Source organism: Cavia porcellus, unplaced genomic scaffold (assembly GCF_034190915.1).
Source record: "Cavia porcellus strain 051 isolate PalLab524CR breed Dunkin Hartley unplaced genomic scaffold, mCavPor4.1 scaffold_12, whole genome shotgun sequence".
Taxonomy (NCBI): domain Eukaryota; kingdom Metazoa; phylum Chordata; class Mammalia; order Rodentia; family Caviidae; genus Cavia; species Cavia porcellus.
Window position 1 is genome coordinate 29701673 of NW_026947495.1, and position 72089 is coordinate 29773761.

Below are 72089 nucleotides of genomic sequence, written 5' to 3' on the forward strand. Positions count from 1 at the left end.
GTTAAATTCTGTCATAAAAACTTATGTATCTTTTGTATTGGACATTTACTTTATTCTTTTAAAAATTGTTATTGTGGTAACAACATGTAATGTAAGATTATCATCTACAAATTTTTGCAATTTATGAAACGTAATATTGTTAATAGAAGGCCTAATGTTGTAAGAAGGAACTATAGATTTAATCATTTTGCATAACTGCGGTTTTAAACACACTGAATAGCAGTCCTCCATTCTCCTGCTCAGCTTACAGAAACCTCTATTCTTTTCCCATGTATATTTCACTATTTTTTATGCCTCCTTAAATGGTTTAAAGAAGTATTTGTCAACGCATTTGAGCCTGACATTACCAAAGTGTATCCATGTTGCTACAAATGACAAGATTTCACTTTTTAAAAGACTGCATAATATTCCAATATATATGTATAAACTTTTCTTGAAAAATTTGAATTCGTACATCTATATGCTATATGCTATTTAAATTAATCTTGAGGAATATATATATATATATATATATATATGTATATTCATCTTGATCATTTTCACTCCTCTTTGTATTCTTTTCTTTCTCTCTTCTTCTTTCCCCAGATCTCTTTTTCATCTCTATAGGGTCTTCCTATTTTTATCATAAAGTCTTTTATTTTTCTGTTTATATTATTTATATTTTATATCTATTGTGCCAGAGAAGCCATATCATATTTAACCATTTGTACCTGACTTATTTCACTTAGTAGTCTCAAGATCCAACCATTTTCTGTTTTTACTTTTATTTTAAAGATAAAAGAATTCAAAACAGGATAATAGAAGAGAAGCAATGAATAATACATTATATATTGTTATCTTTAAATTAGCTTTCATATTACAAGATATAGTCATTTAATTGTCCAAGAAATACTAGCAGAAACTTTTCTTTTCAATGAACTAAGAGAAATTAGCAGTATAAGTATCTTAACTATCATATATATTTTTCTTTTGCTTTTCCCTTCCTTCTTCTCTCCTTTCCCCCATCCCAATTTCACTTTCCTTTTGAATAATTTCACCTCATTTTACAATATTTTACATTTTTGATCTTATTCTTTTCAACTTTTCACACTGGAGAACAATGTGATATTTACACATGAGTCTGGTTTACTTCACTTAGGAGTATGGTTTCAAGTTGAATCCATTTACCTATAAAAGTCTCCAGTTTATCCTTCCTTATGGTTAAGCAGTATTCCACTGTATAAAAAGATTGCATCTTTTTTTATATATTTCTCAGTTCCAACCATTTTCTTAGGCAGAACTAATATCATCAAAGTGCTCATATTACTAAAAGTGATATAGATTTAACACATTCCCCACCAAAATATCATCATCATCTCAAAAATCTCAAAAAATATTATAAAATTTCTGTGAGACTGGAAGAGACCCAAAATAGCCAATATGATTCTGGGCAATAAGGCTGAATAAGGAAATGTTAAAATTCCAGAGTTCAAGTTACACTGCAAATTACAAACAGCACGGTACTGACACAAATGCAGAGAGGCCTCCTGATGGATTATAACAGAGGAATCAAAAGCAGCACATGCACTTCGATCATCTGCTTTCTGGATTGCAAACTAACCATATACACTGAGAAAACATAGTCTTTTTAACAAATGTTGCTGGGAAAGTTGTTATCCATGCACAGAAAAATGAATCCTGATCTATATCTCTGACCTGGTACTAAAATCAAATGAATATGAATCAAAGACCAATGTATAAAAAGAGACACACTGAGTTTGCTGAAAGAAAATTTAGTAAAGCTCTTGAAGAAATAAGCGTAGTCAAATACTTCTTGAATAGAACCTTAAACGCACAAGAAATGTTATCAAGAATCAACAAATTATATAAAATTAAAAACCTTTTGCTCAGCTAAGTAAACAACAAAGAGCTGGGAAATAATCCACATTAGAAAAAAAAAATTAGCAGCTACTTCTCAGACAAAAAGTGTAGAATACAGAAAGTACTAAAACATTAGACTGCCAAAAGTAAAGTCCCAATTAAAAATAGGCAATTGAAATGAATAGATACTTCTCGGAAAATAAAATACAAATAGATAATAAATAAATAAATGCACCAAAAATGTTGCTTTTTTTTTTTCCTTTACAGATAAGAAAATAAAAACAGCACTGAGATTATACCTTATGTCAGTAAGAATAGCCACTATCAAGGACTCAAAACAAAACAAAAACCAAACAAAACAAAACAAATATCTGACAAGTCTGTGGAGAAATAAGAACACTTCTGCCTTTTTGGTAAGAATGTAAACTAGCACAACCACATGGAAATCAGTATGGAGTTTCTTGGAAAAATTAAAAATAGAAATTTCATGGATCTTCTGGTTCCATATAAATTTTGGAGTTTTTTGGTTTTGTGAGAAAAGTTCATGGTATTTTAATTTAAAATGGATACACTTTACATATGCTTTTTGGTATTATGGCCATTTTTACAATAATTGGTTCTGTCTATCCTACAACAGGGATAACTTCCCATTTTCTAATTTCCTTTAAATTTCTTTTTTCAAAGTAATGTTGTTTTTACTAGAGAAGTTATTGTTAGGTTAATTCTTAGGTATTTAATTTTTTCGATGCTATTTTGAATGGCATTATTTTCCTGGATTCTTTTCCATCAGTTCATTCTTGTTATATAAGAACATGGTTGATTTTTCTTTTTTCATTTTGAATCCCTCCACTGTGCTAAATTTGTTTATTAGGAAAAACTCAAACTGGAATTGTTTCAGATGACACATTCTTCAGAGAGAAGAGTCAAACACTGCCTAAGAAGAATTTTCTTTATTCATTTGTTCCTTCATGCTAACCTGTCCAGCATAAACACTGCTAAAATGAATAGTTATTCACAATCTTGATTTCACTAATTTTGAAGAAATACGCAGAGGAGGAATTCCTAGATCATATGTATTTTGATATTTTATGTGAAGGAACCATCATAATGGTTTCCACAACAATTGTGCCACCTAACACACCCACTAAACGCATGTAAAGAAAACAATTACTCTTCATCTTCAATAATAATTATCTTTTTATTTTCATAGTAGACACTTTAAGAAGTACTGTGGTTTTGATTTGCATTTCCTTGATGACTGGTGATGTGTGGCATCTTTTCCTTGCACTGGTGTCATTTCTATGTGTTCTTTGCAGGAACATTCATAAAAGTACTTTGCCCATTTTTTTTTTTTTTTTTTTTTTTGTCTTTTTTGAGCAGGTCTTTGCTATCCAGTTGACTCTAGATTTGTGCTCACTTTGTAGCGTAGGCTGGTGTCAAACTTGCAACAATCCTGCTACCTCAGCCACGGAGTGTTGGAATTACAGATGTGAGCCACCACATCCTGCACTTTGTCCATTTGAAATCTAGTTATTTGGTTTTGCTTTGCCGCTGAGATGAAGGAGCATCCTCTATCTTTTGGATGTTATTCCTTTATCAAATACATAATTTGCAAATATCTCTTCCTTTAAGCAGGATACCCTTTTAGTCATTTAATTGTTTCCTTGTGTAGGAGGCTTTTAAGTTTGATGTGATCAAACAAAACTGATTGTTTATATTGTCTGTATTTTTGAGATCATGAGAAAGAAATCATTGACAAATGCAATGTTATTAAGCTTTTCCTCTGTTTTTTTCCTAGGAGTTATACATTTCAAATTTTTAGATTAAAGGTTTTAATCAATTTAGGTTTGATTTTTGTACATAGTATAGTTGAAGCAGTTCAATTTCATTCCTTTGTATTTGAATATCCAGGTTTTCCAGAGCCATTTACTAAAGTGACTATCCTTACTTATTTTGTATTTTTGGCAACTTTGCCAAAACTCATCTACTATATGTGTGAGGTTTTATTAATTGGCTTCCTATTCTATTCCTTTGATTTATCTGCCTGTCTTTGCTACTGCAAGTTTCATGCTATTTAATTATAGCCTCATATGTATATTTTGGGGGGCAGGGCATGGGAATCAAACTCTGGATCTTGGGCTCGCCAGCTAGGTGCTGTGCTGCTGAGCTATTTCATTAGCCTTTATACTGTTTATTTTTGAATTTTATATTTGAATATATTTCTCTTTCTTTATATTTGATGATCAATATATGTGATGCCTGCAGCTCTATTCTTTCTCAAGATGCTTTTAGTTCTTTGAACCCTTAGCAGTTCCTTATGTATTTTAGGATTATTTTAACCATTTCTATGAAAAAATGATTTGGGGGTATTGGGATTTTGAGAATGATTGCAATAAATTTCTACATAGCTTTGAGCAGTATATGTTTTAGCAATATCAATTCTGATCTGTGTAAACCAAATATCCTCATATTTTGTATCTTTTTAAATTTCATTCATTGAAGTTCTATAACTTTTAGTGTAGAAGTCTTTCATCTGTTTGGTTCAATTTATTCCATTTTTAGATTTGTTGTTTTAGTGAATGAGATAGCTTTCTTAATGTTTTTCAGATAATCTGTAATTGAAGTAAAAAGATAGACTTAGTTCTTATATTGATATTTTATCCTATGGTTTCTGACTTTTTTTTTTTTAATTTTCAAGGTTTTATGCATATAAGATCAGGTCACCCTCAAACAAATAACTTACGTCTTCATTTTACGTTGGATGTCTTGTTTCTTTTTCTTTTAATTACTCTGATTTGTATCTTGACTTTTATTCTAAATAAAAATGGAAAGAATAGGCACATTTTCCTTGTTCCTGATCAAGCTATCAGTTTACACAATTGATCATGATGTTTGGGATGTTACCTGTGGCCTTTTCATGTCTTTCAACTTTATTATGATATTTTCCATAGTTTTTGTTCATTACAGTTTTTGACTGGTAAATTTTAGTCTTTTCTTCTTTGATCCTAAAGTTACAAATAAATTGTTCTCCTTTCCTTGGCATTTTTCTAAACAACTCAAATATTACATAGTCTTAGTACTTAAATATTATTTTTAAAGAGTTATGGTATATATTACATGACATTATCTTGTTTATTTTTCTCATGGAACGAATATAACACAGACAACTTTCACTGAATAATAAATCCAAGCTAATCCTACTTTGTGATTTTGTGTAAATATAGTTGGAAGAGCAAATCACATCCTTATGATGCCATCTTTTGTTAATTTAACATCTTAGCTTATTGTCACAACCAAAATTTAATTAAGAGAATTATTGTCTAAAACTTGTACAATCTGTGTGTTATAAATATTTTGGTGTCCACATGAAACTTTTTATTTTATTTTATTGAGATATTTTCTTTTGTCTTGCTCTCCTCCTGTGAGGCTTAAAGTCCATAGCAGAAAATTCTAGTGTACCCATATGGATTTTCCTATTTACCTACCTTGCTTTTATTGAGAATAACAATATGCTTGCCTAAGAGACATTTTCCATCTCCTTGTAGCAATGGGTTTGTGCTCCTAGCTCAGTTAAATTAAAGTGACCATGGGAAAAGCAAAAACAACAAAAAAACTGATTATACCTTTTTGTGCTTCTTGGAATTCACACATGGGTGTAGAATTCAAAAGATATCCCTGGAGAGATTTTTAGTGACAAGTAGACACCTTTCACAGCTGTTTCTTCTAGCATTCTCCAGTTATAAACTTAAACCTCTGGTTTCACAATACTAGGAAATGGACAGGACACCTATTACCGCAGCTTTTCCAGCTGCTACTCAGTAAACTAATTTCTTTCCTTGTCTATTTCAACCAAAATTGTCCAGGACATATCAGGCCCTTGGTGACAAAATGCAGGAAGGAAAAAAAACCTTTGAATTAACATGTGGTTTGAACAAACATGCCGGGTTTGCTTACAGCTTCTTCCTCTAGCTGCAAGAAGAACAAGCAGGTTATAACTTCTAGCTTCCAACATTGTTCGAAGACAGACAGAAATTAGACTATGTGTCTGACAGCCCAGTTATTCTGACTGCATCTCAAGGGAATGTTTCCTGTTCTGTCTGGCTTGAGGCTTTGATGAGATCTGGCACACTTGGTTTCCTGGGACAACCAAGAACAGAGATAGAAGCTTGATGAGTGCAATGATTGAAGAAGCACCCAGAATTCTGGGAGGGCTGTTTAATGAGGGTGATACATAGAAGAAGAGGCCATTTTTATCTAAAACAAAGAAGCCAATGCTGTGAAGCAAAGAAGATGAAGACATGCAGAGTTACAAAGCCTAGTCATAACACTGAATGTATCTATAGTGATGTACACTGTAGTAGCTATTTTAGACCATAAGGTAGCTCTGATTGATACACGTAAAGTGGCACATAATAAATGTGGAATAAAAATATCACCCCAAACTTTCTATTCTCACATGTTTTATGTGAAAGATAAATATTTGCATATTATGACTGGTCCTTACTGATAAAAAAAGTTTGATGAGGGGAAAGTTGATTAAAAGATTTGGCTTTTAATTTTCTTTTAATTTTCATATCAAGAATCTTTAATTACTATTGCTATATTCTCTCTCTCTCTGTATCAACTAGTTATTTACATTTAAGTACAAAAATATGTGTTTTTGAAATTACCAACTTCTTTCTACATAAGAACATATATTTTTATTACTATGTAATTTTTATCAAACCCAATATTAACAATGCCTCATTTATGTAATTCCCCAAAGTTTTTTCAGGCAAATTAGGAGATGATAGCTAATCACTAGTGGCAACATCTTAGGGTTAATCTTTCTAAATGGTATATGACATCAGATATTATCTAGCAGCGGTGTTTTAGGATGATTGGACAGAGCTCAGTTGCAGTTCTGTTTTTGCATTTTATTAGCTGCATGGTATTGAACTAATTAATCATTTTTTTAAATAAGGCTAATAACACTCATCTTTCAGTGTAATAGGAATTATTTAATAAGACCACACATGGATTTAAAACAATACCCTGTCTAGAATATATTCTAGATAGTGATTATTGCAAGTATTGCAAAAATCTGTAAATCTTGCTGCCCGTTTTATACTCCACTCTGCCTGTCTGATCACGTTCCCTCTTACAGTGTCTCTCTCTGAAACATCCAGCTGCTTCGAGCAGACATTAATCCCAAATACAATGTGAAATTGAATAACTTCTTCAATTGTAATGATAGTGTTTGTATGTTATATTATTATTTCTGTTTTTGTTTACATGTCTTTCATCTTCCATCTCTGGGCTGAGATCTTTGAGCAACCCAACTGAGCCTCATACTTCATTCAAGCTCTCACAGCAGCTGGTCACAGCATACTGTCTAAGGAATAGACTCCTAAATATGTGCACATAAGTTTATGGGCTACTGAAGTCTGCTAGTTTGCTTCCTGTAGCACAATTTCTTAGGTTAAATGCTGAAATTCATTTCTTCATTATTGCTTGAAAGTTTCTCTTTACTCAGTGATTAAAGTTAAACATGTTTACTCATAAGATTTTGTAGGATACAGTTTCATTATTTCATTCATCATAATTTGTCTACCAACAAATTTCTTTCTCAGTTTTATCTTTTTTCTCTTAGATCTCTTATCCAGGCTCAATCGTAGAGCTCTCTACTAAAGTGTCACTGAAAGTGTCTCCATGAGCCAATATTGACACACAAAATCTGCTACTTACTGGAACTTAATCTGATACTTACTGGTACTGTACTGGTACATTAAGATAAATACAGGAATCAAGATTGAATTTTTATGACATTTAAATTTTCACATTTAACTTTTTATGACAATTCAGTACTGGCTTAAACTTTAGAATTGTCTCATTAGACTGGATGTCAATTAATTTGAATATTACATAATGAGTTACATTAGTATAATGTAACGAGTGGTTGAACTTACAGTAAAACAGAGTCCAGTACTTAGTAGTTTGGGATGCAATACAATAATAGATCTCAATACACACATGTGGGATCTCACATGCTATTAGAGTTAGCACTAGCTAGGATTCAACATGCGTATGTACTATTGCTTTAGAAAACCCTGGATTTTTGGCCAAAGTCTCACAAAAAGCTTAAGAATTCTTTGCTATCTCTTTTTCCAAATGAATTACATTGAACAGGGCCCTACATATTTTATTTTCATGTTTCAAAGTTTAGATTTTCAAAGGTTTTTGGTTCATTAGTATTGACTCTCATTAACATCATGGCATAGAGTAATGTGAATTCTTCTGCAGGTGACTCTCCATCAAGTTGATGGAATACACAATTATGACTATAACTTTAATCATTCAGAGTTTGTCTGGTCCCTGTTGCTACCCTCAACTCCAAGACTTTTCTTCTCTTTATAACTACTAAAATAATCGTGAAGGCTAATTTACAATAGGCAGTAACAAGGCACTAGCCACGTATACTTTTTCCCCTTGCACATTTATCACTGATATTTAGCAGGGCTTTATCATAAAAGTAAGTAAATATTTTCTTTGGTCTCTTGTCATAGCTAAATGTATCCTTATTACTAAACCATAGTCGTTGTTTAAGAAAGTTAGGAAATTAGAAGATGTTGAGAGCTATCATATCCCTAAATAATTATGACCATTGATTAAGATGTTAAAACTTATTAGGGCTGGGAATTTAGCTCAGCAGCCAGCATATGCACCTTTTTGGCAAGTGAGAGGTCATGAGCTCCATCCTTGGTACAAAAACAAAAATGACAAAACTATTTCTCTTTGATTATTTACCTTTAGATATATGTTCTGGATAAGGACCTAAACAGGAATCGTATACTGAATATTTACTTGCAAGTCACTCGTGATAAAGGGTATAAAAGTATAGGGAAAGTATAAATTCCTTTGACATAAATATATCCTAGGGACCCCCTGGGGTAAAAAATAAAATAGAGGAATATTCATAGCTGCCTAAGCCTTTCATGAACATCAAGATTTTCAATTGAATTAATTTTTGCTTTTAACTTCTACATGTAACACATTACTGTTAATTGATGCAACAATTTATCTTAAGTGTATAGATTTTATACTACTATGATTAATCTGCCTTAGTGCTTACTCATCATTACTAAATTATATTCTGAACATTTCTATATGCAGTAGTTTTTTTAACCCTAATTTTTAGCCCTAATAATTCCAAGTACTAGATGATATCATTATCTTCAGTATGCAATGTATTTGCTATTATGTAATAAAGTATAACATATTTAGTATTGTGGAGTCATTGACCAGATGTATATATGAGACGAATATGCAAAGGTAAGAGACTTTTAGAGCCACATACTCAAAGACCCCCGACTGCATGGTTAAAGATTAAGTGATAACCTACAGGGCCAAAGTCCAAATATGATAAACATGCTTCGCCTTCAGGAATGAATGCTCTGGCCTTTGTCCTCTCCATACTCTAATTTATCATTGAATTCTTCCTGAAATGGGTCATTTAACAGACCACTCTGACTTTCCCGATCTTCCCCTGTCCCTTACATGAGTTCCTGTCCAAATGCCCTTTTTTTTCTTTTATCTTTGTTTCCTGGTCCAATCAGTAGGATACTTCAGTTCACAACTGTCTTTACGCTACTTTCTCATGCTGAGGGAATTGCAGTTAGGGCAGCCCCTCTGGGTCTTCTTGGCATTTGAACTGGACATTGACTCTGAGTAATCTTTTATACTTTGTGCTATACTATGCCCATGAACTACAACATAATATTTTATGTTATAAAACTTCTATGTATTTAACCATAAGTAAAAATAATGAAAGCATTCACACAGATATTTAAGGACTTGTTCTACATAATTGCAGTACATAAGGAGGTATGTAACCCATTAGTTAAAGCAAATTGTAATCTTCAAGTTCACTGTCAAGCAAGAAAGGTATTCAGAAATCCTTACTGACCACAGGACAATCACTCAAGGCCTACACAATATTCAGATTAATTTATTAGGTAATTAATTTAATAGTTGTTTAGTATCTATTTTCTTTTACCAGCATCATAGAGACAAATGTGACTAAGTCCTTGTTTAATAGTTATGTGTGTTCTCACAAAAGCTGTAACTGATGCTTCCTGGCATGAGAGTCATGCATATTTAACTTCTAATAAAATGTTGTAAAGTCAAATAATGTTACTGTCACTTCCTGAATAATGGAAGTTTTCTTCCCATTCTTTAAACAGAATTTTTGATTATGTGTTGTACTTTAGCCTTTCCAACACCGTTTCTCTGTGTTGTGTAACTGGTCAGTCATAAAATTCAGGCACTTGGTGTAAAAATTAAGTGTAATGCATATATTCCAGGGGACATTTGAAAGGCAGAGAAAATTATAGAGCCCGAGTTTAGTTAGGGATCAGGCTAGTTTTACATGTCAATCTGTCTTCATTATTTTCAATCTCTTTTTCATTTAGGCTAATTTCCCTTGAAGAACATAGATATTTTTTCTTGTATTAGTTGGCAGGTAAATCCAAACAAGTAGATTAATCTGAAACTTTAGGCCAGGAGTGTCATTCTGTAAGGTGTAAGAAGCTCCGTTTAGCAATGTATACACTACATTAGCTGAGAATGCTTCATTTTAATGTAATCTCAGGTTCTGTATATAAAAGGTGTGGAAAAACAATAAAACTTTCAGGAAATAAAGTGAGATATGTAATGGACACTAAGATAAATAAAAGAAGCATCCACCATAAACCATTATAATATGATTAAAAAAATATGATGCCTCTGGACTCAGACAAATGTGCCATGTGCTTTACCAGAGTGGCAGCTGGCACAGATTTCATATGTTCAAATTCTGTCTGCATTACCTGGCAGTAGAACAATCTTGGGCTAACTGTATGACTTCTATAATTTTGTTTTCTTCATCTTTAGAATGATATTAGTTGTATTTGCTTTAAATTGTTTTTCTGACTTTCACAATGAGAATAGTAAATGTCCTTAGAATAGCATAAAATATGCATAAATCTAATACATAAATAGTATATAATAATATGTTCTGTTGCTTTATAAATACTTTTTGTATCATCTTTTATATAATTCATTAACAGCTGGGTTTTTTGACAAGCAAACCAAAACATATTTAACTACATAAAATTAGTAGATGTGGGGCAAGAAATTTGACATCTACACTGTGAGTCTATGCTCTTCGCAGGGTGCATTCTTTCTATAGTTTTCAGAAATAAGGAGATGGCAAAGGCACTACTCAAAGTTCAAATATGCTATCTATGTGTTTCTAAGTGACTCTAAATACTCTTGATAGCAATTGTCATACACGGATGATCAAGTAGGCTATGGACATTAAATATAATAATATTTGGAAAAGTATAGCATATGGCTTACATATAAAGAAATTGTATCAAATTAATCCTGAATTAATTATTGTCAGTCTTTTGGTTATTGATGACATTGAACTACATATTTAAGAAGATAGATGTCAATTGCATACAGTAGTATATGCCTGTAATTCACAGTATACAAGAGGTTGAGGCTGAAGAGTTCTAAATTCAGGGTAACAAAAAAGACCTTATTTCAAAACAAAGAAACCAAAAGGACAGAAACAATCTGGCACGATCCGTTTCTCTTTTTACAGAGTGCTGAGCCCATCCAACTACCTTTAACCAGTACCAAGTATTTGTCCAGATTATGCTTCAAAAAATGTAGCCTGCATTGCTTACTGGACGATGCTGTGTCTCTTTTGTAGAATGTTCATGAGTACTGTAGTTCTGGCCATAGGAAATTGTTTTAAGTGTCCCTGGGAAAAAGTGAAAAGCGATAAAGAGCCCTATATGTTTTTATTTGATATGTAAATGGAATGTATTACACTACTTTTTGTATGCTAAGAAACTTCTAGTGTTGTCCTACTTAAATTCTATCTCCAACAAAAGTATTACATCAAAGATATTACAGCCATTATTGTTTCATCCTTTTAATAATTAAGTTTATTGGCGCAGTTTAAATATACATAATGATCACATATTTATTTGCCATTTGTATTTCTTCATCTGAGAAGTATGTATTCATCTCAGATGCCTATTTTTGGATTGGGTCATTGAATTTCAGGGATCTAGTTTTTTAAAATTCTTTATATGTTCTAGATAGAAGTCTTCTGTCTGACAGTTGACTAAGTTTTTTTGTTTGTTTTTTTTTTCCAATTCATGTATTTTCTTTTCACTCTATTGGAGATTTCTTTTGACATGCAAAATCTTTTCAATAAAAAAACAAGATTCCAGTTACTGATTCTGGGAAGTGTTTCTCATGCAGTTTGATTTTTGTTCATGAATTCTCTGCCTGCCCCTATGCCTTCAAGATTTGTATCTACTTTGTCTCCCAGAAGATTTGGTGTTTATGTTTTAATATTTAGATCTTTGATCCACTTTGACTTTAGTTTAGTACAAGGTGATAGGCATGGGTCTACTTTTAGTTTTTGGCATATGGAGAGCCTTTTTTTTTTTTTTTTTTTTTTTTGCCAGCAACACTAATTAAAGATACTACCTTTCTTCCAATGAACATGTTTGGCTCTTTTGTAAAATATCAGATGGCTAAGTGTCTTTGTGGTTGTGTATGCATCATCTCATCTATTCCATTGATCTTCAGGTCTCTTTTTATTCCAGTACCATGCTGAATTTATTACACTAGCTTTGTAGTATAACTTCAAGTCAGGGATTGTGATGCCTCCTGCCTTGCCTTTGTTGCCCAGAATTACCTTTGTTATTCTGTGTCTCTTCTGGTTGCAGATGAAATTTAAGAATGATTTTTCTAGATGTGTGAGATATGTTAATGGTATTTTGATTGCATGAAATCTATACAACGATTTTGAGAGAATGACCATTTTTACAATATTTACTCTTTCTATCCATGAACAAGGAAAGTCTTTCCATTTTCTGAGATTCTCTTCAATTTCTTTTTCCAGAGCACCGTAATTTTCACTAAATAGATAGTTTATTTCTTTTTTTAAAATTTTATTTAAAAGGAAAAAGAGAAAAAACAAAACAAAACAAAGCAGTGTAAGGGTACAAGTAATACAGAACTAAAAAAAAAAAAAATAAAAAAGTAAGAAATCACCAGTTAATAGATTACACATTATCATCTTAGAGATAGTTGCTCGAGTCACAGTATCAAAGCATACAAAGTGAACATTCAAACAGAGAGACTGCGAACAGTTGTGTTCAATGATCCAACCAAAAACATTAATATGGTCAGCTATTTAACATCCCTAAACACACTTGCAGTTGTATCCTTTAGAGCGCTTTTTATCCCTCTCTTTTTTACAACAAAACTTACACATTTTGGGTTTTATTACTCCTTAGTTCTTATTACTTTTTTTTTTTTTTTTTGGAAGAGAAAAAGTCAAATATGGCAAAACAAAGCTGTCAGTCAAAACCAAGGATAGACATAGTACATGATGTAAAAACAGAGTACAAGGTTATCAACAATGGTTACCATAATGTCTCTTGTTTCCTTAAAAGGAATTGTCTATCTCATTAGGTATTATAAAGTTGAACAAAACAGTAGAAAACAAGACCAATAAAACTTAAACATCATAAACATTACAGGAGTTTCAAAGGAGATAATAGTCAAACCAGAATGGGCATCTTAGTGAATCTTATTGCCTTCAAAGTAGTTGCCTATACCCTCAAACTTGATACTATCATACACAATGGAAATGGTATTTTTTTTTTGTCTTTTTCATTTTTATCAGTACCAGGGATCGAACTCACGACTGTCTGCTTCCAAGGCAGGTGCTTATGCCGCTGAGCTAAATCCCCAGCCCCTAATAGTTTATTTCTTTTGTTAGATTGATTCCTAGGTATTTCATTTTTTTCAATGGTATTGTAAAGGGTGTGGTCTCATTTCTTTCTCAGTGAGTTTGTTGTTTGAGTATAAAAATGCTCTTGATTTTTGAGTGTTGACTTTGTATCCAGCTACATTACTAATTTGATTATTACATCTAGAAATCTCTCAGTGGAGTTTTGGGGGTTTTCTATGGAGAGTATCATGTCATCTGCAAATAAAGATAATTTAACTTCTTCCTTTCTTATACTTATTCCTTTTATTTGTCTCTTTGTCTTTTTGGTCTGGCTAATGTTTCCAGCACTATAGTAAAAAGGAGTGGCGATAATGTATATCCTTTTCTTGTTCCTGATTTTAGAGTGAAAGCTTTCAGTTTTTAACCATCTAATATGAATCTGTCTGTTGGTTTGTCAAAGATGGCTTTTGTCAGATTTAGGTAAAGACCTATTCTGATTTTCTGTAGGGCTCTTATCATGAATGCTTGTTGGACTCTATTAAAAGCTTTTCTGCATCTATTGAAATGATCATGTGATTCTTATATTTGGCTTTATTGAATGGTGTATTATGTTTATTCATTTGCATATGTGGAACCATCCCTGCATTCTTCGGATGAATCCCACCTGGTTGTGGTGTACAATATTCTTGATGACTTGCTACATTCTGTTTACCAGTAATTTATTGAGAAATTTTACATGTATGTTTATTAGGGAGATTGGTCTGTAGTTCTCTTTTTTGGTTGAGTCCTTCTGTGGCTTTGGCATTAGGGTTATACTTGTTTCCAGGAATGAATTAGAGACTTGCTTCTCTTTCAATTTCAGTGAAGAGTTTGAGGAGTGTTGGAATTAAGTCTTCCTTGAATTTCTTGTAGAATTTAGCAGGACCTGGGCTTTTCTTTCTTTGTAAGGTTCTAAATACCTTTCTTTATTGAAATTTGGTTATTAAGCAGTTTTACATCTTCTTGACCAAGCTTTGGTAATTCATATGTGTTTAGGAATCTGTCCATTTCTTCTGTGTTATCAAACCTATGAGAGTACAGGTTTTCAAAGTAGGAGTGACAATCTTCTGTATTTCCAAAGAATCTGTTGTGATTTCACCCTTTTCATACATTATTGCATGAATTTGATTTTTCCTTTCCTTTTTAAAATAAAATTAACTGGGGGCTTATCAATTTCATTTATTCTTTCAAAGAAGCAACTCTTTGATTCATTAATTCTTATTGTTTTCTTAGTCTCCATTGCATTGATTTATGTTCTAATCTTTGTGATTTCCTCCCTTCTTTTGGCTTTGGGCTTCTCTTGCTCTTCTGCTTTTAGATGTTTGAGATGGAGCATCAAATAGGTTGGTTGTGTTCATTTGTTTTGCTGATGTGGGAATTCACCACAATGAATTTCCCTCTAAGGACTGTTTTTATTGCATCCCAATGTTCTGGTAAATTGTATTTGTATTTTCATTTCCTTGTAGATATTTTTAAATTTTTTCTTTCATTTTCTCTGTGACCCATTGGTTGTTCAGGAGTGCATTATTTAATTTTCACTGTTTATGGAGTTTTTGAAGTTTCTTTTGTCATTAATTTCTAGTTTCATGGCACTATGGTTAGATAATATATGTGGGATTATTTTTATTGTTTTGCATTTTCTTAAGCATGTTCTTTGGTCTAGTATATGTTCTATTTTAGGAAATGTCCCATGTGAAGCTGAAGGTTTGAAAGTCTATCTTCACATTCTTTCAGTTGGTTTTGATAGATTTTGAAATTTTTTATTTCCTGGGTATCTCTTTGAATCTGTTTTATGGATTCTATTTCTTTCATATAGTGTTCATTCAAGACTTTCATCTTCTTGCAGCATACCTAATTTTTTTTACTATGTCTTCTTTAGATATGTTCAACATTTCTTTTATTATTTTTATCATTTCTGAAATTCTTTTGCCTGGGAGATTTTTTCTGATCTGAGTTTTTTTACAGCTTCATGGAGTTTTCCTTTACTTCAGTTGCTATCATTTCAGAAGTTTCAGATGTGTTGCTTATGCTTTCTTCCATAATCAATGTTTCCTAGGCTTGTTTGGGATGGGCTGGTCGTTTGCGATTGCATTTGGGTCTTTTGTTTTGTTATTGTCCTACATCCCCCTTGGGAAGCTGAATGCAATGTCTCATTTACTTCCTTGGTTGCAGATGTCTGGCTGTACTGCAGGGAGTTTCCCCAATTGAGTGGGAGTTGTTTGGCAGGCCTTACCAGGTCCTTAGTGGCACGTGAAGGTTCCTCAAGTTGGGAGATTTTGCTGTGTGGGCCTTCAGCACACTGTATATGGCATCATGAGAGTCCTCAGCTGCTTGAGGTTGCTGGACAGAACTCTACCAGGTACAGAGTGACATGCCAAGGCTGTACACCTAGATGGAGTGGGCTATGTAGGCCTTCATCTTATGCCACACAGCACACCAAAGCTCCCCAGCTGCTTGAGGTCACTGGGTAGGTCCCTAACAGGTTCCAAGTGAGGTATCAAACTTGCCTGGCTATGTGTAATTTGCTGTGCAGGTCTTCTGCTCATGGCACTGAGTGCAGGAGGTTCACCTGCCACTTTGGGTGCCTGGACAGGGCCTAACCAATAATGAAATATTAGAATTAAATCAAAGTTTTAAATAAATGAACTTAATAGATGTATATAGAGTGCTCCACTCCACAACATCGAAATACACATTCTTTTCAGCTGCACATTGGTCATTCTCCAAAATACACCATCTACTGACTCATAGAACAGACTTAAGTAAATGCAAAGGAATTGAAATGATCTCTGCATACTATCAGAGCACAGTGCAGTGAAATTGTAAATACATGCCAAAGGAAGCAACAAGAATCTCACAAACACATGGAAATTAAATAACATCATATTGAAGAACCAGGGGGTCACAGAAAAAATTAAAGAACCAATTAGAAAGCTTTTACAGTTGAATTGTGATGATAATGCAGCATATTAGAACTTTTGGGACACAACAAAAGAAGTCTTATGAGAGAAATTTATAGTAGTAAATACTCAGACCAGGAAAACAGGACAAGCACATATAAACAACTTAATGTTGAACTTTAAACTTCTAGAAAAAGAAGAACAGGTTATGCCAAAGACTAGTACAAGGGAAGAATGTATAAGGATCAGAGTAGAATTTAACACGCTGGAGACTAAGAAAAAAAAAATACAAAGAATCAATGAATTGAAGAGTTGTTTTTAAAAGATTAAATAAATTTCAAAAACCTTTAGCCAGCCTTATCAAAAGAAAGAAAGACTCAAACTCATGCAATTAGGAATGAAAAGGGTGAAATAACAACAGAACCTGAAGAAATCAATATAATCATCTATTCCTACTTTGAAAACTTGTATTATAATGAGATGGAAGAAACAGTGAAAACCTAAGCAAAACAAAACGTAAAAAAGCAAAGAGAAAAAGAAAGACAAAAAAAAAAAAAAAAAGAGAAAGAGAAAGAGAAAAAGTGAGGTCCTCTGATGTCCATAATTCTGTGAGAAATTCAAATTGCATCCTCCTACTGCCATGGCCACTCAGTCCAGCTGCAGTCTCCTCGCCAGTGAAGCAGGAGTGCCAGCCCCCACTTGTTGCTGCTGGGGTCCGAGGCTACTTAAATCCTGCCCCTCAGTGTCCTGCTTTCAAACCACTGGTTCTGTGGTAGGAAGACTCGTTGTGTTGCACTCACTACCTTCACTGCCACCACTGCAGCCTCTCCCTTGTCCACAGAGGTTCCAGTTAGCCCTCTGGCTCATGGCAGCAGAAACAAAACCAAAGCAAAAGATCCCGTGTCCCGTGGAGGGGGACAGATCATCACTCACCCCTGTGAGTTCTGGCAAAATTTCAGACAGACTGCAGTATCCTTTATTTGGAGGGAGGCAAAAGAGGCAATAAGCCCTATATCCCAGTTGTATCTTGTGTGACTTGTGTTGGCTGTGTCAATTCAAGACATAAATAGCATTCTCTCTCTCTCTCTCTCTCTCTCTCTCTCTCTCTCTCTCTCTCTCTCTGTCTCTCTCTCTCTCTCTTCTTTCCTTCTCTTTTTATTTTGTTTTGAAACTTCCCAGAATGATGGTCCTCCCATAGGCAGGAGTTCCACACACAGTCCTTTGAGCTTGATCAGTTCTATAAAGTCCTATGTCCGTGTTTTGTTTCATCTGTAAGAGTCTTATTTCACATGATTTGTGCATCATGATGAATGTCCATCCTTTTTGTCCAGTTACCTGTGCTTTTAGGTTATTTTCTTTGAGTAGCTCTAATGTAGCTCGTCTACTATCTGGCCATGTTTGGCTTGATTTTCTAAACATCAATAAAATTTGGTTTCTAAGTTATTGATGAATAAAATATTCTTCCATGAAGGATGTTTGATGCTATAGTATCATCTGACATCACCAAAAGTAGGAATTGTTTGTTAAAAAATAAGAGCAGAATTACTAAAAATGAAGTAGTACTTGATAGAGTTCTTACAATTTAACTGTTATTTTTACAGTTATGTACAGCTTTTTCCTGAAGATATAGTAAATCTAAAACATGTATCACACGGCATTAAGAAAGCACAAACACATGAATAAAAAAAGCCATCAGTATTGGACCCCTTACCCCAGGCCAAGGAGCAACTCTTTGAGTTGCAGAACTGTATAAAATTTAGAAATTTAAAGTTTTCCTTTTATTTTTTTCCCTGTCTGTCTCTATGTCTCTCTTCTCTGGCTTGCTCTCTCTCGCTCTCTCTCTCTCTCTCTCTCTCTCTGAAGTAAAGTAGAAGATTTTATTGGGAAATACACAGACATTTCTTTAAATTCATTTATTAATTCAGAGAATTTTATCTGCCTTAGCATGTTCTGGATTATTATGCTAGAGGAAGTTCCATGTTACTTATGCTCCATTGTATGAGGTAGGCCTAGTGACTGAAGTCTAGTGAATATAATCTTACCAAAGGGACAGGATGTTTTTTTTATGTTTAGGTTACAAAACAATCAACTTCAGTCTTTTTCTTCCTTCTTATTTCCCATTTTGACTCTGTTGTGAACTATCCTTTGCCAAAGTTCATATGGCAAATAAGCATATATCTCTATTCTCTGATCAAAACTCAGCCAGAACCCAAGTTGTATGAGTATTCACCTATGTGAGCTTGACAGTGGATCTTTCTCCAAAAAATCCTTGATATGAACTTCTTGACAGAGCCTTGGGAGAGTCCCTGAGCCAGGGGACTCACCTTTGCAGTATATGACTTCATGAGCTACAAACACCACGACATAATAAATCTTTGTGTGTTTAACTGCTACATTTTGTGGTAGTCTCTTATGCAGTATTAGATTATTCATATACTCAGTAATTTTTTCCAATTCCATGTATTTTTAACCCTGATACCAGTTTTAATCCATAATAGTGTCAATTCAATATTTTCAAATTTTAAGTTGGCAAGCAAAAATTGTATTAAAATTTTCTTTTTGAATTTTAATGTTCCTGTACTGTGAACTATAGTCGGGGGTTTTGAGAACAAGAATTCAAAGAAAGTGATTTGAAGCAATTGCATAACGTAACAATTAATGGTTGTGAATTTACATTTGAAAAGTTTGCTTGGCATCATCCTTGCACTTTGACATTGTATTGGTTTTTATTTTAGTCTGTTGCCCTCTGTTTTAGAACAAGGCAATTTTATTTCATATGTGTACTCTTTCTATTATATTTTGTTAGTTCTTATTACAGATTGGTTTTGATTTTTGTGGTCCAACATCTTTTTCTCCATTTTTTACTATATTCACATAACCAACATAAAATTCATAAACGATGTGTTTTGAAGAAATTATTCTATTTTCAGATTTTGTACAAGATTTAAACCTTCCTCAAGAATGTATCACATACCGCTGGTGAGAGAAATTAGTTCAGAGATGAGCTTATTAGCACAAATTAGAGGGCAAGAGACTTACATCTGATTGAATGCTCTCCTCTTTCATTTCTTTCACCTCTTTCCCATCCTTCTTCCCCTGCTCTTCCTTCTTCTCCTCCTTTCTTCTTCTCTGTGTTTAAACTTCTCCTTCTCAGTATTCTTATATAACAATATAATAATTGCTAAACTATCAGGGATGTAGACTTAATTTTTCTGGTGTATATGAGCAAGACTGTGTCATTTTATTTTATTTTGCTTTTATTTTATTTTACTTTATTTGGTATAGCAGTCATCTTGGCAGCATAAAGTTAAAGTTTGTCTCACAATGGGACCAGCATAAAGAAAGCAGAATACAAAGAACAAGAAAAAAAAATGAAGCATAGTATTTAAAGTAAAATAGTCATTTAGAAATCATCTCTGTTGTCTTTAATCCTGTATTTCAGTAGTTTTCTGTCATCCAAAATCAAAGGTATTATGTGTCATTTTAATGCATATTTTAAATTCGTAAGCATTGGAAAGTGTCATCATTAATTGATAAGTAAACATTCACTCAACAATGATAATATTCACATCAAATATTTAAAACTTTTAGTTGGCTATGTCATTTTTTAGGAAAATGAGATTCAACTCAATGAATTAATAAGCATCCAATTTTTACATTGCATTCAATGTGATGAAAGTTGGTTAAAATATTATTTTATGCAGTAAATTTTCAAAATTATGCTTCCCAAAGTAAGTTCAATATTTAGAGTTTGTGAATGTATGTATTTTGGCTCACTTGAAACCATTCTGGGGTTAGGATTTCTTTTTTTTTTTTTTTTGTCTTTTTTGTTTTTACCGGTACCGGGGTTAGGATTTGATACTTTCTTTGGGTATTCAAAGCAAAATTATAGAACGACATTGGCTTTTACCCATTTTGAAGTGAGGCAATTATAATAATACTATCTAAATTCTAAAACATCATAAGAAATTTAGAAAAGGCTTTTAGAGGAAATGGGTCATTTATCAACACAGCATTGAATTTCCTTTAGGTTGTGTTTAATACAACTAAAGTCTCTAGCTCTTGGCTATGTTAATATAATTTAAAGAGAACCATAAAATTTTGTTCTCTGGAGCTAACCCTTTGAAATCTAGTTGCTTTTTAAATTAATATGAATAATACATGAAGTGTTGATGGAGATTTTTCTGGGCTCAATCTATTGCATCATTATAAGATATGGCAAATAACTGCAAAATAAAGAAGTTCAAAAGTAAACTGCATAGTCTCTAATATGCATTCATATTATTGCTGCACATCATTTTTTTTCTACTAACTTTTCCAGTACATGACTGCTGAAAATCATTCAAAATATTGATTGCAAAATGTATACTGTTCCTTCAAAATGAAGCAAATCCCTTGATTATTAAACTTGACTGGGCAGTAGAAGGAATGCTTATTAGTTATTTAGGAAGTTTTCAAATATAACTGGATGTGTCTAAAAATTAAAATACCTAACAAAGCACAATCTATCATGAAAAATTAAATTTCCTTGATATTTTAAAAATATTTTGGATATCTTAGGGACTTTACTGTATCACTACAAAATTAAGTTTAAATTATTTCTAAGTCTTAAAATTATTTTTGTAGTACTTTTTATGCTTCTTTACATTAAACATATAGATGATCCCACATAGATTCCAATCAGATGGAATTTTAAAAATTTTACCCTCAGTTTCATGTAATCTTTAGAATAACAGGTTGATATAAGCAGATGGCCTAAAGTTTCTCAAAAGTGCTTAGCAAAACAACTTAACTTTCTCTAAACATAGCAGATAGTGATTTACACTTATGTTTCTGATTGCAAATTGTTCTAATGTTGAGGACACTAGAAAACATTTGTTTTTTCTACATTGTGTTTTAGGCATAAAGGAACAGGGTAATTAGGCATTATTTTACCCAAGGGAACTCTTGTGGTACCCACTGATCCCTCCCCCACCAAAAGTATATATATAATAAGTAATGTACATATATATAAACATATTGACATTTGACCAGTAGATAAAGAAAAGCTCTAGCTCATATTTTTAAAATTAAAATAATCTTTTAAATTTTAAAACAATAAATCATTTCTATTTTTTTGCTTCAATAAATATTAGGATGATGTTTGCTTTTCAATTTTAAAGTTGTTTAATAGAGGAATTTAAATTCAATATTAGTTGCTTCATTATGGTTGGAGTTACGACTAAATTTGGATCTAAGTTAGGACAAAGTTAGGATACTTTGTCTAGCTCTGTCCACAGAATGGGCCTTGAAGAAGTGATATCCTGGTAACAATACACAAATTTATTGTCTATATCTTGGTTCTGATGTAGTTTTCCTAGGAAAAGAAATCAGAAATCAGAACTAATTCCAGATATGGCTCATAGAGAGTAGATGATCCTGGAATTTTTTTTATAATCCCAAAGCAGAAATATTCAGACTATTGGGACTTTCAAAAGGACAGGGAATCTTGCTAGGAAAAGCTCTCTTCTAAAAATGAAAAAAGGCTAAAAGGTATTCTTTAACAATTGGGTAAAATGAAACGTGAAGTATAAGTCATATAATGTTATGGAATACATACTGAATTTCTTAGGTAAAATAAAATACCTGTCTTTTTTGCTTTTAGAGTCATGATAGTCATACTACTTACTATTTATTAGGTATTTTTATGTTTCAGGAAATTTTGTGAGTGCTTTATTTACATTAACTAGTTGAATAAGAAACCTTTTGAGATACATATTATTATCCCTTTCATATAGATATCCATGTTATTTATCAAAGTTTTCTCTTCTGATGTGGAATAAATTTTCCTATAATATGTTTAGTCAAAATGAAAAATCATTTTTATTTTCAGGTGAAAATAAAAATCATGTTATTTTGAAATAAAAATAAAAATCCTGTTATTTTGATGTCAAGTGTCAAAGTAAAAATCACTTTATTTTGAAGTCAAAATAGAAATTATTAGCGACTTCCAGCTACCAGGGAGAAGCAGCAAGGAAGCAGTGTGGCCCCCGCCTGCTGTGTACTGGTGGAGACCCTGCTGGCTGCCGGGAGAATCAGCAAGGAAGCAATGCAGCCCCCGCGTGTCATGCATCAGTAGAGGCCCTATCAGCTGGGGAGAAGCAGCGGGGAAGCTGCGCAGTCTCCCTTTACGCCAGTGAAGGCCCTGTGGGCTGTGGAGAAACACCTAGGAAGCCGCCTCCACATCCATCTCCCGCTGTGAGCAACCAGATGTGACACGGTCTGAGATGATAGTGACTGAAGTAGAGAAGCAACTTGACGTTGATGTTATCTGGTCAGCTTTGCAGACTTGGGCCAGTGGTCTGGGCAACTATTTAGAGCATAGCAATATGTAATATAGTAATGATTGTGCATTTCCTACTGTCCTATTATTGTTCTGTTTTGTCTCATTTTACTGTTCTATTTTATTCTCTTTAAAATAAAAAAAAATATTAATGAGTAATTTGTTACTTATGATAATTTTGTGAATTTCATTGAATTTTTAAAAATCACTATAATATATCAGTCAATTCAATAATGATATATTTTGATGAATTAATTAGTTTGAGTTAACTAATTTTGCACATTTTCCCTTGATTTTTCATAGTCTTATTTTTAAAATACTTTATTGCCCTAAATGTATACATACATTCTGAATTTTCTGACATTTTCAAAGATATATAGAAATGCTACTAATCTTGATATATCAATTTTACATCTGATAACCTTGATAAACATCAATCATTTCCATAATCTTATTAGCTAATAATATTAACAATAATATTGATAATTTATTGTATTTGGGTAATGATTTATAAATCAGTTATATGTGGTTAGAAAATATGTATAGATAGATAACTATCATATAAATGAATGTCACATAATATTGTATTAATCAGTTTTTCTTTTGCTAGGACAAAATACATGCATGGTACTTACAATTTAATGGAGGAGAAGTTTATCTTGGTTCACAGTATCAGAATTTTCCACTCAAGGCCAGTTGGCTCAATGCAGGAACTTCATGGCAGAAGGGCACAGTGCTTAATCCATGGTGCTCTTAATCCCAGAACACATGGAAGAGCACCAGAGAGGAAGGGGCCACTGACCAGACATAATCTCAGGAATCATGTCCTATCCCCTACTCGGACATGAACAGAAGTATTCTTTGTTACTGTTCTGAATGTTTCTCAGGCCACTTGGGCTGACAGTTAAGACTGTCACAAATATATGAATAATTGCATCAATAATTTGAAATCTATATTTACATTAATATATTTCATACAGAGACACTTTTAAAATATTTCATGTGGAGATTGAAAGACTGTTAGTTTATTTGGTACTTAATACCTCTAAAATATCAGGTAATTAATTTTGTTTAATTTTTAATATTTTTGCTATTTCACTTTCTGAGAGAGGAGTCCTAATGTCTTTGATTTTGATTTATTCAGCAATTCTGTTAATTTTTACATAGTGGTAAACTAGTATGCAATAGTACTTTAGAGTATTTGTATTTTCCTAGTATACTCAATGCTTTCTCAATATTTAGTGCTCCTAACAGTCATTTTTTTCCCCTTCAAGTATATATGTCTGCTGCAATGACAGCCTTTGAATAGGATTTGCACTTGTTAGACAAGTTCTTTTCTACTGAGCTACACTCCAATCCTTAAACATAATATTTTTAAAGGAGAGTAATAGTAATATGAATTTTTAAAAATTGCCTAATAATTATAGTAAAACTTTAGGAGACATTTATAACAATTATTTGACTATTTAAAATGTCACAAAAATATATGATACTATTACTATATGCCTTAAAGTTTTAATTTGTTTGAATTTGGCTATACATTGATTCAGGTCACAAATGAAGGAAATAATTTGTAACATTTTCAGCTAGATATTAATATGAAAATTTAGAAACTATGTGTTTAATTATTTCAGTTACAATTTTTGTGTGAAATATTTTATATGAAATACAATATATAATTTAATAATAATATAAGGTAGATATTGCTAAATAAATTAATACATAATTAATAATGATAATACAATAGCTAATTGATACAATATGTGAGATATATCATTAATACATTACTGTGAATATGTTATATAATATTATTATGATACAATGTACCATAATGTAATATGAAAAATTTTTATTATTATAAATTATTTAACACAATGAAACATAAATTTCTACTGTTATTAAGTATTAATTCATAATACTGTATATGCTATAGCACACATTTGCCAATCTATACCAGTAATAGACTGACAGTCATTAAAACACAGAAAAGTGTCTTGTACTCTGGCTAAAGAGTTAGGAAGAGACAGAGTGGGAGAAGACAGTAGTTTTTCTATTTCTCTCTCTCTCTCTCTTTCTCTCTCTCTCTTTCTCTGTCTGTTTCTCTCTCTCTCTCTCTCTCTCTCTCTCTCTCTCTCTCTCTCTCTCTCCATAGAAATAGAACCTGCTACTGGGAGTAAATTCCTTTCAATAAATTACTACTAGTCAACTTCACTTTTGAATACATAATGGTATTGAAGAACAACTTTTACTTTTATTATAACCACTTTCAAAAAAGGGAGGACATATCCAAAAAAATTTCTATTTCAAAACAAGCATTTAGGGATGTATTACAGCACTATTTTTTAATGTTCGTAATCTAGAAGCAGTTCAAAATCACAGTAGAATATTGGATTACAATTTTATTCGCAAAGAATAAAGTGTTAAAAACAAAACCTAGCCACAAGAGAAAACACAGTTAAAATTTTGCTTATTATTCCATGGAATTTAGTTGTCTGTATCTTTAATCTTTTCTTTCATATTGCTTTAATATTGTAGATGCACAAAATAATTACATAATGATTTTCTTAGAAACAAAGAAGGAGTCTTAGCTTTTTATCTTAGTCAAATCTTTTCACTAAATATTTATTGTATAGACGAGGAGTACATCTATGAGTCTTCACATACTTATCTTTCTCTTATTTATTGAACACCTCAAGGAAAACAATCACTATTCTGGCCTCATTGGATAACTAGTCACTGAGTTCTCTGTTGCTCAGAGCTTACATTCTAGGACAGGAAGATAAAAAAAATTATATAGTAAATACTAAGTGGTGTAGTCTAATCTGAGGAATATTATGGAGAAAATAGAATAGGGTCAAGGGGTATGGCAGGCAGAATTCCAAAGTGGCTCCCCAGTGGTGCTGGTGCTTATATATATCCCTGGATGGCCCAGTTTAATCATGTGAAGCCTTTAAAGTATGCTGAAGAATCAGAGAGACATTTACCTGTTGCCTAGGCAATGAAGTAGACTGCAGTGCAGTGACATGAAGAGGCCAAGTACTTAAAGTGTTTCCCAGGAGTTAATAGCAGCCCTTCGTGAATGCGAATAAGAAAACTGAGGAGGTTAACCCTCCAATAAGAAAAGAGTGATTCCCGATAGGCACCATGATGGTGGGGGAGACTCCTTAGCCCCAGATTAGAGGTTTAACACTGGCTGGATTGTGGCTGAAGCTCTGTGAGAGGCACGCAGTAAACATTGTTAAGAAGCTCTTGAGAACTTGAGATAATAAATGTGTGCTGCTTTTTGCTCCTGAAGTTTGTAATAATTTTTTCATGGTGATAAAAACACTGATATATGAGAACTAACTGAAATACTCCTTTGCAAAGTAGGTGTAAACCAAAACAGAAAGAAGTATGAATCAAGAGCCATTTCAGTATATTTATTACTCTAGCCAAGTGTTGAGGTATCAAAATTCTTCACATTATTTATAGAAAAAAAAAACAAGAGAAAGTAAATTATTCATCATAAAAATGTCATGAAATATCTAAGGAGAACAAAGAGAACTTATACACTCTAGGAAACCTACATTAATTATTAGTCTCATACTTAAACTTGTCAAATCTAAGGTGAATATTGTCCCTCAAAATTAAGAAAATACAAACAAAGCGCCATGGAAGGCATAAAGGTAGAATGTAGTGGTAGCAGGAGATATTGCTTATTTCTTTATGTGTTGAATATTAGTATGACTTCATCGCAGCTACCAAGAAAAGAAATCAACTCATTCATTAACTAATAGATAATTCTTGTCTCTATGCAATATGCACTCACTTGCATAAGCAAGTGACACCACAGATATAATGATACTGGTTCTTTCTAAGAGTTTCAACCCAGATGGATTAAAAAATATGAAGTACAGTTATAAGATTACTGCAGATAAGAGCCAGTGGTTTGTGGTATGGCTTCAGATTATACAACAATGAGAGTTATGGAATTATAGAACAGTAGAAGCTGAAAGCAATGCAGACTGTGAGAACCAAGGAAAATTTTATGAAAAAGTATAGTTTGACATGAGCTGTGAAGGATACAGCAAAATTAAACTGAGAAAAGAGAAATTTTAGAACACTGTGGAAAATAAGCATATTACTTTAGGAAACTACATTCTGAGATGTTTTAGATTCGGAAATGAAAGTGTGACCACAAGAATTTGTTAGTGTAAAATTGGTGCCCTGTGTACTATTTACCAACTTGACTGTGTCCAGTGAACACATTACAAGTTACATGCAGGTTTACTACTTGTAGATAAGCAGCATGAAACATCAGAAACTTAATGCAGTGTGAGTCAGTCTTCCAAGGCACAGAAATGGTGCCCAAGGACAGATGGAGCCTCATCTGCATGAGTTCCATTTACACTTCAGTGGAAGATCTCCCAGAACACTGAAATATGTATCCCACTGAAGCACATCCTAGCTCTAGGTGGGTACCATTGCCCTCTGATTCTCCCTTTGTTAGGGTGCTGTATCCTTGGATTAGAGTTATTATTGAAAATATTTGTGATTATAAGAAATGGGCAGTTTATACTTACCTAAAGAACTTGTAATTTGTACTCACGTAATCTCTTCAAGTAGCATAATGATAAATATAAATGTACTATTTTCTAATCTGCCTTTCTTGATACTCTAAACAGCCTTGTATCCTAACAGTGGAAACAGCAGGTACCTTATTTAATGCAGCACCACTAAAGTCTATTTTTTAAAATGTGCCTTTATAAATACTGTTAAATCAATTTAGTCTACTGAATGAAAGTATATATTTCAAGAGTCTAGAGGTTACAGGAAGGTGTAGTTCTTGATTATTTTGTAATGATCCTCTACTAGAATTTCAGTTTCTTAGAGAAATAAGCATGTTTTCAATTAATATTATCTACCCTAAAGACAGCGGCTAGCATTTTGCTAACTGAATCACTAAGTGCATGATGACTATAAGGAAATCTGTTTAAGCATGTATACTTCTCAACAGATTTTCAGAATTCAGCAGTGATTTATCCACTCATCATTCCTTTCAAACCCTGCAAGCCTCAGTCTTAGTTCCTCACACCTCTGCACACTCTTTTGGAACATATTCCATTCCCAAGCTGGAGTCATGTTCCAAATAAAACATCACAACCTACAGTCAAAGGATACAAAATCAATTGATGAGCCATATTGTGAATGAATTTGGCAAATATCTCCCTGAAGGACAGATGGGATTTCACAGAGAAGGTACAGATGGGCCCAGAAGGGAAAGTGTTTATTCATTTGGAAAAGCAATTGTTTCATTTAAATACAATTTTTTGTTATTGTTATAGATGACATTTTTAAGCCACAAACACATCTTTAGAGATGAGGCTTGATATAAATGCTTCCTTATCTAACATCATTTGTCTTTGTCAGTCTTCCAGAACAGAGGTCTATATTTTAAACAAAATAATGCCCTATAAAGTTATCTGCATCCCATCAGTCTTGCTACATTTTCATCTAGAGTTAAAACAAAGTTTTCTAGCATAATAATCATTAAATAGTTTTTGTTATATCAGAAGAGATTTAATCTGAATAGGTTTCTAGATTTTAAAATAGTACAAATATTTATGTTCAAGTGAAAGATTGGGCATCATATCTGGCATTAAAAACCACAACATTTGACTATTAGAGTATTTGAAGAAAAATGCAATGTTTAATCAGGGTACTGGTTGTATAGAGAATATATTCATTATAAGAATATAAACCCCTAGAGAGACTAAGCCAAGTGCTTAAGAAGGCTCTGGTCCAAATGGATGCATTTTATTTTAAAGTTGTGCTTCTTGTGAGCTAGAGGTACGTGTGCTATCACAGGTGTTATGGCTTTACATTGTCTGTTTAGTACTGTTTTGGGAAACAGTAAAATCTAATTCTACATTTTGTAGGTTTCATACTTTTTATTGCTCAATAAATATTTAATAGCATGGTGTGCTATACATACTAATTAGTTGAATATTTTAATTTTTGAATTCCTGTGTGATTTAATATTGCTTAATATAAAACATTTTAGAGTTTAAACTTAGACTATAGAAGAGTTTAAAAATTAAATTGAGATGCTGTCAAACAAATTGCACTGTCTCCATTAGATCAGATAAATTATTTGAATTAACTGATCTACCCCAGTGATATATTTACCTCTGTTTACAATTAACCTTTCCAGTTTTAAAGAAGGGTTGAAATGCTGCAGTAAGTTTTCAAAAAAGGAAATTCAAGTAACAGTATAAGTAACCCATCCAGATCAGAAAATCTCTTCCTCTGAAAAAATGCTTCACAATATAGAACTATGTGCTGACTTTTTTAAAAATTGTAACAATCAGTTTACATTTCTAGTGACAGCTGTGGATCCTTCAAACCTTCGAGTTGATGGTAGGAATTTATTCTTCATGTAAACTAGGTAATATTAAACTATTTAAAAAATATTGGATGAATTGTTACCAAGAGACTATCATCAATTCAACTATGCAAATGTTTACTTTCCTTAAAATAATATGACTTCTCTGTAATTTTAAAACAACAAAAACACCAGATACTAATTTATAGTATATCTCTTTTCCCTTTCTTAAAACTTTTATTTCTTAACTTCTAGCAAAAAATGAGCTACTTAAAATGGAAAACATGTTGTTATTTTCCTATCTTTTGCTTTCTTTTATTTGTTTGGAGTATATAATGAATACATTGATTGTCAATAGTTGGTATATGAATGCAATACATTTTAATTCTTGTTTTGTCTCTTTATCTTCATCTTTTAGTTCCCTTTCCTTTGGCCAACAACATGGGTCTCCTTGTTTCCCACTGTCTTTTATTTTGATCTTTAACGTATTTCTACACTGGCCACATCTTTTAAGAAAAATCAAGATAATTATAAACGTGTGCTTGATATTTTTTCTCAACATGGTGGATTCAATAAATATCTATTTTTCCAGACAAATTTAGCCTTTATTGTAACAGATTTTTACTGTTTCGTCTAAATGCTACATTTTCTTTATCCATTCATCTGTCATTGGACCTACATACTATTTGCAAGATAGTCATTATGAATTGTGTTGCTATAATCCAGAAAACATATATATATCATACTTCATTAATACCATACTTCATTAATATATATATATATATATATATCAGTGACATCATACTTCATTGATACATATATCTATATATAGAGATATATATCATACATATTGATATCATACTTCATTGATATATATATATATATATAGCACAGACATCAAACTTCATATATATATATATATATATATATATATATATATATCAATGAACTCTTCAGGAAATATCTAATAGGGGAATAAAGAAGTTTAATGATAATGAAAACAAAGTTTTGATAAGGTCGGACACTCACTCATGATAAGAACCTTACAGAAAATTGGAATAGATGGTCTTTACTTCAATACGATAAAGGCCATCTATGGCAAACCAACATCCAGCATCATATTAAATGGCCAAAAACTGAATGCCTTTACCTTAAAGTCAGGCACAAGACAAGGCTATCCCTTATCACTGTTCCTATTCAACATAGTACTGGAAAAACTAGCCAGAGCAATTAGACAAGAAAGAGCAATAAAAGGGGTAAGAGAGGAAACAAAGAAGTTAAATTATCATTATTTGCAGATGACATGGCACTCTACATAGAGACCTCCAAAATTCCATTGAAAGAATATTAGGTATAATAAATAAATTCAGCAATTTAGCTGGATAAAAAAATCAATACTCAAAAATTAATAGCATTTCTATACACTAACAACAAAATCACAGAGAGTGAAATAATAGAAGCTACATCCTTCACACTAGCATGCAAAAAAATGAAATACTTAGGAATTAATCACATAAAAGAAGTAGAAGATCTACACAGGGAAAATTACCCTGAAAAAGAAATGAAAGAGGATCTCAGAAAATGGAAAGACATCCCTTGTTCATGGATAGGAGGAATAAATATTGTGAAAGTGGCCATTCTCCCAAAACTGTTATACAGATTTAATGCAATCCCAATGAAAATACCATCAATATACCTCACAGATCTAGAGAAGTCACTGCTAAAATTCATCTGGAACTAGAAGACACCTAGAATAGCAAAGGTAATTCTAAGCAGCAAAGGCAGGCATCACAGTCCTTGACTTTAAGTTATACTACAAAGCAACTATAATAAAATCAACATGGTACTGGAATAAAAACAAATCTGAACATCAATGGAATAGATTAGAAGATACAACCACAACTACCAACACACTCAAACACATTATCTTTGATAAAGAAGCCAAACATGTTCACTGGAAGAAAGACAATCTGTTCAATAAATGGTGCTGGAAAAACTGGCTCTCCATATGCCAAAAATTAAAACTAGACCCAGGCCTATCACTATGTACTAAACTAAAATCTAAATGGATCAAAGATCTAAATATTAGAACAGAAGCAATAAATCTGTTGGAAGACAAATTAGGTAAAACTTTTGAAGACATAGGGGTAGGTAGAGAATTAATGAACGGGAATCAAACTGACAGGAAATACTTCCCAGAGTCATTAACTGGGATCACATCTTATTAAAAAGTTTCTGCACATCAAAAGAAATTTCCAACATAATGAAAACAAATTCCACAGGGAAAAAATCCTTGTGAACTGTCCCTCAGACAAAGGACTTCTGTCTAAAACATATAAAGAATTAAAAAAAATCATACCCCCGAAATTCAAAGACATGATGCAAAAATGGGCATTTGAGATGAATACACAGTTCTCAGAAGAAGAAATACAAATGGCAAATAAATACATGAAAAAATGTTCATCATCATTGGTCATTAGAGAAATGCAAATGAAAACAACACTGAGATTCCATCTCACTCCAGAAAGAATAGCCAGGATCAAGAAAACTACCAACAACAAATGTTGGAGAGGCTGTGGGGGAAAAGGATCTCTCTTGCACTGTTGGTGAGAATGTAGACTAATGCAACCACTGGGGAGATCAATCTGGAGATTCCTCAAAAAGCAGGAATCGGAAGTCCCATTTGACCCAGCTATTCTACTTCTAGGCATATTCCCAGAAGAAATGAAAACATACAACAGTGATATATTTGCACCCATTTTTATAGCAGCACAATTTGTAATAACCAGATCTTGGAAAGAACCTAAGTTGTCCATCAACTGAAGAATGGCTGAGAAAGTTGTGGTATTTTTGTGCAGTGGAATACTACTCAGCCATAAAGAATGATCACATTGAAATATTTATAAATAAATGGATGCAACTTGAGACCATAGTCACAAGCAAAATAAATCAAGCTCACAAGTATAAATACCATATAATCTCCCTAGTGTAAGAAATGGTAAGTGTACATACGTGTTTAGGTAATCATGATTCCCCATTAAATTGTCTTAAAGCCTTATAATGTTTGCATTCATTAGTTGGAATTGTTTTATCCTGGTTTGTTTGATTTTTTTTATCTGTGATAGTATGAACAGCTATTTTGAAAAATACAAGACATGATAATAGCCAGTGCTGATTAAATATCATCTTACTCTGAAGTCCTACCATGCTTTTGTTATTCTGTTTCCATTGGTTCTATCATATTGTATCGTATTGGATTTTATTATGTGTGATTGTATAAACACATTTTCTATGGAAAATGATATAGTAGCTGTTGTTCATTCTCTGTTATTTGGTTCTATATGCCCTGTAATACTTTCATTCTCTTGAATGGTTTTATGCTACTTTGTTACATTTAATACTATTGTATATGAAGTTATACTCAACTATTTCAAAGAAAGATTCATTATGGTAGTTACTGTTAATTACCGGTTGTCTTGTGAAATACTATGTTGCTTACATTGTTCTGATCTGATCTGCTCTGTCATGTCCTCTTTTGTCCTCTTCATCTTAATCTCTTTAAAATAAAAAAAGAGGCTAATGAAACAATTTTGAGCAATATAGTGTACTTCTAATTCTCCAAATACTGCTGTGCACATATTTGGTGTTTAGTAAATGCTAGATGAATTACAGAATATTCTCTAGGAACTGTACCATTTATCTATTTCCATATAACCAATTGTCCCCAAAATTAATTATTAAGAGCAGTATTGATCAATTTATTGACCGAATGGTTCTTCTACTGGTCTCACCTGGTAGATGGGTAGAGTCTGAACTCAACTGAGATGAATCTTTCATCCTCAGAGGGACTAAATCCTGGTTCTTACATAGCACCTGGGATCCAGGAGACTACAAATTCTTATCAATGTAATTCTTGTTTATGGTTGCTGAGATCCCAAGGGTTGGAACTATACAAAGCTATGAATATTGTGGACATAATTCACTGGAGGCCATGTATGTAACAGTCTATCATGGGGTATGTTTGTGTCAAAGCATGCAGTCGATGGGTAGTTACATTGCTACTTAGGGCAAAGACTTGTGGTTGTCCCCCAGTAGTTCTCCCTTATGTTTACATTAATGGAATCTTGACCTTTATAAAAGTTTTTCTCTGCATCCCATAGGAAGATGTAGCCTTGTATGCAAATTTTGATCAAGAGATATAAGTGAACAATGATATTTGTTTTTTAAAAAAATCAACTATCAGGAATCAGTTTCAAAAATTATTCTACAAAGTTATAGTTATGTTTAGATTATTTTCAAGGAGAAAAAGAACAACCATTGAATCAGCATTTACTCTCTTGACCTTTGTTTGCCTGCTACATTTAACTTGTGTCCAACTTCAGCTGATAGTTTTTCATGAACACTCAACTCTGAAATCTAGAAAAATGGGACTGGTCCTGAGGCAACAGGAGGGCTCAAATGCGTATAGCATATAAAGGTATTTAGCACATATATATGCAATATATAATTATATGTAATATAACATATAGCACATATATATGTGTATATATATACTGTATATACACATAATAAATATATATTATATGTAGGGAGCAACACGACAGCCCCATTGCTGCCTCCCTGCCTCTCCCTCCTATGGGCACATAATGTGTCTGCCTACATTAACCATAATCCTCTCCTCCTTACATCACATACCCAGAGGTGACAATGCCACATCAGAAACCACCCCGTAGCCTCTTCCTGTCCCACCAGCTTGCCCTTGGCCCATAAAGGATGCGACCACTTCCTGAATAAACGATACTTGATTAGACTCCTCAACTTGTCTCCATCTCTCTATGTCTCCTGCCCTGTTTTATTCATCCTCATTCCCCCTCCAGGTATATACCCCATGGGCCGGATCAATTATATACACATAATCATATTTTAATTTTTAGGTTTTTGAACAATTCTCATACTGACTTTTAGAGTGTTTATGCTTTTTGCATTCCACCAACAACACAGAAGGGTTTCATTTTCCCAAAGTCTCTAGAAACTATTATTTGATGTCTTGATGGTAACCAATATCCAGGGGTAAGATGGAGTCACTATTGTTTTAATTAGCATTTCTCTAATTGTCAATTAATTGTCAATTATTGAACATTTTTATTGGGGGGGCATTTATCCCCCAATAAAGTGTCCATTTATTTTAGTCACTTATTTTTTGATTGGGTAATTTGGTTATAGGAGGTCTAGTTTTTTTGAGTTGTATATTAATCCTTTGTCTGAAGTAATGTTGGCAAACGTTTTATCCCCATTTTGTAGGTTTTTCTCTTCACTTTGTTGGTTGTTTCCTTTTTGGTGCAGATGCTTTAATTTGATGTAATCTCATTCATTACTTTTGATGTTATTTGTTTTGCAATTGGCATTCTTTTCAGAAAGTCCTCACCCATATGCATGACTTCAATAGATTTTCCTATTTCATCTACCAGCAGGATTACCATTTGTACTTTAATATGGAGCTCTTCGAGTCATCTTGATTTGAGTTTAGTATATGGTAAAAGAGAAGAGTCTATCTTCAGTCTTCTGCATGTGGACAGCCCATTTTCTCAGCACCATTTGCTAAAAAGGCTCTTTCCTCCATTGTGTGGTTGTGGCCCCTTTGTCCAAGACCTGGAAGTTCAGAGATTCTGGGATTCTTTCTGCCTCTCCTAAAGTATTTCATTGATTCACATGTCTGCACTTGATTTTTTATTTGTAACACTGTAGTTTTGCAGTATAACTTAAAATTCAGGGTTGTGCTGCTTCTTATTTTGCTTTTTTGCTCAGGATTTCCTTCACTATTGTGGGTGTATTCTGTTTCCATATAAATTTTAGGATTGTTTTCTCTGGTTTTCTGAGGAATGTTGTTAGTATTTTGATTGAGATAGCAGTGTGTGTGTGTGTGTGTGTGTGTGTGTGTGTGTGTGGGCGTATAGGTAAAAATGGAGAATTCTAATTGGAGTTTGTTTTCAGTTGTATGCTGGGTCGTATTACTATAGGGTGGTAATAAGACAATTCTGTTCTTTTTATTATGCAAAATTTGACTTCCAGTTAGCTAAATGACCAGTTGTCTTTTCTTAGGTTTAGTCATATCTCTGCTAAATCCAAAAGTATTTGAATTACAAAAAATTTCTTTTGACTTTAAATATTTTATTCTGATTTATTTCTACCTTGGTACCACATTGTCATGATCATTGGTAATGTAACCAAAGAGGATCTATTTGTATTTTGAGCCAACAAATGCTTTGGAAATAATACATAAATATTTTACAAGAAAAATTTTTATAGCATGGCAAGATTTTTTCAGTGAATTAAACATTCACTCTACCATTTTAAAAAAAAGGATTTTTTAGCTTCAAAATGCTTACCAGATCATTTCAACATTAGTGTAATCTCAGTGCAATACTGGTATGTGTTATTCTTTTTGCTTACTCAAATTCAGATATTTTCATTCTTCATAATATGAGTAAGTTTTAAAAATCCTGGACTTTTGGTTTTATGTTATGAGGCTGAATATGCTACACAAAATTTTCTACCTTAGCAAATTTACTTGGACACTAAGATGTTCTATTATTTAGTTTAGTTTTGCTTTTTCATGAATGAATGGTATGTACCTTTGAGTGTGTGTGGGGGTTGTGATTTACCTTTGAAATGTACTTAAAGGTTTGAATTAGGAGTACTTTTTACTCTGCAAAGTTATGATATATTAAGTGCTCCACACATACTTTGTATCAGTGTGTGTTGTCGATGGACTGGGTTTTGAGATGAAAGCCATCCGTAAAACCTCAGCATCTCCACGTTTTGTTTCACCATGTTATATCCTGTAAGTCTTTTTACTTTTTCAAGGCTTATCTTTCATGTAGTTTGAGGCGAGCTCCTACCTCACCACACAGAGGAGCACTGACTTTGAATATCTTAGTTTTGCATTTATACTGCAGTCATTGCCACCACTCCTGCAGAGTCTCCTTCTTCCACCTCATATTAGATTATTTATTTTTATTTTATGGTGTTAAAAAATTCTATTTAGCATTCAAGACACAAACAGTTTCTCTGCTTTAGTGATTCATCACTCTTGATACTTGAGATTTATGTTTTTAAGTCAATGATTTTCTGATTGTGAATTAGCCAGTTTCTCATTCTAATTAACTCTTGTACTCTGACAGCTTTGATTTGGCATTGGAAAGTCATGAGAAACCAATTCGTAAGACAGCAATCTATGGGGAACATGTGTGTCAGGTTATTATTTTAATTAGTTCTCATGAGTTGAGCTTTCTGAATAGCATATTACCAATACATTTTTCCTCTTCCCAGCAGTTATTGAAACAGGTGGATGACTGCCAGATCAGACATTATGAACAGAAACAAGCTTTCAAACGAATTGTTAAATTGGTGCCTGCCAAAACTTTGGACAAAGGCTAACGTGATCTCCAGTACAGTGTTTGAAATGAGTAGAAAACAAATATGAACATGTACAGAAAATATGAGCTTATAAAGTTTTTAAATATATAGTTATCAAATTGAGAAAAACTGTAGCAAAATGCAATTATGGAATATGTAGGCTAAAAGGAATATAATATTATACCTTAGAACAGATCTGAATTCTTCTGGGTTATTTCAATATTTCACACTAAAGAAAGAAAGGAAAAGTAGAATTTAAATATATTAGAAAATGAAAAATATTATGGAAATTGGAGGAAGTGAATTTATACACATTATCATAGAATATTTTAGAATAAGTAGAAAGATAAATGAAAAATGTGTTAATTTTTTAATATGAATATTAAACTTATGTCAAAGTACAGCTGATATTGCAACACTATCTTCACCTACAGGTTCAGATTCACCATTGTGGAAAATTTTTTTCTAATTAGTTTTTATACTTGTGACTAAAACGTATTTTCTTCAGTGAACTCAGGAGCTACAGAGAGTAGGCAAATTTATGACTTTTTTGTTCACATGTTACAGATTTTTCCAAAATTTAGACTTGAATTTTCTCATTGCTATCTTTCATCTCTTTCTATATTATCATTCAACTTTTTTACAAGCTCGTTGGGGCCTAGAAATCAGCAGTTTGTGGTGAAATTTTTGAGAGTCATCTTCTTTACATGTTTATAGTTGATTCATTTATAACTAAAATGCAAGAAAAACTCATTTATTTTAGCCCTACAGCCTGGGAAAGGAATAGCAAGATTGCTTTGTGACATTCCTAAGGATAAACATTTCCAAAAAGCAGCAGGTGTGTTTCTTGCCTTCCCTGATGCTATCTGTTTCTTATTCTGATAGAACAGGAGTTGCTGATGGGGCTGGTCAATGGGAGAGGATTCTTGTACACATGCTGCACAATGAGGTGATATTAATCTATGTTTTGTATCTACTGCACATTAAAGATTCAATTTATGGCGGTAAGAAAGAGTATTTCTATACAATAACCTAATCTAGCCAAGCTTTACTCTAGTGCTTTCTGTTTAGCCAAGTTTATGTTATTCTATTGATGAGTGTCACACTGCTGATTGCATCATGAGAAAATTTGTCATCATTTACAATTCTGAAATCTTCATAATTTCTGACTTATTTAGTGACTGTAAGGAAACCACAGTTACTGATATGGAAAAAAGTCAATAGCAATCAGGTAAGAGGGAGATAATCTTTGTATTCATTGGTTTTCTGAAAGAATAAATATTAAGGTATGCTTTATTCAAAATCATTTAAAAATACCTAGATTTCACAGAAATGTCCAAGATCTAGGAATTACAAAGCTATCTATTTTAACCTTAATTAGATCACAGTGGAAAAATATAAGGAGATAATCTGAGTAATGTAAATGTTGGGAGAGGAAAGAAGGGAAGGAGAAGGGAGGCAAGGGGAGAGGAGAGGACGTAAGAGAGTAGAAAGGATAATTTTTAGAGTAATTCATTCTTGAATTTTAAAGAATGAGTGGGTGTTAGCTAGGAGAAGAGACGAGAATACAGCAGCAGCCCATCAGAAGGTACAGGATGCAACTGTTGACATCCAGAAACGAGGGTTTGCATCCTATGCAACTGAATCAGTGTTTCCGGTACATTATGACATGATGTAGTGGGAGATTAATCTAAAGTGTGCTTTTCAGATGTCAGTGTGTATTCAGATCACTGTGGTGCTTGTTAAAATGCAGACAGAGATTCCTTAATTTTGATTTATGTTTTATTTGATTTACAGATCATTTTTTGTGGATGTATCTAACAAATGCTGAGACCAAAAGTGGACCAGGCATTCATGCTAGCTTATTTCTCAATGAACATCCTTAAGTATTGTTTGTTTGTTTGTTTGTTTTTGCTTGGTTGATGCACATTGCTCATGAGAATTGGGTTTATATAAATCCATCTCTCTGACATGTCCAGGATTACATAAAGAAAGTGAATCACTGATCTATGTCACAAAATTCAAGAAAGTACCAAAATGTCAACATTTAAAAATCTGGAGTTTCATTTTACCTAAGGGTCTAAGGTCTCTGCTGAGCCATACTATTCATCCTGTATTTACTTGCACTCAGCCTGTTTTGTTCATCATAAGTTTCTGCATTAGTATTTTAAAATACTGTATGAATATGCTACTTACTTTGCTTACTGAACTTCTAGTACTTCCTTAAATTTTATTCTAGAGAAATGTTGTGAATTCTAATCCAGTCTTGCTTTAAAATGTGCAGACAGTGACTGCACATTTGTGGGATACAATGTCTTCAAGAAGACAAATCTGTACATTGGCCAGGTGGGCTGGCAATCTTGAGAATTTTTTCTTCTTTTGCCACTTTCCTTAATTTGTCAGACTTTCTTTCCAAATAGTGTAAATCCTGTCTATATTAAAAGAGAGCAAAAAATTTGTCATCTCATTTCAACCTTTAGACACTGCATTATACTAGCATTTTCAGATGGTAATACGTGATTTATGAAGTGGACACAAAACCTGATTAGAATATACTCATAGATGAAACACACATAAGCAGGATTTACAAGTCAGTTTAGGTGAATGACAAAAGAAAATTAATTTTAGTGGTGATATAAAAAACCTTGAGCAGGCTATCTGTAGTGATATGTTTGTAATCCCAGTGCTTGGAAGACTGACCTAGGAGACTGCTTTGAGTTAAGGCAGCATGGGCTACACAAGGAGTTCAAGGGCAGCCTGAACTGCAAAGCAAAATCCTATCTCAAAAAATAAAAATAAAAAACTGTGACGAGTAACAAAGAATACAATTAAAATGTCAACCACTTTTTAATCTAACAAAATAAAAAGAACAAACTAAACCTGTACATACCTTTATGTATATAGATATAGCTTTCTATGTGCATCATACTCATGACAGTAACTACTTAGACCGTTTCTTCCTATGTAGCTTCAACACAAAGTAGGAGAGTGAGAGGCTCTTTGAAATTTTAAACACCTCCCTGCACCCAGGGACTGGGACTCTGTGCTGCAGCAGCATCTTCCTGTCCACATCCTGCCTTTACTGCTGAATTGCACATTCCTGCCTGACATCAACCTTCAGTTCTTAGAAGTCAATTCTTAAAATATGAATGCAATTAATTTTAGGAAGAAGTTAAATAACAATTCAGAGACAAAGGGAAATGAAAAATGGGTCTTTATACTTAAAGAGAAATCAAAAAATTAGATTGTGAATACAAGGAAACTAAAATCAGATGTTAGGCCAAATAAAACATTAAGGGTTGAGAACCAGAACTCTGGAGATCCGGCCATGGTGGGACTCAGGCAGCTTATTCACCTGCCCTCTCGGTAAGCTCCTGAGGCCAGGGCCTGAAGGAGAACCATTACCTGTGAGCCAACTGCCACGCAGGCTGAAAATCAAGCACCCTCCCCCCATAGCTCATGAGGATAGATGTCTCAGCATCTCTTGGGAGGATAACCATATGCAGTATAGCAAATATGGGGGATTTTCTTTTATCTTCTGTTTGAAGGCAAAGGTTGTTTTCACTGTTTTGTTATGTTTCTTTTGCTCTATTCAGTATTCTCAATTGGTTTTATAATGTTCTATTTTTGGTTTGATTTTGCTATACCTAATTGACTGGAAAACTATTGTGAAGTTAAAGAGATATACCATAGTACCTATTAGTACTATCCCAGTATCTTACTGTGAAATCCTGTACCAATTTCACTGCATTGTCTCAATTGGCTTTGTTCTGTCTTATGCTGTCGCATTTTTACTACTTTCAAAATAAAATTTAAAAAAAAAGAACATTAAGGGTTTAGTTTGGTCTTCTGTAAATTAACTTTATTTCTTGTGAGCTTCAGCTGGAGAATAATTAATTCAGATTACTTTTGTGAGAATATACTTTGGAGGTGTCTGTAAAGTTCTAAATAAGATGTCTGACTCAGAGCTAGAGCTCTTGCCTTGCACACACAAGGCTCCAGATTCAATCCCCAGTACTACTCATGCACAAAAATCTGGCAAATGCAAGTGCTCAAAAACTGTTATTACTAATAATGCAAAAAGGTTTATAACTTTAATATACAAAAATAAATATAATATGCCACAGTTCATATATTCATGTAAAAATATGCTTGGTGTATGTACTTGCACATATTTTTTTAAATTCGTTCACATATACACACATGCACACAAAATACATAATGCTCCTATAAGTAAAAATATGTATTTGTTTGTATAACTCTCCTACAAAGAAGAATTAAATTATTAATATGATAGCAATGCAACTGTGGTATTATGGATTGACAGTTGTATTTAATAAGTTGGAATTCTTTGATAAATATTTGATTGTTTCCCCAAAGTATTTGTAAATTTCTGAAGTATGAAAGAGCAAAAAATTCTCTTTTCTAAAGCTTTTGAAGATTGTGGTGGTATTCTGAAGAGGAATTTTGGCATTGAATGCATATTCATAACTTTAAATGACTGCTTCTTCAGGAAGGAGATTAAGAAGTCACTAAGAAGCAAATCTTCCCTGTGATTCGGTGCCATCTGCTATCCCTGTAGGACAGTTAGATGACAGCTTTTCCCATGAGTCAGTACCATTTATGGACTGCAGGGGAAGAGAACAAGAAGTCAGCAAGAAGCAAGACCTCCTTGCAAATTGACACCATGTGCAGGTCACTGGGGAGAGAGTCAAATGCCAGCTCCTTCCAGTTCTCAGGCTGGGAAGGTAGAACCAATCCTCTTTTTCCCTCCCATCATAAAGGACTGGCTGATCCAGAGAAGCATAGGTCACAATGATGGCTATGGGGATGGAATGCACTTTAATGCTTGCAGTGATTAGTGTTTCACTGACATTGCAGGTCTAAATCATCTATTCAGAGAATGGAAATATGCAGCATAGCATCTACGGGGATCTCTTTCTGAGGGTGATGGCTATTGTTGGTTTCCTATTATAATGTTTTGAAGTCCTGTATCAGTTTCATTGTTTTGTTGGATTGGGTTTTGTTCTCTTTTGTTTTTTTTTATTTTATTGTATCCAATGGCATGGGCAGCTATTTCAAAGATACTGAGATACATTATGGTAGCCATTTTGGACTTACTATTATGTTGCTTTGAAGTCCTTTATTGCATTAATTGTTTTGTTTTTATCAGTTCTGTTTTGCTTGATTTTTACCTTGTATGAAGATATCTGTAGCCATTTTGAAGACAGAAAAAGGCATTATGGTAACCATTGTTGATTTCCTATTGTTTAGATGTTATGCGTCACTTACACTGTTTGGTTTTGATTGGCTTTGTTCTGTTTTGTTTTGCTTGGCTTTATTCTCTTTAAAATAAAAAAAGAAAAATTGAAGTGAATGAACAAGATAAGAAGTTATATATTTATTACCTTGAGTCTTCATAATTCCAAACAGGGAAAGCAAGATGGATAGCACAAATGTTCTAGGAATTTTATATATATGAAAACTTGAAACAACTTGGAGTTGATTCAGAATGCAAAGCCATTATAATTTTTTTTTTAACTATTCCTCCCATGTATGTGTACTAAGTGCCTACTGAGTGACAGTTTGCACTTGGTGGTATGCAGAATAAGTAATGGGTGAATTTTGTAGGTTGACATTGAATGTTTGCTTTTAATTGCCTCAAACATGCAGCATATGGCATGGCTCATAATTCATTTTTAGATTTACTTTGTTAAATTCACTTAAAATGTAAAATAGAGTTATTTTTTTCTGTAAGGCCATCAGATGGCAGACCAAATGCAAATATATGTGAAAATCAGGGGAAAAATGTTCTTATAAGACCTGGAGCCACAAGGACCAAAGTTGAGGCTAATCATCTGAGTGTGAAGCAAGAGAAAAAGATAAATATAACAGTGTCTACTGTCAGAAAAATGCCAAGAGAGAAGAATGTGAATTTTACACTGTTCAAGAGATCATGTGGGTTGGTTGTAAGAAGTTATACGTGCAATTAAAAAAGAATGACTGGATCAGATTATATATTTTGTATTTAATCATTTAGAAAACTCAGCACTTAATTTTAGAAAAACAAAGTGGATGAATTAAAGCATCAAAAAACTAGAAGCAAAGTCTGCAAATAGGAAAGTACTTTTGTAGTTTTGTGTGAATTGATTTAATAGTTTGGTCTCCTTATGTGATATATGTATAAGGCTCTAACTTAAATATAAAACCCCAATATTATAAGAATGCTGACAGTGTGGAGTAGAATAGATGTCCCATAATTATCAGTTAGCTTCCTGTTTACTGGCCTGTAAATCCTAGCTCTTATTGTGGCTCCAGTATTTTCTCTCAACCAAAGACTTAGTCCACAGAAAGGTGAAATTAGTTCTGCACTAAAGATAATTAAGGGCAGTTAGTACATTACTCAAATGGCTCTGAATCTTTACTTTTTTGTCTCTTCTCTTCCTATCCTGCACCCCTCTATTATCAATTTTCTCTCTTTTTTGTTCAGTAATTCAACTGTGTCTCCCACAGTGAATGTTTGGAAAACTTAATCTTCACTGCAACAGTGTTGGGATATGGGTCCTCCTAAGAGGGGATTGAGCCAGGAGGGCTCTGCTTTTATGAATGGGTTGATGTCATTTTTGTGATAATGGGTTAATTATACTGAGATGAGTTTTTATAAAAGCTAGTTTGGCGTCCTGTTACTCTCTTGGTCTCCCATACTCTATTGTTTTTCTGTCTTCTGCCATGGATGATAGGGCAAGAAGGTGCTCACCTGACACCAACAGCTATATGTGTAGTTTTTCAATCTCCAGAACTGTGAGAAATACATTTTATTTCTTTACAAATTATCCAGACAGTAATATTCTACTATGACAACACTAAGCAGAATAAAGAGGCATCTTTTTCCTTCATCCTTCCCTGTTAGGAACACGCACGTACATTATACTCTATACTAATGAATATTCCTCAGCTGATACCATGTGTATTTGTGAGTATTGTCAGTCTTGGCTAGGTTATGGCTACATTTGTTTCTCTACCCAAGATGGGAGAAACAACTATATCTTTTTATGTATTAGGCAACTGTTCTCACAACTTTTTCACTTTTAATAATGAGAGCATATTTCTGCCTATTCCTTTCTTTTTACTCAAGAAAGGCTCAATTTTCATGCAAAAAACAATGATGCCTCCATTTACAAAGGCAAAAGAAGCACTTTTTTTTTTTTTATCAGAAAGAATACAACATTTGGACAGACAGACTGGTGTTCATTGTTGTGCTTTGTGATTTATATTCCAAATGTGAAACCTTGAAACAGTAACTTGGCCAGTTTCATCTTTTGCCTCCCACTCCATACTGACTCTATACCCAATCCTGCATTGTCAAGTTGAAATTAAGTGAACTGTCTTATGTAAAGCTTCTGATATATTGTCGTTGACATAGAAATGTAAACTGGCCTCCTCCATTAAATTCTGGACTCAGACTACCTTTGAAATACTAACTCCACCAATTAACCATGTGCGTACATATGACAACTGATTTAATTTTCACATACTCTTTTTATATCTATAAAACGTCCGTGATAATGGATCCAACCTCCTTAACATTCTGTTAAGTGAATTAATTCAGAGGAAGAACTAAGAGGTGCCTGTTCTAAAATACTTAGTATGTCTTCAATAAATTAGAGATATTGTTATTTTTAATTGGTTGTTTCTATAGTTTAGCTTACAGAATTCAGACCGTTAAATTTTTTTTTTAAATTGTCATCCTCGGCCTACCCATTTTCCCTGCCTCTTTCTATGGAATGCTATTTAAGTGAAGACTCCGACACCTTGCTCACATTTCCAAAGTATTCTCCCCCAGCAGTACCCCTTACCTTGAGGCACTAGTCTCAGAGCAGAACAAACCACAGCACTGTTTCCACCCAAATGGAAAGAAACAGTAAGGAGTTGTTAATCAGAGAAGTTTCTGGCACCAGGAATTTCTATCCACAGCAAGGGATGACCCAACAATTAGTTGAGATGCAGCCACAGCAGACCGGGTGCATCCATCATCATAGGCTACCTAGCTGAAAGTCGGTGACAGGAACATCTGAAATCAGTAGGTAAAATGGCATCAGGTAATGTGCTGAGACTCAGCATCAGAATTCCCATTCTACCTGGTGAGAATCCACAGGAATAAGCTACTTCCTTCATTTAAATGATTAATAAGAACCATGATACAAAGTAGGAATCAGTTGTACAAACAGGGAGGCTAGCTATTTCACAACTTGCAACAAGACAAATACAAAGAGAGAATGAGCTCTCCTGATTGAAGAGTGATTCATGAGGTAGCTCTACGTTAGTGAGAAATCTACTATGTATACGTGCTTTTAGATTTTGTAAGAATAAGAAAGAAAAGAACTCAGTTTCCTGTGAAACCCACAGGGAAAGGCTAAGTAAGGTGTCTGGAAATGGATCAGCCTATCTGGCAAGTAAAGCTCAGGGAATAACATATATAATGTCTGAATTTGGACAGGCTGAGGGTTTAATATTCCTTTTTTAGGACATAAAATATCATTAAAATTGAACGGAGGTTAGGAGAATATAGTTAGGGTTTTAGGAAGCTGATCTGTTTGTGTGTAATATTAGAGGTCTAAAGGACATAATACAGAAGAAATAATTATGTTAATACTATAGGTTGACAAAAAAGCTTATCTGGAATAGTCTAAGTAAAAATGTAGACTGGAAAATATATTTGCATCTAGTTTATACTTTGATATACTAATATGGAAACATAATTAAATTGAATCTTTTTAGTGTTTCTAATAAGGAAGCTCTTATGAAATAAATGAATTCTGTTTCTTTGACATTAAACTTGTAAATAACTCTTGCTACCTAAGAAAAAATTTGTAAGTAACTCTTGCTACCTAAGAAAATACAGTATTTCAAATGTTGATATAGTGAAACAGTAAAAGAGGAGGAAAAGAGGAAAAATGAAGATATGCTAAATCACTATAATGTACAGTTAGGCCAGAGTTGCTCTCTGTGGAGGAGAGACTCATCTATGCTATTGAGTTTATTGGTGATCATGAATGAGGAGTTAATAAATGGCGTGAAAATCTGTTACCAACTCAGGTCTACCTGATTTTTGTGTACATTTTATTCTTTTTTATTCAAACACTCTAAGATGATTTTTTTCTTTCTTTGGTGTTTCTCAAAAATATAATAAATATATTACAGTAAGTATTTATTACTTTTCCAAGTTAAAAGTATAGTAAAATTAAATATTAGCTAAATAATGATTCTTCAGTTGACATTTTCTAGACTCTCAGATATTTTCTCAACTATTCCTCTGAAGAAAATGCATAGTTGCCCTCAAGCATAAAGGAAAGAATTAGAAAATGAGTTAGTTATAGGACTGTAAAGTAAACTGATGATCATAGAGAACTTGTGCTTGTACACAACATAATCTGTTTCTTTTTTCCTCTGTTTCCCTACCCTCCCTTCAACTCTACCTCCCCTCACCATTTACAAAGTTTTGTTTCTGTTTTCCTTCTTTTCTCATTTTTTAGAAGTTTTCTCTTCTTTTCTTTTCCCTCCTCTTTTCCCTTGTTCCCCTCCTCATTTGAACATTTCTCTTCTGTTTCAACTGAGTCTTGACATCTGTATATTTAGCAAATCCTCAAGTGGTTTAAATCTATGTTGAAATCTAAAAAATTCCTGATTTATCTTTTTCTAGCACACATTCTGCTTTTTCTTCTAGGACTCTTATTTGTTTAGGAATAAATGTTGATTACAAGAGTGCATGTTTAATCTAGAACACTCAAAATTTTACATGTCAAACTATGTGTACGTGTGTACTTGCAAACAAATGCACACCAATTAAGTGATCACACATATCACTATTACATGGGCGTGTAGATGGAAGTTTAAACAGTATTGTATAATTTTTATGTCACATGATAAAAACAGAAAAATCCAAATGAAGATTACACTTATTAAGAGCTCCCTTTTATGAGTCTGAGAACTTGTACATAAATCTGTCCTATAAAACAGAGAAAGACTTTCTATGCACCAAATGAAACACTGATTCACAAAGTATCCCAGTAACTCCATTCCTGTGCCTCAGAAAGAATCACTGAAGGACTCCATTATGGAGGATCTTCTTTATCTGCAACTTACCTTTCTGTTAGTCCTTGAGGTCCTTAAGTATTCCTGTTATCCTAATAGTCTGCAGAAATTTGATTTTCCATACTATATGTTGTTATTTTATAACCTTTCCCATCAGTGTCATTCCCTGCTTGTAGAGTGTAGTTACCTTGGTTACATTTGCACATGTCTCGATTTACAAAAGCAATGGCTAACTCATGTGATAAGCTTAATGGGCAACAAGAGTTAATGGAATAATTATTTGCAATTTTTAAATAATATGTGAATAATTTGTAACTAATTAAATGCGAAGTGAATTTTAACTAAATTCTCTAACCTGAGGCTACTAGGAGGTTCATTCTGTTTTTTTTTTTCTGACTTTGTGTCTATCCCTTCTTATCGGTCATGCTCCAGTACACACTTTTTTTAAGCCAAAAAATGAGTCTTCTTTGCCCATTTAATCACCAGTGTCTTTTTCTGGCACCAACCTTTCTTTATACTGGATGAACAACTCTCTATGAGTCATTCTCAAACATAATTCTTTCCTAGACTAAAAAGTTTAGTTCCATCATAAGTCTTCCTTGATAATCCTTGACTAAATTCATCTCTCATGCTTGTATGTAGTGACTTTCATAGGATTCATTGAGAAAAAAATAGACCATTTTCCATACAAAATGCACCAGACAGTGACACTGCAAAAGGATTAAACTCCATCTGTCTTAAAAAAATTCATAATGTAAACATAATACAGTGTGGGCAGCCCGACCAGAGGGAGATGAATTCTCTCATTCCAAGAAGAAACTAAGTTGAGAAGAACCAATCAAACATACAGTCCCAGTGCTATTATTGAAACAGCTAAAGGTTCAGTGCTCCTGCAGCAGTGGACGACTTGCCGAGCCATCTGAGGTCCTGCCACTTTGACTCACTGTAGGCGCAGTCCGCTGAGGTTGGGGGTCGGCCAGTCGAAAGGAGAGCTGAGTTGGCGGAGATCCTGCATCAACCTGTGGTGAGTGACAGGAGTGGAGCCATTCCACAGAAAGGGGGGCTCCAGTGGATGACATTCTGGGACTGGTCAGAACTGGCAAGTACAAGGGGCAGCAGTGACTTCAGTCAGTTGTTCTTTTCCAGAATGGGATTGGTGGAGTAAGCTAGGCCCAGGTCATGTGACCTGGCTGAGACCCAATAGATTATCCAAAATCAATCCCTTATGGCAGTGGTGAACACTAACGCAATGAAGCCTCAGAAGTTTGACTAACCCAGAGAGGAGGCAGCACATAATAATACAGTACAGGCCTTAGCAGCTTGACTGATCCAGAGGGGAGAGGCCAGCATAAGCTTCCCCTGTATGCAACTCACTAGCACATGGCAATGGGAAAGGTCATCTAGCCAGTGTGATTCAGAAGAACTGTAACCAACAAAGAAAGAAACTGGGGCCTCCTGGGGGGAAGCAACAAAAAAGGCCCCAGGTCCCTGATAACATTGACCCAGGACAGGTAAATACAAAGGAGAATGAAAAGAGCAAACAAGCAATATCAGACATAGCAGCACTGGACATAAAGAGACATCTTTGAGACCTCATAGATGAATTCAAAAGTGAAATATTTAGCCAAGTAAAGCAAGACATAAGAATAAAAGAGGTGCTCAGCACCCCTCAAGCAGACCCAGATGGAAGAAGGGAAAAACTCAAACAAAGGAGAGAACCATTTGATGAAGAATATAAACAAAATATGGAATACATGAAGCAGACTCAAAGAGATTATCAGGAAATTGAAAACCCTATGGAAAGATGGCAAAACTGCTTGAAAGAAACTAAGGATAGATTATCCAAACTGGAGGACAGCTTTGCAATGTGGGATTATGAAAGGAAAAAAAAATTTAAAATAACAGGGAAACAAGCAGTAACAATACAAAGGCTAGAAGACAACAAGAGGCTCTACAACTTGAGAATAAAGAATGTGAATGAAGAAGCAGGTGTACAAACAAAGGAACTACAAAGGCTATTCACAGAAATAATTAAGGAAAATTTCCCAAACATAGGAAAAGGAAAGGTATTCTTATGCATGAGACATACAGAACTCCAGCCACCTACAACCAAAACAGAGCTACACCCAGGCATATAATAATCAAGATCCCAGAAAATCAATATAAGAACCGAATATTAAAAGCCATCAGAGAAAAGAAACAGATCACCTATAAAGGAAGGCCCATCAGAATAACAGCAGACTTCTCAACACAAACCATCAAGTCAAGAAGAGCCTGTAGTGAAATACTCCAATCCCTGAAAGAAAATAACTTCCAACTCAGATTGAAATATCCTGCTAAGCTGTCTCTAGAAATTAATGGAGAAACAAGATGATCCCAAGACAAAGAAGAACTTGGGAAATTCACAACCACCACTTCAACTCTACAGAGAATACTGCAGGGCATTCTAGAGAGAGAGAAAAGTACCAGGATTCCAGGAACAGTGGCAGAGAGGCCTTAATGAATGGAGCAGAAAGCAGAATGAAGAAGATAAGCAGACAATTCATGGCAAAAAAATAGCATAACAGAAATGAGGCAGAGAAGATTGGTTATAGTCTCTAATATACATGGCCTTGATACAATAAATTTTAAAAAAAAGAACCACATGTGGTACTGATCAGGAGGCAGGGTCCACTGAGACGCTATTTATAGGAAATATAATGAACATGAAAAAGAGTACATGGACTGAAATCAAATATGAGAAAACAATGCTCTATAGGACAGAGAACCAGAGGGTAATAGGGTCATGTAGACCAATGTTTGTGGATAGGTTGGAAAGACAGGCTTCAAAAGGTAAAGGAATACAATTAGAGATCAAGTCCAATACAGAGAAGGTTCTGAACCACTTAGGTAAATAGCAAGTTGCCCCCCCCCCAATTTAAAACCAAGGGTCTTGGTCAGACCCCAAAATGCACAGTGTACCCTGGGGAAGTGAAAAGGGAGGGAGAGTCTTAAAAAAAGATAGCAGAAAATATTGTTAATAGTATACCAGGATTTCAAACCCACTCTGCTTAGATAGATTTTATTTTTTTAATAGATTTTTTTCTGTCCCAGTTTGTCTACTTGCATTAGATTAGCTATCCCAAAAGCATCAGGATATAACACAGTAATCATCTTTCCTATTATCTTAATCTGGAGTACTGTATGACATATACTGTTTTATCATGACTGATCTTAGTTAAATCTGGTTTGTTTGATTGCTGTTTGGTATTGACAGATTTTATTCAAAACTGATATGATTGATAGTATCAAGTCTGAGTATAAACTACACTGAAGATGACAAGACTCTACAATACACATTCTGGCTTGATAACTGCCTGCTTTTGAAGTTTTATACTATATACAAAGTTGTGTTTTTGTTAATACTGTTATGTACTGATATATTTAGTTATACTATGTCTGATGAAATAGCCAATTCTATTAAAGATCACAAGAGACAATACAGGAACTATAGTAGAACTCCTTGTACATTGGTCTTATATGTCTTTTTTGTTTCATATGTTTATAAGAATATGTTTTGTTTTGTCTTGCTTTGTTTTGTTTTTCTTTCTAATATAGAAAGGATAGAAATACATCTTAAGACTCATGCATGTGTAAAATCTGTAAGCAGTATATGAGAATTGATCTTATGACACATGATGGAATGGTTAGATACTTTGAAGAAAAAGAGACACTAAAGTATCCAGTGCTGATCCTGGAGTGCCATAATGTGACACTCAGCAATAGTGTTATACTTTGTTCAGGGTGATATTAGACTGCTTGGTTTTGTTCAATCTCAGCATAATTGATGATATGGATAACTGCATGTATGTTTAAATGTGTAGGATTCATAACCATATTTCTAAGCTTTTGTTGGATAGTTGAACAGAACTTGTTGCAGTCTCACTGTTTGAATCCATACTTTATATGCTCCACTTTAGGATCTTGGATAACTATTTGTAAGAAAACAATCTGTAATCATCAACTAGTTATTTCTTACTGTTTATTTTTCTTTCAAAGTATGTATTATTTCTACCCATTTTCTGCTTTATTTAGTCTTTCTTTAAATAAAATTTTAAAAAGATTCATAATGCATCACTATACATAAGCAACTATAACAAAATAAAAACAGATGTTATATAAGGAGTAATGTTCAATAGAAAACCTTAATCTCTGATTTGTTAACATATAGCTTTTGCTATGCTAATGCATAATTTTTCTTTAAAGATCCTGCTATCTGTGGAGATTATGGATTGCCCTATTTGAAATATGCTTAGGAATCCTCTGTGAAGCTAGTGAGAGCCAGAAGAGAGAAAGAAGAAATCCAAAAACAAAGAAACAAAGAAACAAAAAAAAATGAGAAAATATCAGGAGAGAAAAATCTGGGTTGTGTGGGAGTAACGTTGTTGAAGGTATAAGCTTAGACTCCAGCATTTTTTCTCAGCTTCACCAAACCTCTTAGAATCTGCTTCCGCCATGTACACAACTCCATGTTAGCCAGCTGGCTAATAAGACAAATGACCCATGACTACTGTCACCCTGATGGAAACAATCTAATTCAGACAATGATGAACTCCCATTTATATAATAAATTAGTGATTAAAATGGCTTAAATAAAGAAGAAATTATGTAGCCATAATAATAGCTCACATTTACTGAATTCTCACTAGATGCGATGATTTATGTTGCATACACTAAGTGTTACTTTATACATATATGTGTTTCCTATTAAAAACATCCTAAATTTAAACATTATTTTCTTCTTTTTGCCATTGAGGAAGCTAAGACCTAAAGTAGTTATCTGAACAACACAACTGATCTCTAAGAGGATAAAGAAGCATTTATAACCATCCACCTTCTCAGTGCCTACCTTATGTCCTGTATTGTCTTTCAGTAAAAAGAGCACATCAGAACTAATGAAAGCATGCAGTAGGATGCTCCTTTAGTGGGCTTCTCATGAACTATCTCATTAATTTTTTGGCTTCTTAATGAGTCAAAATACCTTTGGTATTATCCACCATGGGTCCACAGCAGTTCCTTGTTCCAGTTCTTTAATCCAAAAGAGACATATGATAGAAGTTTCCTACCCAATAATAAACCATGAAGGCAAACTTTTGAACAAGTTTGGCTTTCAAATTTTGAATACATTATTATTCAGTTAAAACCATTCTTCTCATGCTTAAGGCAATTCCTGCTGTCCATTGCAGTAGTTCTGGGCCTCTGAATTACATTTCTCTCAATGGTGAGACAAAATACCCAAAACCCAAAGATAAAGGGGGGAAAGATTCATTTATCTTACAATTTATTCAGTTCATAATTTGTTGCATCCAAGGCAGAATGGCATATGGTAGAAGAGCAACAATTCATGATCGCAGAATAAAGCAAAATTGCAACAAGGGAGTCTTTCTGTCTTGTGTGCTATCCAAATGGCTGAAATTAGAGCAGTGCCAAACCAATCAGTGGTCTGATTTAGTAATTATGTATTCTTAATTCCAGCATAATACTCTCTAGATTAAGAAATCATTGAAAAAGCTCTATAACTTGAGCAGGTTTGGACTGGTTTAGACTATAATATTCTACCCTGGCTCTCAAAGACTCATGCATTTCTCTTCATACAAAGGCATTTAGACCATCTTCAAGATTAGCCAAAGTCCTAGCAGTTTCAGCACTGCTGCTAAGTCCAAGTCTTCTTTGAGATTTAAGGCAAACTTTTAGCATGAATCTCTGTACAAATAAAAATAAAGTTAAGCACTACTAACACAATGAAACAAAATAAACATCACCATTCCAAAAGAAAAACAGCAGAGCACAAAGAAATGAGAACAAAGAAAGTTCAAAATACGTCAGGGCAAACATTAATTCCCGTAGTTTCATGTGCAGAATCAATGCAATGTGTGGCAAGATATGAAATTCAAAGGGTTTGCATGGCTCCACCCCCAAAGCACTTCCAGTGGTTGTAGATTACTATGGATTTTCTTTTGGACCTACTCTGTTGCCTTATTGCATTGTTTTCTCAGATAATTCCAAATTCCTGACTTCTCCAAACTTCTGGAGTCTTCATTGCACCTTTGGCTTCACATTCACAACTACACATGTGCCTTTTCAGGAGTGCACTCTTTGTCAAGCGAGGCTTTTGAAGTCTGGGTGGAAGCCTTTTCTGCCCTACAACTCTTCCATTCTGCATGTACCTAAGACCAGAAACACATGGATGATGCCAAGGTCTGCTGCTTGCATGAGTAGTGGCCAAGTTTCCTTTTCTTTTTGCCATATGGATTGAGTGCCTGAATATCTGAGCACTCTGAATCCTATTCTGAGGAACAAATTCTCTAGCTACACTCTGGAACATCGTACTCTGGGACTTTCTTCTCAAATCAAACCTTTTCATTTTTGCAGTTTTGAGGTTGAAAATGGGGAAGTAAAAAAAAAAGGGAGCTGGGGATTTAGCTCAGCAGCATAAGCATCTGCCTTGCAAGCAGGTGGTCATCACTTCGATCCCTAGTACCAATAAAAAAAAAAAGAAAAAAGAAAAGAAAAGATAATGGGGGAGGTCTTCCTCCATCTTCTGATTCCTTCAGATTTGCTTTCTATTCTGTTCCTTCTCAGCAATAAACAACTGCTCTATCTTTTCAGTTCACAGTGGTACAGTTTCTTTTCTGGCCAACTACAATGTTTTTAATCATTTTTATGTTCTTTTTGCTCTTGATTCTCAACATAAATCTGGTTAAAAGCCCCCAACAATAATCATGTCACTTCTTCAATATTAGACTACCTTAAAATTTCTTTTACCCGATTAATTGGTCTCCTACTCTTAATCATAGCCTGAGGCAAACTCTCTAGACTTGAGAAAAATGCAAACAAACTTTTTTGCTACAACATAACATGCATCATCTTGAGTCAAACAGGCAGTGCAGTCCTCCCCGGTAGAAACTTCCAGAGCCTGGTCTTTATTGACAGCATTTCTATCAGTCTTCTGATCTGAGCTTTGACCAGAATCCTGCATTCAGTACAGCCTAAGGTGTTGCAGCTCTACTTTTTCAGCCACCATCTCTGAATCATTCTAAACTCTTCCCACAAAGCATTCCCAAAGGAACCTAAACCACATGGTCAAGTATAGTCATACCACTGACCCCCCACCTCTGGCATCAAATTTGTAGTCAGAATTTGCAAGGGAATAGATTTAATACAGGAAACATAATTTATAGGATTCTTTTATAATAGTTACTCAAAAAGTCAAATGCAGAGGAGAGCAAGAGATCTGTCCACATGCTGGTTACCCAAAGAATCCAGTTAAGGGCCTGGAATCCTTGGTAATGTCCTGTATAAGTTCAATGAAGACCTAGAGCCCATGACAATGCATTTCATGAGTCCAGCTGGAGGCCTAGAGCCCACAACATTGTCTCATATTAGTCTATATTAAGGATTTTCACTGGGAAAGCTCACAGGTCAGTAGTGGAAACTAGAAAGTCTACACTACCAGGGTGAAAGATCTGTAACACTAGGCTAAGGAATCTGCACTGGAATGAGGAAGCAATCTCTGGTAAGAATCAGAGCTCCCCCAAAAAGAAATGCTGCCATCCTCAGTGACAGTGAGAACCCCGGCTCCTCAGATGATCACTGAGTTCATATCAAGAAAGTCAGCATTACAAGCTTCTCCAGCAATAGCAAGCCATCTCCCCCTCCAATTCTCCTTTTATGCTGTTAGCAACAATTCTCGAGTGTACCTTCCACAGCCAGAACCATATTGACTCAGTTCAGCTGGGTGTTCAAGTTGACCATTAGTTAACCTACCATGCCAGACAGTGGAATATAATTTTTTAAAGAGAGAAGATAACTTTTATTAATACATTTTTGTAGTACATAATGATTATTTATACACACTGTAAAGGAGTGGTATGTATACATATCACATTTCAATTTCTTCCATCTCTTCCTTCTCCATCTACCCCTCTTTGATTTTTCCAGTGTTAGGCAAACACAATCAAAAGCATTACGAGGCCATTAGGGTATTTAAAATTAAAAGAGATCATGAGGGCTTCCTCTTCTTCATGTAAAACAACAGTAAGAATCAGATTAACTTCAAGTTTGAAAGGGAGCCTGCCTCACAAAGATCTAAGTCTCCTGGTATTTTGTTCTTGCACTTTTCATCTTATAAAACTAGGGTAAATAAATATTTATGGTTTAAGCAAGGTGATACATGGTATTTCCTTATAGAAACCTGAACTTACTAAGATAAATTATAAGTATGATTTCATATGTTTTCATCATATTTATCTTTCAGTTTTTGGTAGGATTCCAATTTGCTTAGTTTTATCAATTATACTTATGTATAATTTTATGTTTTCAAAAGAAAGATAAATATACCTTTAATATATTTTACTTACCTTCTTGCTTCATTAATATTCAAAAGCAACCCCTTTATGAGCAAACATATGCTCTAAAATCCATATGAAATATATGTGATAAATTTCATTTTTAAGACATAATTATAAATCATTTTATTATTCTCATGCATTAAATTTGTAGATAGAAATTTATGACTTATGCATTGATACTAAGGTAAAAACCTTATGAAAGATAGTGGTAGGAATAATTAATCGATGAAGAAGCATAAATAAATGTAATATTCATTCCGCACTCTTCATTAAAACAATTATAATCAGGGGCTGGGGATTTAGCTCAGCAGCATAAGCACCTGCCTTGCAAGCAGGCAGTTGTGAGTTCAATCCCTGGTACCAATAAAAAAAAATTATAATCAGTATACTGATTAAATATATTATCTTTTAATGTATATATCATAGATCACATATAGAATGAGGAGGAAGTACATCACTTGTACTTTGAAACATAAATAAAGAGATAAATATAGGGAAGCAAGCATGAGTTAGAAATGTTATTACAACATTTTTCAAGAAACTAGCCAGATAAACCTTAAATATGTTGAAAGCTATTGAATTAAACCATGAATGAGACATCGTCTGGCAAGCAATTTATATTAAAGCATCAATTTGTACGTTGTTGGCATATAACTCAATCATAAAATGTATCCTACAGCAATCAGAATAGAGGTATCCTTGGAACACTGTTATGCTCTATAAAGGAAGGTTGAGATTGTTTTGCAGAAATAAAGAATAACAAATGAATACTATTAGCATAAATTTCATTAAACAACACTACTGAATGTATCAGATAGAAAAGAATCATGAATGTATCTATGTATCTATTTTTTGTTAGCTCAAAAGAATTTCCTATGGCAATTGTCACATTAGCCCATTCAGCTTTAGAGTCCATAGTGTATTTTCTATTTCAAGAAAGAGGGACAGTGAGGGTGATGGCTGGCAGGACAACTTGGATATTGGAGTTCTTGACTTATTTTTGAAGTAGTATTGCTGTCATTGCATTAACATAATTATTTTCTAAATAAGTCTCAGTATGTTCATATAAACCTTTTACATGATAATTAGGCATATTGCAGAGATTGAAATTATTTTTCCTTGAAATACATTGCTCTTGGCCGCAGGTCTGCTCCATTGTAATAATTCATTATTCTTATAAAACTAACATTTTCTCCTCCCGCACTATCTCAGTTCTTATGGGAGCAGATATTTTGAATTTTAATACATGCCAGAATCTTGCCTAAATAGTGCTTATATATTATTTCCAAATATCACAACAATTTATTCACAAATATTCACAAAATAAAGATCACAACAATTTATTCACAAATTTATTCACAAATACTTAGATCTGTTAGGAGAGGTCCAAAAGCTGATTGTCAGTCATATGTTAGCCATGTAAATAATCAATGACTTGCTGGAAATGTCAGGTCTGTCCTGATATTACTCATTGTAGCAAGGAGCCTCCAGTTCTTCCTGAATCCTATTATTGATATTTTTCAAGTGTTTACTCATGTACAACTGATACCAACTGCAGAAACAGAATCCTGTAACTTTAAAATGTTCGAGCAAATAATTCCTCCAGCCATTTATATTGCATTAAAAATGAACATGTGATTAAGGTAGGCTTCACTAGATTAAAAAATAATTTATTTTTTAATGTTGAAGTCTTTCTTTTTCAGTAATTGAGAACAAGGAATATTCTGTCTAACTGCCCAAAATGAGACATTTAATGACATTAAGTAAAACTACAGATAATTTTGTGGCTTACCAATTATTTGTCTTTCTTTGTGAACTTGTTTTATCTATTTATTGGTCAGTTGCACTTTTTCTGAGAAGTACTTATTCATTTTAGTTGTCCATTTTTTTATTTGTTGGGTCTAATTATTTTTGGTTCATTAAATATGTATATGTTAGTCCTGTGAGTAACAGCTGACTATTTTTTCCCAATTCAAATTAAAACAGCCCTGAGCTACCATCTCCTTACCCTTCCCCAAAAGGGTTAGCATCAAGAAATCAAATAATAACAAGGCTGGCAAAGGTACAAGGACAATTGAAATCTTTTACACTGTTGGTGGGTCATAAGGTAGTAAAACCAGTATGGAAACTAGTATTGAGATTTAAAAAAAAAAAAAAATGAAAATAGCAATTCTGTTTTGCCTAGTTCTAGATATTTTCCAAAAAAGTAAAAGTCATCATATTACAGTGATACATGCATATCCATGTCCATAGCAACAGAATTCATAATAGGTGGATCTTGGAAGCAATCTATATGATTTTCAACAAAGAAAACGTGATATTTATCCACAATGGTGTAATACTGTGTTCTAAAGAATAGTAAACATGAAGCATGGATAGATAAATGGATATATCTTGAAACTATATTAAATGGAGTATGACAGACAAAAAAACTTGAATATTACATGGTTTTACTTATAAGAGAAACTCAATATGTGAATAAGCGAAATACAGTGATACCTGTGATTTTCATGAACTTACTATTTTTTAAAATTTGAGGGAAGAGGGATGACTGTGTTTGTTTGGGGAAAATAACAGTTTTTGTATTTGCAACTTGATGTGGAATTTGTGGATAGAGGCTGGGGATTTAGCTCAGCGGCATAAGCACCTGCCTTGCAAGCAGGCAGTCATGAGTTCGATCCCCGGTACCGATAAAAACGAAAAAGACAAAAAAAAAAAAAAAAAAAAAGAAAAGAAAAAAAAGAAAAAAAAGAATTTGTGGATAAGAGTGAAATTTTGTTAAAGGCTTTTGTTTGAGAATTGAATTATTTGTGGGCAGAAGCATTTCTGAAATGATTACCCCTATAAAAGGTAGACAAAGGGAAGTAGGGAGATCTTTTTTTCCAAAGAGGAAGGGGAGCAATAGATAAAGGGAGGGGAATATAAGGAAAGAAAATGTGATGGGAAAAAAATAACTGAAAGACAAAAATGGAAGTAGAACTTTTGCAGATGGGAAAGGGATCAAGAATTGGAAGGATCAGGAAGAAGCAGAAAGGATGGGAGACAAAAGAAGAGTTAAAATATATTATGCATACATACCAACTCCCCATGATAAATGGAATCATTGCGTATTGCAAACATGTACTAATAAAAATTTTTTTAAAAGAAAAGGAAAATTTTTTCGTCTTATAATTTTTTGGCTCTATAATGATGAAAATATCATGAACATTTAATAGAAATCATACTTTGAATTTTGGTCTTTTTATAGGCCAGGGATAAGAGGAGCACAATACATTCTCTATGATGCTGACCAGTGACAATGAGCAACAGCTCCCATTCAGCCAGTGCATTGCAAGGTAAACAACTAGTACTCCACATGCACTGTAAGAATGATATCTGAGGTAGGATGTCTAATAGGTAAGGTGCATGTTTAATTTATACTTTCAACTGGATTCATCATTAGGCCAAAATACCCGGAGTGAAAGATGACACCATCAGTTTCCTATTCCTTGAAGAGAATACCTGACCCTGGCAAGTTAATGGAGGGTGGTTTAGTTTGGTTCATCATTCCAGTTTATAGCTGACTGACATCTATGTCAAAACAAGATGACAGAGTAATACAGCAGAAGAAAAAGTGCTCAATCATGGCAGCCAAAAAGCAATAAAAGGAAAACTGGTGTCACAGACATCCACTTTATGTTGAATTCCTAGTGAACTTCTTCCTCAGACTAGGCTTTGCCTCTTAAATATAGTGCATCCATAATCCAATCACTTTTCAAATATATATTTGTGGGATGTTTTAAATGCAAAACTTGACATTTTCTCCTGGATCCCAAAGTGTTTGTGTCAACCTCATTATGCAAGATGCATTTAGTTTATCTCTAAGAATCACCGAAGTCTTAATAGCTCAATTATTGCTGAAAAATCCAGATCCAAAGTTCTCCTTTGAGACTCAAAGCAAACTTTAACCATTAAAAAAAAAAAAAAAAAAAAAAAAAAAAAGAAATACAATGGCACAGCATAAAATCATTCCCATTCCAAAAGAGAGGAAAAGAAGGATAGAAACAAATCAAACAAAAGCAAGACCCAAACCTGTAGGGCAAACATTAGCACATGTGTGGAGGGTGGAGAAATGTTTACACCAAGGCTTTTGGGTGGCCTTGCCCTACTGCATTGCCTACTGCAACTCTCAAGCACTTTCTTTTGGCTGTTTGTACTTGTTGCCTCTAGCTTTCTTCAGCACACATTTCACATCCTGGCATCTCCAACTGCCCCACTACATTTTCAGTTTCACTTTCACAGTTGAATGCACTGCCCTATCAAGGGCACACTGCCTGACCCCAGATCTTCCTCTCAAACCTGGGTGGCCCCACAATGCTTGCATTCTTCCTGCCTATGAGGTCAGCATTATGTGAATGATACGAAGGTCTGCCAGCAGCTCAAGCAGTAAGCAGGCTCCCTTAGGTCATGCATGCAGTAGCCTTTTTGAGTGCCTTGATGGTTAAGCACTGTGAAACAACCAAGGAACCACTTTTCTAGAGGTCCTTTTGAAGCTGACTACTCCCCTCACCTGTCCATGGATTAATTCACTGATCAGTGTGTGCTCCTGTGATCTAGTGATTTTCTGAATACATGAGACATTTGTGAGACATTTCAGATCAAAACATAACACATCAATACTGCCAAACTTGTGAATAAAAACACTGAGGTAGAAACATAGTCTTTGATAATACCATTATCACACAAAAGTGTGTATAAAAAAGTAGAAGTAGAAACATAAGCTTTGATAATACCACCATTGCCTCTGTCCCAACTACTGCTGAGACACTTTTGCTCTGGACTTCTCATTGAATAAGATGTATTTCTACTGTAGTCCATTTGTCTAATATTTGAATTGAAAAGCATGTTAACTTTGTATATTACACTTCCTTCAATATGCAAACACCAACCCACACTTGTCTCCATCCCCTATACGGATGCACATTAATTCAAAGTAAGGTTTTTGTACACCTCTATGAAAAATAATGAAAAGTATAGATGTAGCATGTGGCCTAGATCTATACTAAAATGGTTTAAATAATGATTGTCTGTGCAGGATTCTTACTTAATGGCACAAAATAAAGCCAAATACACATGTTTAGGGCCAGAGTTGCACATTATAGTTTATTCCTGCACAGCACTCTGTGTAATTTGAAGGCACTAACAGAGAAATTATGAAGATTGCTCTCCTGAAACGTAACTGCAACAAAAATACCCAGGTCCTCATCAGCAGTAGACCACCTAAGATGAAAGGCAGATAAATTAATTCTTCTTGTGGCAGAAAGTAACATTCCTTGCTTTAAATGTATTCAGTTTATCTGCCATCAGCTGTGGAACTGAATCACTGGGCAACAAACTATCACCAGAAACACTTTCAGATAAGATGGTGATTTCACTCTAAGAATTGTATTTTTATGTAAACCATAGCCCAAATAAAGTCGAATTGCAGCCAGAGAACACATTCATCTCCCAATTATGCATTGAGATGCATCTGATGACCTTGAAAGTAAATTTATTTGGAATTATTTAGCACCACTTTTAAATAGGCCTATATTTTCAAATATATTGTTCTTCTGTGCAAAATATAACAAAATATGTGTGGCTATTAAAAGCATAAAATCAATGCTTCAAATTTCATGTTATAAAAATAGATTTCCATAAAATATGCATAACAGAGACATGGATACTATTGATAGTAAAAGATACCTTTTTAATATAAACTGTTTCTATTATTTAAAGTTTTTGTTGTTGTTTGTGAATTTCCTTTCTTTTATCCTGCTGAGGCAGCAACATGTATTTTCCTTACAGTTTTCTAAATTTGAAAGGGATAACAATTCTGTAGACAGCTTTGGCAAGTAAGTAGGACTTCTCTTTTGATAAGCATGAGTAAATGAATTAATTAGCATCTTTTTTATTTTCCATTCAAGGAAGCTACATTTTTTAGGATTTTTCCCTGTCATGTGGATACTCATATATATATGTCTGAAGAACTGTTCATTGACAGTTAAGTTCACATAAATGGTATTTAGTTTTAAATGAGTTTTTATTATTAAATTATGCCATTTTCTTTGAATGGGTTTTCAGTGAAGCCAATCCGCATGTTTTGTTTAACAAAATAATTTAAAAACAGAATGTTAGTGTTTCTTTAGCCATGAATTAAGCAGTTATTGCAAGCACTGGGAAAAATCAACCATTACCTATTATTTTATTATACTATTTTAAGAGAGAATAGAAGGTAAGCCATGTCCCCTTACATTGTTGGAATGATGCCTATAAATCCTTTGAGAATATGCAATTTCAGCCTTTTGAATGCATTTTAAGGACCCTAAAAGAAAAGTTTTCTCACATGCAAACTAAAGGCAACACATTTTCCTCTTACAGATGCTAACAAGAACTCTTTATAAGTAATTTAGAGGTGACCAATTTTATTTATTACCACTTGTTTGGCTTATATCTAAGAATCCCCACAAGGCCTCATGTGGGCATAGGTGAGGCTTTTCTGAGGTGGCTGGGAATGGAATGTGTCATACTGGGTTCGAGGATGTGATTCTGGGATTGATTCATGATGACATGTTAGGATTAAGGCTGCCCCACATGGGTGTGAGTATTCTGGATCAGTTATAAGAGAGGGGGTCTCTGCTTGTCACTTGTCACTTGCTGTCTTGGTGTCTTTTGCTTGTTGTGAACTGTTTTTTCTCTGTGATGCCTTTTCTATGACACCCTGCCTTGGAGTTAGCCAGTGATGAACTAAAAGCTCTACAAACTGTGAGCCAATTAAACCTTTTCTCCTTTAATTTAGGACATTGAATATTTTGTCATAGCAACAAAAAATGTAAGTATGACACCACTAATGGCAAATTCTTGGTGAGGTTTTCATGGTTAGAAACTGCATTTTTGAATGTGACTGGTATGCAAATAGCCTCAAAATGAATAGTGGCTATGAGATTTTAGGAAAAGCCATTTTATTTTAGCAATCAAGTATGTCATAAATGGAACAGAAACTATGTTTTCTGGATTTGAACATTAGTGTAATATCACAAAGCAAGCCAAACCTCCATTTGGGCTAGCTTTGTACAATTTCAATTTGGAGTTAATTTTTGTGTTTAGTGAACTTTTTGTATTTTTCCATTTAAAAATTTTGAAATTTCATGATGTTTGCTCAAAACTATTCATATCAACTCTCTCTTCACTTTAGTCTTTCATTCACATGAAACACTGGCATGATTCATCTACTCTGAACAGGGAACTCACCTGAGCCTAGTAAATAATAGAAAGATGAGAGATTTTATCATTTAGAATTATAAAATTCTCTATGAATAACCCCATGGTTTTAGACATTTATCTAATTCTTTAAAGTTTGCTTTTTACTGTGACCTGCTGTGCGCATTTTGACTGTATTACCCGAGTTCAACTCAATTCATAGCCCTATGAAGTAGAGTTTACCTATAGATCTCTAACATGTATTAAAGCATGTTAATTATGCAGATGTGAACACTGAGTCAAAAACAGTTTAGCTTCAAGTATAAATATTTAATAATTATCTCAACTTCCCTCCAGAAACCTCTTTCTACATGTGAAATGTTGGACTATGTAAACAGAAAGAGCAAGGTTGTATTATGTTTTAAATTTTTGGATCTTTTCTGCTAGTGAGATGATACAGAAAGATTCTTCTCAGCATTTCTTTCTGGTAACAATACAGCTGTCTAGCATAAGAAAACGAATTATATATGCAAATCCCTCTGCTATGTCAACAAAAGATATTCAGTAGAAAAAAGGGAATTCAGCAATCTAAACCATATAAATGCTGAATGGTAAGTGAATCTTTGCCACAGATATTGGTTCTTTTTTAGTTATCATCTTAAAGTTGCAATTAAATCTCAAAATTAATGATATCTTTGCCTCGAGATTTATATTTATCAAACAGAAACTTTGCTGCAAACAAATTATATGGCACTTGCATTTGTGCATTTGGAAGATGATATTAATAAGTGTAAGTCATAGTTCTTTTCCACATGGATCTTACAGTTAATATATGAAATTCATTTCACACATACACACACACAGAAAATGTATTGTGTGAGCATGTTTGTTTATTTCTAAATGTTAATCGTCTTAGAAGAAAGTAAGCAATGTATGTGAATTTGAAATGAGAGGATAGATAAGAAGTTGGTATTCAGAGGAAAACTTCAAGGAGCAGAGACACTAAAGCTTGTTAATTATACATTATGAATTGATATGAAACTGCATGAGGAATCTGCGGAAAACAAAGTGAGTGCAGTTCCTTTGAGGTATGTTTAAGGAAGTGGATAATAGGAGACTAAATAGATAAAGTGGAACTAGGGTGATGTGGATTCTCCTTAGCTTATGAACCTTTGTTGTTTTACTTTTTTCTATCTTGTTTCGCTTTCCTTAGTCTTGCCCCAAACATATCTCTGTACGTTTGAACTATTTATTTAACCTATAATTTTCCTTTTTTTATTTCTAGTTTATTAAAAGTAATATATCATTCAAATTTCCACCCAAATCCTTTTTTGCTAATTATGTTAATAGCCACCCACCTAAACCTAACTATTCCGTCCCTTCACTACTCATTATGTGTGTGACAGATGGATTGCCCTGTCACACTGGATGTGACCAGCCGTTTGCTTGAAAGTTTGTGTTTTTGTTTTACCCCCGCGGGTTAGCTGTGGACTTTTGAATGTATTTTCCTTGATAACGATTGTCAGATTGATGAGAAACACTTCTTAAATCCTCTGAATATAATATAAAACTCCAAATGGTAAAATACATCCGAAAATAAAATAGAAGGAAGACCTTCTGGGTCCTACTACTTTCACAACATCTAAAGGTGCAGACATCATGGTTTACATCTGATCCTTCTATGATCTGTGAGCTATGCTCTGCCTCATGATTAAAGCAGCACTTTTCCCTTCTATTCAACCCTTTTATTAAAGTACTCATGCTGAACAGAACAGTAGAAACACATTTCCCAGTAATGGAAACCAAAGCAAAAGCAAAAAAAGAAATTCAATCATCTGCTCTTTTGAGAACATAAATGCCTATTATACAAAATGAGAACTGCTCATCATTTGGATCCATTTCTTTCTTGTTTTTAACTTTGGATATGCTCACTTTGTCGGATGATTTAAAAAAATACTACATACCTTAAAGGAACCACAAAAACACTTGCATGAAATGTACACTTATTAATTTAGGTATGTATTAAAGTACATTGGCCTACTCTTTAGATGGATCAAAAGATCATTAAGGAACGTCTGTCCCTGTCTTAGGTCATCCTTGGTGCAGAGACTTAGAAAACTAACTGGGGTGTAACTAGGAATATTTTATTCCTATTAAAACCCTTTCAGGGCCCATGATGAACCAACAGCACCCTCATCTCTAATATCTTCAGTGAAAATACAAGGTAGCACAATTTTAAAGTGTTATAGGGTACACAGAATGAACCACAATACTAAAATATTCTTTACTATGAATTATACTTTACCTCTTATATTTCTGCAATTAAGTGAGGTCTCATGACTGAACTTCAGCCAGTTGCTAATTCAGATTTTACTAGCATCACTTATGCTCCAGGTTCAGGCCTGGCTGATGGAAATCAGCCAATATTAAACACAACCCTTCCAGTTTCTTCCCTATCTGTTTGTTCAGCCAGAGCACCTTGAAGATGGCAAGGCCACTGGCTATGTAGCTCATCACATAAAACGAGCCTCACATCCTACTCCTGCTAGGCCACATTATCCTTAATCTTTGCTATCATGTGGACCTGGAGGGGTAGCTGTGAATAACAACAGAGATCCTATTTAAACAGTACAAGTTAAAAAGACCATTTCGGTTATAAACAGCAGCTTTCAACCAGGATCAGTTTGACTCTCAACACGAAACATTTGTCAGTATCGAGAGACATCTTGATTCTCATCACTGAGAGGAAATAGAAGTGGAAACGGGTGATTAGAACTCAGAGATGATGATAAACATCCTACTGTGCACAGGCAACTCCATGACAAAGTCATTTGTCCCCAAATGTTGCCGATGCTGAGGATAAGAAACTTTGCCCTTGAGAAAAAATGGTATGGAAAGAGTCGAACTAAATATTAATTGCTGAAAAACACATTGTCATTTATGTTAAAGAAGAATGCATGCCACTATGTTACCATTATATTGGCAGTTAATAATACACTGTTAGCAATTAATGAACATGGGCTAATGAAAAGTGAAATTTTAGAATATCTTTCATGGACTGAGTTAATACTAGACTATAATAATTACTAAATAAAACTTCAGAAAATAAGCATTTTCCACCAGAGGGCTTCTCACCACCCTGTTTTCTTCCTGAGCTCCATTCCTACTGCTAATTTATCATACTACACATGCATGCCTTTGTGAAGACATATGTAAAATGTACACACCAACAGCAAAACTTTTATGGTGTCTTAATGTCTTTATTTCATCTCCTAGCAGTTGTGGTATCTTACTGAAGAGCATAACTCAATAAATAATCAGGCATCTGTATACATTTTGTATCATCTCCTATCACTTCTTACACATTCAGTCACTCAGGCTCCAGTCTTTCAAGACTTTTTAATGTAAACATTTGCTAATACAAAAAAAAATACGTAATAAATATTAATGACTTTATATTGCTTTTTTAGCTCTCAGACTACACTAACTTTTTCACAGAGTTTTATTATTCCACAGGGCAAGATTGTGTTAAAAAAATTAATTGAGGATGTTAGTCCATATTCCTAGCTGAAGTACTACTTTATAAGAGATTAAAAGACACTGTATGCTCTATACATCAATTTCTTTTGCCAACAACAGAAGAAAAATGTTAAACCATATCATCCCCAAGTTTTATTTTAATCACTTTGAAGGATATGTTCATGCCAAAAGTTCTGAATACACTTATTTTGCACCAAACTTGAAACAGATACTGGAGATCTGATAATAGGTAAGGTAAACATCACCTTCCTGATGGAGCTTGCAGACCTGTGTCCTATATGTAGAGCAAGATTCAAGGTGCCACTACAGCTGCTACAATGTGATAGATAAGCTGCTGCTTTTAAGGATTTAAATGCACTTTTAAGGATTTAAATGGCTGTCATATGTGTAAAGCTGTGATAGTTACTTTACTGTAGTTCCAGATGAAGTACTATTGGCCATGAGAAGGATTACCTTCAACTATAGAAATCTAAGATGTCTTCCAGAATAGGCATTAATTGTGCAAACTATTCAGGAAAATGACAACTTACAGAACAAGGAAAGGCATTAGATACCAGGAAGATTTTACAAAATGATCAACAAAAATATATTCCTGTAACTGGAGAATTGTGCAGTTTTACCATGTTTTAAAGAGCATTATTTTTTTAGGATTGTCATAAAAATATGACAAACTTAGTAGCTTAACAAAAAATATGTATTTTTTTTCAAAGAAGGCTGAAATTAAGATCAAATTTCTTGCAGAATTATTTCTTCTAAAGTTGTCTCCTTCTCTTCTTGACTTGCATCTAAGTTTCTCTCCATGTCCTGACAATGTCTTTTTCTGTGTGAACATCTGTATTCTTGTCTTCTCTTCCTATGAAGTTGCATTGGATTAGGGCACAATCTTAGTTTCCCTTTAACTTAATCAATACTTCAAAGCCTGATGTCCAAGTGTAGTTGTATTCTACATTACTGGACCTTAAGGTTTTAAGCATGTGCATTCAGCATAGAATAAGGCTGGAAATTGTTCAGATAAAATTTAAAATGCTCTAAGTAGACTGGATATTCTCTGAATATTTCACACAAGGGTTTCATGATTATTCAGGTTTATGTGTATCTATCAGTGGAGGTGTGGTTGCCAGGTATAAAATACAATAATCAAAGGGTGAATGTAGCTGTATACGGCTTGATCTTTTAGATTTCTCAAACATTCAGTTGGAGGTTTTGTAGGCCATCAGAAATGATGGCCAGTGGCAGTTAGTGCATGGAGTTGTGGGCAGCTGAGGATAGATGCCTATTAGCTTAGAGGTGATAAAAGCAACTTTAACATCAGTTAGATTGCAGGTGGTTCTAGGGTCTCTGGAAAAAAAGAAAAATGAATGAATTCATGGAGCCATGGTATAAATAAGTTCAGATCTGTCATAAGAGTATTTTCAGAAGAGAGTGTTTTATGGAATTCAGTTTTGCTGCATAGGTAGATATAATCTGTGCTCAGAAGAAGTGAGTGCCACTAAGCCCAGGAGACCAGGGCCAGCCAAGACTCCTGCATCACAGAGGAGTTTGTGCAGTCAGATTTTTTGCCAGGATATCTAATACATGGCAAAGCAGAGTTAGCTTGTGGGTTTCCTTTTGATGTAGTATGTAAGTATAGAGTGCACACAACCTAAAGGCCTATCTAGTACCCTTTGTTCTCTGGTTTATATCAGGGCAGGTCACTTTTTTGGTGAAAGTTAACACCATCTAATCCTGTTAACAGCATCATACTAAATTTGGCATCAATAAATTATTATTTCAGTCTGCTGAAGAACATACACTTTGGTACACCGAAACTCCGGGAGATTCAGTGTTTGGCTTTTCATAGTCCCTGAAACCCTGTTGCATTAATTGTCTCATTCAGCCTTACTTGTTATGAAGTTCATGATGGAAAGTGGGTGCATTACTTCAAACAAGTGCAGCATTGTCTCCTCATCTGCCCACATAGAGTCTCATGTCTGTTCTCCTTCCTTTCTTATTTTTCAATGCAAATTGTTTTAAGTAACAAGAAGAGATTCTTCAACATTTGTTGATACTAACTAGTTTTGGTCTTTCTTGTCCCCTCTGAAAGCTGAATAAAAAATGCAGTTACAAAATAGCAAATAAAAACATTACTAAATCTCTCAGGAGGCTAAATAAATGATCAGATGCTCAGGCAGCAAACAAAATTACCAGAATCCTCTCAGGGATAGGTCTGACTTTGACAATGTTCCTATTCCTTTGACTTTCCTATTGAACCAACGCAGACATCAAGTCTAATTTATAAGTCTTTTTACACGGTACCAATATACATCATTATGACTATAGGTGCTAGACTTGGATTACCAGAGAGACAGATGGAAAAAAATCATTTATCACTCAATTACAAGTCTAGTGCTATGTAGACACCCTCAGGATTCAAGATCAGCAACTCTCTTCAAATTAGAATTGACAATGTCTTCATTGCTGTATTTGAGTTTACCACTTTGGAATACTGAGTTACATGATGAAATCATTGAGCAGGTAAATAGATTAAAGCACTTGAGATGAAACAAAGGGCAGAATTTACATGCGGAGGAGTATTAATTTTTCTCTGAACACAAAGAAAAATCTTTGACAGCTATAAAACATGTACATTTCAAAGGCTGATTAAGATGTGCAGGACTTAGAAAATAGTTCTTTCATGATCATTTAAGTTAAAACTATAAAACCCAGCAAATATGCAAGACGAATGTCAGAAAGAACAAGGTATATTAGTGAACAGCATTCATTCTCTTCATAAAAATGCATTTTAAAAAGCCAACACAGAGCATCATTTCTTTTAGTTTGAATTATATACTTTCAAGCACATAATAAAACACTAACATTCTCTGTCCTGAAATATTGGACTAGAGAAATCTTAGTCAAATTGCTATCTAAATGAGCAGACTTCAGAAAATGAAAGTGCTGTTCAAATATAATATGGTAGCTTTAGAAACAAATTCCTTCCTGGGAAAACTTGGAAGCTTGGTGAATGGAAACTTGTCTATTATCTCCTGCATTATTTGGGTTGAAGTTTTTTCATGTTTTATTTTTAATTGGCTGTAATAATGCGAACTGTTGGTCAGTCAAAGTAAATTGCTTGGTTGGAAAAAAAGTAAAACGAAAAGAATGGAAACTATTAACTCAGAGCAAAGGAAAGTTCTTGGTACAGAGGAAAATAATCATGAAATGGCTATAAAATATAAACTTCTAAATAAAAATCTCTTTAATTTGTCTTGGATGTTGAAGTAGGCTGGGAAACAGCAAGTGGCATTCATGTGCTTTGCAAGCAATTTCTGAAAATGACAATGCCAAGCTTATTTAGTGCTTATAATTACCTGTCACTGTGCTTTCAGGGACTGGCTAGAGAGAGACAAGGGAACTGCAAGCCTGGCAATGCTGCGCTGACTAGGAGATAAAAATTTGGGACATGCCTGGAGCTTGTTCATCCTGACTGGCCTGTGTAGCGAGATGTGCCTGCTGACTCGGTCTGCAGATAAAGTGGTAAAGTGGTCCCAAGCAATAGTGCCTATGCTCCAGGGTCACAAGAAGTTGTCAGATGTGCTATACTATACTACCAGAAATCAAATACAATTTCTTTTACCAATTCACCAATTTTTTTTGAAAACTATAAATTTTGTAAATAAAATCAGTTTAATTTATTAACTTGAAGAAATCTTCAGTTTTTTGCATAGTGACCAGTTTTACTACGTATCAAATGTCATTTTATGATTTCCCTGAGTTGCTAGCCCAGTTGTCTCATAAGGGTTGCAAATGCTATCATGGAACGTTATGTATTGCTCCTTGGTTTATTTGGACCCTTCTATGGCTCAGCACTATTTTCCAGTTTAGATCTTGGATACATCAACTTTAGTAAAGTTGCTGTTGTTGCATTCTCTGGGTATTCAGGATTGTCGAAGTCCATCTGTCGAAGCCCAGTAGTTTTTAGTCCTTTCCCAAAATACAAGTTATATGAAAGCTACTGACACAAAGTTTACAACACTTTATTTTAGTGTGTGCTTTCCATCTTAATGGAGGAATTCAGAAAAACATAGCAAATTCCTCATTTATTCATTTAGAGAAATTGAAGTACCATTGATGGTCTCTTTAATACTGAGGGTAGCTGTAAAATGTAAGTGAAATCCTATTTTGGTCTGTCTCTAAAATGCTATATGAAACTTATGACAATAGTGACAAAGACACAAAAACTAAATGGTGGCAGCAGAGGCAGCTGACAAATAGAAGAATATTTGTTGTATTGTTCTATCATTTTGTCATTTGGTGTTTGCCTTCTGTTTAAAATAGGTTAAGGTGGATTGTATCTTTCCATAGATGATTGTGAAATATTTAATTTTATGTTGCCTAAGAATATGTATGAGTGTTCAATCATTTGTTTATCCATTCATTGGCTAATTTTTGACTCTCCAGATAAAACAATAAGGGACCACTATAGTGGGACACAGGTATGGGATAGAAGGTTATGATCACAAACTAAACTCTTAGGTGAAATAAACTACTACCTATGGTAACACAGCATATTTCAATAGTCCCATCATGATATAATCACAAAAGAAGACTGTTCAAATAAAATGAGAAAGTGCTATGAAGAAAAATCCTCAGAAGCCTTCTAGTTATTCTTGCTGTGAGTCAATTTAAAAATCACTGAATTTGGAGGTCATACACTGGGCAATATGTATTTTCCTGCTATGCTTTGCCCATCAGCCTTTGCTCTGATGTGTGAGTTATGGCAATAGTTCCTTGGGTTACCTGAAGACCACTCTTACTAAGAACACTGACTTTATTTGGGTCTATAGATGTCTGATGATTGACTAAAATGAGAAAGAAGAATTGACATCTCAAAAAACTAGTGCTGGAGGTTCCATTCTGATATAGGGGAATGCAACTCCCAAACTACTAAATGGCTGATGTGAGTTCATGTTCTCTAAAATTGAAGAGTGAATTTTAGGAACAGCAGAATGTATTTATTGAGAGAAAGAAAACTTCCGTTTGAGAGAGACAGAAGGGTCCCTAGTGGATTGCCAAAGACTCTGTCGTTTCTAAGGACTTTTAAAAAGTAAACCCACAAGGTGAGACAGGTCCTAAGATGGGGAAAACTGGATACTTGCAAGGCAGAAGGGCATGATGTGGGACAGAACTAGTCAACCAATAAGATTAATTGTTCAGGTAAAATTGAACAAATCAGGGACAAATGGGGAAGTAGGTCATGTAGCAAGTGGGTATTCTTACGGGGCAGTAATTCTTCCTGTAGGGGGTTGGGATGGTGGCTCTTGGCTTCCACAAGGTGATCCATACCTATTTAGAAGATCAATCCCTGAAGTTTATACTTAGGATGTGGTTGCATTTGTTCTGTCTTTTGTCCAGAGATCTGGCCTACAGAAGGAGATGTCTATCCCCTTCAAAGTCACAAGACATCTGGTCCTCAGTGTCAGCTCCCATGAGGGCCTAGCCCTGTCTCTCTGCCTAGAAAATTTCTGTCTAACTCAGCTGCCTATAACAATTCAATCCAGCTAGTCCTCTTCTGGACATTTTCTCTGAAGAATTAAATACATCATACCACAACAAGATATGTGAGATTTGTTTATAGCAATATAGTTTGTGGTTGCTAAATCTTGGAAACAGTCCAAATGCCCACTGACCACAGAATGGATAAAAAAAAAGATATGGTATAAAGAAGGAGAAACTTAAGGCTTTTTAGGTAAATTGATGCAAATTGAGACCATACTCAAGTGAAATAAATCTGACTCATGTGTAAACATCATGTAGTTTCCCTAGTTTAAAAAAGTGAAATAGTAAATAATGTCCATGAGACACAATAGTTTCTATATTCTTATATGAATAAAACCAAGTGACTAAAACCTAAAGTTAAGACAAAGTTAAAGATAAATGATGCTCACCTTGAGCATCAATAAGGCATACGCAACATTGTTTTCAAAAATCACAATCAAACTGATTCTTGAGGTTTTGTGTAGTATGATGTTAAGCTATCTCAGCTACACTGTAGAGGATGTGTTGAACCTGTTCATAGGAAAAAAGAAGCAACTGTTAATGACTATACATAGTCCACTATTGACAATTATGGAGAATTCTTTAATTTGCAGTCTTAATAATAATTATGAGAGACTAATACAAC